We start from the raw sequence: 50,832 nt of genomic DNA on the forward strand, positions 1-50,832 counted from the left end.
AGGAATATGTAAATGTAAATTTTAGATTGATTTTAACGAAGGAGGAATTCGGATACCTGATGACAAAGGGTATTTCTCAAAACCTAGGCTATGTCTCAAATTACCCACTTGTGTCAGTGCACTGACAGACAGTGCACAGTGCACTGCACACAATGCACTGAGGTCTTTAGTGCATACAGTAGTGTCAGAGAGAGTAGAGAGAGAGAGGTTCCATTGGCCCATTGTTTCCTGGTTCTATTATGCCCCCCCTTAGGCAGACCTAGGCAGACCTAAGGACTGTTCTATTCATTGTAGGAGCATTATGACACGTCCCTTTAGGCAGACCGGAACCTGGTCGCGTTAGGTGCCCATAGAAACCTATTATGTTGGCATATCTCTATACTTAAAGAATCTCTGGTAGTGTCGTGGAAAAATTTGAGCACTATGCACTGTGCCCTCACTGGAAGGGACAGCTGAGCATGGCATTAGCTCGCCAAAATATGAGTTGGCTACTGTTTACAATGCACAGCGTCTGGTGCTTCACCCCAAAGGACAACAATCACACATACAATACTTTGGTTGGCATGAACATTACTTACAGAATTAGGAGACTGTTGAACAAACTCTTCTACTGAACTGAATGCCACATTTCCTCTGCGTCATTGTCAACATGGCTGCCGTTTAGTGCATGCAGTGTCCATCATTCAAGCACTGCATTTTTCCGCCATTGTTAGGGGATCATCCTGGCACTTTCAGTGCACTGGCTCAACTGAAATTTTCAGTGTGAGCACCCTAGGCACTGAAAAACAGTGCCCTAAGTGCACAAGTGCGCCATTTGAGACACGGCCCTAGTGTGTGCACACTTTCACGTGTATCAGCCTAATTATTCACGCTCAGTGATTGGTTACTCTTTGGTGAACTCTCCAATCATTGGGTGTGACTAATAAAGAGTATCCAATCACTGGGCATGACTAATTAGGCTGAATACAATTGGAAGTGCACGCAGTAGGTTTTGAGAAATGCCCAAAGATTTCCCGATCGTAGAGGCTTAGATGAAGAGTTAACATTTATTGAATGGCCACATGCCCCAGTAGGCTACAGGTGGAAATTGTCTGCCCTGGTGGAAAAAATGAACTCCTTTTGTACAATACCAAACCATAGCTATTACTAGGAAATGTATATTTATGATGTTAATGACTGGAAACTGAAGTTAAACTTATTTTTAAAAGGATTTAGCCATACTAACTCCCTCCCATTCAGTTTCCCAGTCATCACTTGCCCACGACCGCCATCTAGGTGGAACTGCACATTTTTTGATGGCATAAGGGAGTGGCCCTTCTCATACTTGCACCTTCTCTGGTACAACATTGGTTTGAGATTTGAGAAACGGTCTTTCTGGGCATGTTGTTTGGCTTGAACTTACATTGTACCACGTTGGATCATGATGTTAAACCTACATCTTTATTCGTACAATGAAAAATACAACTCAAATAAATAGTCAACAGCAACGCACAAATATTTAGATTTTTAGTATAACGCTTCCAGCAACAATCGGTGAAAGGACTGAAGTACATAATAGACAACTGAGAACATGAGGCATCTTGACAACTTAAAAGAACAGTTTACATAAAAAGAGAACTGAAAACGAGGCATCTTAACAATACTTAAAATTCTCCATCTCCAACATCATGCCTGCTTTGCCTCCATTCATTTACTTCCAGGGAAGTATGCGTGGTGGTCTCAGCCCCGTGTCCAGGCTGTTCGTCACCTCAGGGCTGAAACAAAGAAAGATAAACAAGACCTTAAATGTCAACCACCAATATGAAGATAAAACCATTTTTAAATTCATAAAAATGTACAGATATGCATGACTGATATAACCAAGCAAGATAAAATGGGGAAAAAAGTACATCCTCACAAAAATAAAGATTTATTAAAACATTATAAAGAAAATCACATTGCATGAAAAATAAAGTAATGCAACAACAACGCATCTCCAGAATAACTCTAATGCCAAATGTATCACCTGCTTGGCAATTATACAAGGCCTTAGGATTGTGATGAAAACTCCAGTGTGAAATAAGAACGGGAATAAAATAAAAACAGAGTTGGTTTGTCTGCACTGTAGGTGACACAACAGTTAAGACCAACTTGATATATTGTATAATGGGACTGTGATAGATACTCAAAAGAAAAATGGCCATGCAAAAAGATACAGAGTCCATGTTTTTATTGCCATTCTTTTTTTGTTTTCTGATTCTTGAGCATTTTACGCCATATTATCTAATTTATGACTTTTCTGGCATTTATTTTTTATCTTTTCGGCATAATATTGCTTATTTTTTGTCTATTACATGCTTTCAAAATTCTAAGTCAGCCACTCAGCATACCTTGACTGAAACTTTTGCCAAATATTTGTCTTGTTAGTCAACCAATTTTAATTATTTTGTTGGTATTAATCTAACTGTTAAGCACACTGAGCTGCATGACTTGTATGGATTGTACTATACAAATTAAGTTATGTGTTGCTGAGTTACATATTAATTGAGATAAGATAATGCATCAACTTAACATCTTGGTTTGATAGTGTTGTGGGGTCATATAGAAGTAAAAAGAGCCTGCTGTACTCAGTTTTATGTTCTGAACTTGTGTACGAATGAGGTCAGTGCACTCACCTTGGACTGAGCTGGGAGGTGACCCCCCACACGAACGGAGTTGTTCCAATCTCAATCTCTGTGGCGGTGATGAGAAATCACAGCAGTTAGGAGCCATTTGAACACTTTTGTCGAAACAGACTTACAAACGAGGACACAATCAATAGCATAGCCAGGGCTGGATTAAGATGGCATGGGGCCCCTAAACTACAGGCTGTTCTGTCTGTTGCTATGTTGAATGCTTCTACTACTAAACTAGCTGTCATTAGATACATGTTAAGGGTTTAATAAAAATAATCAGTCAAGTAGACAGCATTCTCTGATCCATGACAGCGACATCAGGACTTGATTGCTCAGTCGTTGGTGAGAGTGAGAAGGAGAGGCTTTTACTTGACAATGTTCTCCCTCTTTCTTTCACAAATTACACCGGCACTGCCATTTCCAGTTGCCTCGCTTTTTAAAATTCCAACAACGGGAACAGGAAGCAAATTCAATGCACAGAAGCCTGTACATAAGCCAAAGAAAATTGTTTCATCGTTTGGAAATAGTTTGAGCGACCGTGCTAAAACTAAAGCTTTTATTGCAACGTCAGATAGAAAGATCACGGCTGTTCATTTAAGAAAATGACAACGGCTCAGAAAAGACGGCTTGTTTAGTTTGAGACTAGCACAGTCTCTGCCATGAGGATGGTCCTGATCTGAAATGCATCAAAAAGTGTAAGGTGTGCGCACATCCCAAGTAGCAACTAGCTACGGGTGCAGAATATCAAAAAACGTACAATGAGAAAAGGAGAAAAAAATATTCGCACACCGTAAAAGCTCCCTTGTCGTGATTTTAATGTGAAAAATGGCACAACGTTTCGAGCAGCAAGGTCTTCGTCAGCCATTTTTCACATTAAAATCACGACAAGGGAGCTTTTACGGTGTGCGAATATTTTTTCTCCCTGATCTGAAATGCAGCATATAATTTCCAAATGCATCCCCATCAAGCCTCTCACCAGACTTAGGTGGTGTCGCCTGACGTTTCCATCTCGGTTGTTCCTTTGATAAGATGTGCGCTACCGCCATCTATCGCACTAAGTTAACTCCATTTATTCTCAACCTCAAGTCTCCAAAGGTCTCATTACCGAAGGTCTCCTAAAGGGACGTTCACCTGACATCACATGGATCCAGGAAATGTGCGGGCTTGATGCATCTTACTCTACTGGGCAATTCTTTGATGATATCATGTTAACAGGGCAAGGCTGGTGGGGCAGGTAAAAATGTTCATAAACTCATAACTATTCAACTCACCCTTATCCCAGTCCTCACTGTTTGGTACAGTGATGGTGCTGATTGGAACAGTGTATTTCTTCCTCAGTTCCTCCTGGTTGCCGCGCACTACCAAGAGACAATGAATACAGACACACACACACTCAAAATCTCCTACGCAAATCACATTATAGTGAATTACTTCACACACTCACCCTCCCACATCACCACATTGACAATAAACCATTGAAAGGGAATGGTTGGAAAAGAGAGAACATATCCAGTAAGCAGCAGTTCTGTGTGGCAACAACGCCTTGTTGATGCCAGAGGAGAATGGCCAGTCTGGTTTGGGCTGTTAGAAAGGCAATTGTAACTCAATTTGCCGTTTGTTACAACAAAGCTATGCAGAAGAACATATCTAAATGCACAGCATGTAAACCCTTGAGGCATTTGGGATACAGTAGCAGAGGACCACGACCAGAACAGGAAACTGAGCCTACGATTCACACAGGGTCACGAAATTGAACAATAGAAGATTGGAAAACATTGCCTGGTCTGCTGAAACACTGAAATAGTAGTCAAAATTTGGCGTCAGCAACATGAAAACATGGATCCATCCTGTCATGGATATTGTTTTAGCAAACATTGGGCCCCTTAGTACCAATTCAGCATTGTTGCAATGCCACAGCCTACCCGAGTATTGTTGCAGGCAGTTAAAGTAGTTCTGAAGGCAAAAGGGGGTGCAACCCAGTTATACAGTAGCAAGGTGCACCTAATAAAGTGGCTGGTGAGTGTAGCCTATAGGAAAAGAAGATCTTACCATCTTCCATCCTCAGCTGATCCACACAGACGGTCATATGCTTAGACAGTTCATCCTTCAGCACGATGTGTCGTGCGTTGTATGGGCAGGTCCGCAACTCACTTTCCATTTCTGGATGATTCTGTAATTAATTAGTAATTAGACATGGTTCATTATCATGTACATGGAATGCATAATTGCAAGACGTGACAGCAGACAACAATGACAAGTATTGCGGACCCATAAAATTCTAGTACTTTTTCCTGAGCTGTAATAATGTTATGAAATAGGGATGCAAATTATCGATTAACACATTGAATACCGGCGGTGCTCACGGAATTATGTCGTAGAATACCAGTGTTCTAAGCCCTTTTTTGACGTTTTTTGTAGACTCACAGCGTATTATGTGATAGGGCCACTGAAATATGTTATGACTCGTTTGAAAGTGGAGACGCTGCCCTCTTAGTAGGTGAAAACGGTGTGTCTCTACGAGCTTTTATTGCCGAGTAAACCCGCGCTAAACCGAAGCGGGTATCCATGGAATTCAGCTACAATCGGAGATATTGAGGTTTTTGTGAAGGGTGCGCTTCTTCAGAATGTGACGAGTTTGAAAGGGGACGAGTTGGTTTTAATCACAATTTGGTGCAAGGTTAGTTTCAAGTCAAGTTTCAAGTTTCAAGTCAAGTTTATTGTCAATTTCTTTACATGCACTGGTCATACAAAGAATTTGAAATTGCGTTTCTTGCTCTCCCATGCAGACATAGACTAATCTAGGTAAGGACATAGACAGTATAGACATAGACAGTACTCATACATGGACATAGACAGTATGGACGTAGACATTGCTCATACAGCTCTGACACGCATCTTCCTGCTCGTCAAGACACACCTCCTGCTCTATACCACTACGACACCGGCAATCAAAGCCCTTCGAAATCCACGTTTTTCACACAGACTGAACACAAACTCTTTGCACACATGCAGAAGGTCGGACATTTGCTAAAATAGTTCCCGATGACTCCCGAAATAATAGCCCAACATTGACAACAAATCCCAATGATATGATGCTTAGATGTAGCCCATCCGATCCATATGTAGCCATCTATGCTAGCTTCTGGCTTTTCACATACAGGTAGACAGTTCAACATGGGGGTGAATAATCAAATAAACTTATCTGGTTGGCGATCAAACTTCCAAATCGGAGCGCATTACTCCAATTACAATTCGGGTGCCATTTTGATCCAAGGATCTGGTAAAGGTAGCAAGCCCAGAAAGTTCAAGATACTCCTGGCACGATATACAATGGTCTCTCTGTTTACCTATTGCGTGAAGTCAGACACAATACACGCTACCGATCGTACTAGGGAAACAACAACATAGCACGATTCACGAATACGGCAGCACACCTCCAGCTCTGTCACACTACCACACCGGCAATCGATGCCCTTTGAAGTCCCCGTTTTTCACGTGGACAGAACACAAACTTTGCACACATGCGGAGGTGAGACATTTGCTAAAATAGCTCCCGATGACTCCCGAAATAATAGCCCAACATTGACAAAAAATCCAAATGATATGATGCTTAGATGTAGCCTAGCCCATCCGATCCATATGATATATAGCCATGCTAGCTTCTGGCTTCGATTCCCTGATTGTCGCTCCCAACGCAGGACGCTCCCCGGTCGGCTCGCTCCCACTAGCCAGACTATCGATCCCACCGCCATATAACGGAGCTAGTGGACTACACGTCCGGGAGCGATCTCAGTTGGGAGTGTCCATCTACCTCCCCTGGCTTCTCACATACAGGAAGACACAGAAACGTATCTTTTTGGCGATCAAACGTCCAAATCGGAGCATTACTCCAATCACATCTCGGGTGCCATTTGGATCCAAGGATCCGGTAAAGGTCTAGCAAGTCCAGAAAGTTCAAGATACTCCAGGCAAGATATAATGGTCTCTGTGAAGTCTGCGTGAAGTCAGAGACAACACATGCTACAGTGACCGTACTAGGGAAATCAATGCAGGCAGCGCGATCATAGGAGCCTATTACAGATAGTCTACGGTAGGCGACATGGGTTGGCATCCAGACATCTTGGTAAGTTAAATTAAAATATCCAAATCATAACACTCAAACATCATAACAATCAAACAACTTTTGACTGCAAATGTTGTCATTTATGTCCATCACAGAGCTACCAAAATCACATATATTGTCCATTGAAGGGTGTAGATTCAAAATATGATATTTAAATGCAAAAACGTATTTTTACGTTTTGGTATAGAACGCATGGGCGTGAAAAACGCATTATTACGTCGTCGGTACTCAATGTGTTAATTCATTAATCGTTAGTTGATTGCCTTATCGATCGACTTACGATTAATTGATAAGCAGTGTTTTCCCCCCCAAAATCTCCATGTTCCTCGAAAAAAAACTACTAAGTCTAAAAATGTATATTAAAAAGTGAGATAAAATGCTACATTTAAATGAATTCCATTTAAATTCTTTAGACCACGGGTGATTTAAATATTCCCACTATTGACATCCCTTTTCAAGCACACTCTTCTCATGCCCATTTCACCTGGGTCTCTTGTCAGTGGAATTGGCGATTAATTGCGATTAATGTCTTTTAATCGATTAATGCATTGATCGATTAATCGTTTGCATCCCTAATATGCAATAATGTAATTACCTTTTTGCACTTGAGAATATGGTATGGAAAGCGACACTGTCGGATCATATGGTTAGGATCATAGGGACACTTCACCAGCTTGTCTGGATTCCAAGCATCCTCCCCTACAGCAAAAAGAAGAAATAAATGTACAAAAAAAACACGTGTATTAGCCCCCTTAAAAATACTCTTATTCATCTCATTGTCATTCAACATCTAACCACTTAATTTCTTCAAACAGCAGTCATTCTATGAAGGAACGAAAATGACCTGCACCCACTCAACATGAGCGCATCATCTGTATGAGCGAAACCACCTTACCATTGGGCTCATCTTCTGGCTCTACTTCACAACTCCTGTAGGAGTTCAGTGGACCGCATGTAGATCCCAGACTGGTTGCCATTTCCGCACGGAATTAGAAAACCTACGAGATTATACAGACAAATGACACGGACACATAATTGTCTTTTGACTCAAAACGTAATATTTATTTTCTGAATATATGTTGTGTTCCAATGTTGTCCCATTAATTTGTCCATGTGTCGATGATGGGCTGATAATCCGCGAATCATGGCTCCAAACAAATTAATTTGCCCCCTTTGTCAGTGCTCTGCAGACTAATTCTGCAGGGGTTCCCAAACAGTTCGCAAATAGTTAACATTTTAATTCGAAATTCACATGAAAACTAAACACTTGTAAGCATGTAATTAATAGTTAACCAATTTGAAGAACTGTTAAATCATATGAAAGCATACTTTGAACACAAGGTTATAGTTCCTTCACTTCGCGACTATGACATGACATCCCTATATTCTTCGAAAATAAGTTTCTACCTTACTGGTTCGGCGTGGCTACATTGGCTAACTTGATGTCGCGAGCTAGCATAGCTAATCCAGGTTCAAACAAATTAGCTCATAAACTACACCAGCCTGCGTTCGTCATGTGAAAATAAATGTTATGTTATTTGATTTTTGATGTAATACAAGTTAATGCTGTCGGGGGGAACAAACAACAATTGCCAATTACTTTACCGCACTGCGAAACACGTGTCCTGCTCCTCAGCTTCAGTTTGCCTTGCTTTGAGTGAATAAAATCTAATGATGATCTGTGGGTAGTAGGCTAGATACGGAAAACATAGAAGGACAATTTTAGTTGATCACATGATCGAGGAGAACGGCACCATGTCTGTGTATTTCACAGCCGACATACATCCATCCACTCTTTCATTCTTTCTTTCTTTACTTACTTACTTACTTACTTAGGCCTACCTATTTATAAAACTTAGTAAACTTTCATGTAAAGATCAAATGTGGCAATAGGCAACCCAATTTCAATGAGCAGCATAGTTGTATAGGCCTACCTTTTTTGACCATTTCCTGCACAGTGCCCCTATAAGACAAGTAAAAAGAGGCGTATGTCGCTAAGCTAGTGAAAGTCAATGGATCCGTGTAGCATGTAGCATCAATAGCCTAGTAATATAATATAAGTAACATTATGTAGGCATATAACTATTGCCTAGGCCTATAGGCTAGCTATTTAAAACTTGGCATGCCAGTGTGTGGTAGTAGGCCTATTACTGTATCCCATTTGTTAAAATACCCCAAAACAGTAGCATGCAGTCTGCACGACATATAGAAGTTATCCTTATTTTTAACCAAATATTTCACATTATGCAAATTAACCAACATATCTGTTTGAGATTAACTTGAACTGCATTTTCCGTGCAAGACCACTAGGTGTCACCTGTTGACTTGCCTCCCAGAACAACGTTGAGATTCTCAAACGCGTGCGTGTGTGTTGGTTGATTTCTCACAGCAGGCCTACCTAGAACTAAGGTTCAAGCATAAGCAACGTTTTTTTTACAGACTGAAAAACAAAAACAAAATGATGAAATAAATGGATCCAATATGAACATCTGGCCAATCAAACTCATCTTTCTAGCACCTGAAAATTAATAACGGAGGGACGTGGGCAGATAGGGCTATATCATCATGACAACAACTAGGCCTATTCGGCATTACAGAATGTGGACCTGCAGTTCCTTCAACTCCCATATGAGATATAGACTTTGTTTTATTTGACGCAACAAAGGTGACAACGTCCCCAATGCACATTTTCAACGGCAACTTTGTTTGCGGTAAGTGCTGAAAATGATTGACTGTGTTATTTCAAATAAATATTTTCATGGCTGACGAGAAACACTGACACGGTGGGGTATTTATACTCCCTGACTAAATAAACCATCTCGCCAAGTCAGGACATGGACAGTTGCGTGGCAGCAAAGGGCTCTGGACCTGTCCAGTATCTGTGCATTGGGAACCTGAAATGGACCATGAAGGTGGCTTCGGCAGGACCCTGCCATCATGTTTTGAAGAATTACTTAACACTTTGAGTGCACGCGGTGTTTGTTATGTGCACTCTCTGAGTGCACTTGATCAACAAAAGTTGTGCAGGCAGCGCACGCGACTGACGCGAGTGAATGTGGTGATGTGTAGGGTTTGTTTATCTTTGACTTCGCATAACACTGCGAAAGACTTCTTTCATTCTTTGACTTCATTTTGGTTTCCGAGTCATCGCCAGATGTGAGACCATCTGAAGATGGTGATGAAAAGTTTTGTACATCAGTGCAAACATCCCACTGTGCTGTGAGGAAACTACACGGGAACGAACGGGTGCGCAAAAACGTGCGTAACCGACTGGTCCGACATCTCCGCCTCCTGTGACGGGAAAAGCAGTCTCGCTGATGATGAGAGCCGAGAGCAGTGCACGGTTAGAGACGAATTTAAAAGCAGCGCGTGCATGCACAGCTAACTCATTCAACCAACTGTCCTGCAACAGTTCAGGAGACTTGCACTTTTGTTTTACGGAGTAGTCCAGTGTAATTGCTCACGATTTTTGCCTGCAGCACAAAATAGAACTTGCCATTGTGTTCCCCCAAATGATGAGAGGATTGTTTCTTTTTTGCGCAGCAAGAGAGTCTGTCTTCTTTGAATGGGGATCTCCCAACTGTGTACGCCTGGCGTAGGCAAGAAGACCCTTGAGACGCACAACGCCGGCCATCTGGAGATGCACTCATTGTAGTTTTGTTTACTTCGGCGACTACTTCGTCTTTTCTTTTTTTGTCTTTCTTTTGCCTAGTAACGATTCACCACGTCGTATAGCTTAAAGATGCAGGTGTACAGCTTTGTTTTCGCAGCAGTTTTATTGTACATCAGGAGTTTCGTGGAAGCGGAGCCCACGAAAGCTAACAAGTGCCCTGCGCGGTGCGACGTGAGCACTTGCCCAAGCCCCAGCTGCCCGAGCGGGTATGTCCCCGACCGGTGCAACTGCTGTTTGGTTTGCGCACAGGGCGAAGGAGACCCGTGCGGCCGCAAAGACGACCTGCCCTGCGGCGACGGGCTGGAATGCAAGCACCCTGCCAACAAGCGGCTGTCCAAAGGCGTGTGTCAGTGCCGATTCACAAGCAAGGTATGCGGCAGCGATGGAAAGACCTACGGGAACGTGTGCCAACTGAAGGCGGTGAGCCGCAAGGCTCTCCAACAAGGTCTCTCCGGTGTCACGCAGATCCACAAAGGCGCCTGCGAAACTGACCTAGGTGAGGTCTTGTTTTATCCGTCATAACACATTATAACAATACAGAAACTTTCTCTTTTGTTATTCTTTGTGCCATGTCTACCTAATGTATACTATGTTTTTAAATGGTAAAGAAATTAATTGCCCCAACTTTAGACTTGGCTTTGAAATATTGTAGGCGCATTCATGTGTCTTAACAGAGACGTTCTAAATGCAGAATAGAGAATCTTTGGTCTTACTGTGTGCACTGCGCTGTTCTGAACATCTGATTTTAAACCCCTTCATAATAATGACCCATCACGGTAGTATGCTTTGAGCTCCAGAGTCGATGGCTACTGCAGCTCGGCATTGTGTGACTAACTGGCAGGCAGCCCTATCTCAGGCAGACAGTTTTAATGGGCAGGCGCCGACGTAAAAAGCCACAAAACCCAGCATCAACCACCACCACCAGGCCACTTCCCACAGCCACCCCCGGAGGCAGCCCTCTGGGGCTCACCACGACCACCACACTACAGCCCTGCTGCAAATCAGGCATGAATGAAGTGTGTGTGTGTGTGTGGGGGGGGGGGGAGTGCTGTTATTGTCAGCATGTAGTATGCTTCCACTGTGTGTGTGTGTGTCTGTGTGTGTGTGTGTGTGAGTGTGTGTGTGTGTGTGTGTGTGTGTGTGTGTGTGTGTGTGTGTGTGTGTGTGTGTGTGTGTGTGTGTGAGAGAGAGAGAGAGAGAGAGAGAGAGACAGAGATAGACATACAGACAGACAGAAAGACAGAGAGACAGAGAGACACACATGCACACATTTTTCATGCATAAGTGAATGTCTTTACACTATGTGTGTGTGGGGGGGAGCTCGAATGTGTAGGAGAGAGAGAGAGAGAGAGAGAGAGAGAGAGAGAGAGAGAGAGAGAGAGAGAGAGAGAGAGAGAGAGGTTGACGTGCTTGAAAAAAGACAAGCCATCTCCATCCTCCCTGCCCGAACGGCATGTTGCACCCCTGCTGCAGTAACGACCCTCCACAGACGTTCCAAACCAGCAAGCAGCCAGCCTCTGCCTGTGTCTGCGAGCCAGCAGGCCTCTCCCCTCTGTCTGTCTGCCCAAGTCATCCCAGGCAGGCCTCTGCCCTCTGTCTTCCCCAGGCCTCCCTCCCCTCTCTCCCCTCTCTGTCTGGGGGTCAGTGTCAGACAACAGCTGGCTGGGCGGTGGAGAGAAAGCTATGGAGGGGATGGAGGTGGTGGAGGATGGGGATGGAGCCAGGAGAGGATGGAGGTGAAGGATGGGGTTAGAGGTGATGGAGGTGGAGGATGGGGATAGAGGTGGTGGAGGTGGAGGATGGGGATAGAGGTGTTGGAGGTGGAGGATGGGGACAGAGGAGGTGGAGGTGGAGGTCAGCGGTGTTAGAAGGAGAGCCAGGAGGTGGATGGAGGCGGTTAGGATGGAGGATGGAGGGGGTTGGTTGGATGGCAAACAGAGGAGCAGTGTTAAACACTCTTCTGGCCTGGCTTAAGGGCCCCGCTGGGAGAAGGCAGGAATTGTGGGGCGGCATGGACAGGAAGTGCCGTGATAGCAGCGAGGTGTGCAGCACAGCACAGCGCAGCGCAGTCCAGCACAGCAGACCTTGGATGAGGGAGAGATGCTGCTGGTGTGTGTCTGTGTGTCTGTGTGTGTTGGCATGCATATCGGTGAGCAGACACAGGGTGTGTGTGTGTGTGTGTGTGTGTGTGTGTGTGTGTGTGTGTGTGTGTGTGTGTGTGTGTGATGTCTGCGTGGATGACGGAGATTCTGCTGTTCTGGTGTGTGTGCAAGTGTGTTTGTGCATAGGTAATGTCTTTGTGCGTGTGTGTGTGTGTGTGTGTGTGTGTGTGTGTGTGTGTGTGTGTGTGTGTGTGTGTGTGTGTGTGTGTGTGTGTGTGTGTGTGTGTGTGTGTGTGTGTGTTTGTTGGCAGTCACTGTGTGTGCTTGCTTGCGTGCGTGCTTGCGTGCGTGCATGTGTGTGTAACTGTGCATGTGTCTGTAGTAGTGTATGTGTGTGCTTCCTCCCTCATCAGTTGTTGACCTAATTTTAGCCCCTAAAACGCCAGAGTCGTAAGCTTGTGAGTCATTACCCTTTAAGTGGTAGTTTATCGGGCTGCAAACCTTAAGTTATGGGACCTGCTGCTTTGGCTTGCACTCCTCCAAATAGAATAAGGCCTCTTTTAGGTCCTCTGACTCCCTTTCACATTGCTGGGAAGATTTTTTTACTCTTTTCACGGAGCGCCAATAGCTGGAATGTACAAGTGCTTTAAAGCTGATACCCCAAATAACAACCAAAATTAGAGGGCTCCCTTCCTTGCCTGTGCCTATGTATTAGCATCGGGGCGCTGCGGTCTGTCTGCATTGTAAAAAAAAAAAACTGGAAACCTTTATGATTAACCACGTTAGGAGCTGAAAATGTCTATGGGAGCATACAATGATTTCAAAATCATATGGTGTGTCATCACATTTTTTACCAGGGCTCTGATGAGGGATTCATGACTGTCTCTGATTTCAAAAGCTGAATTCTGTATGGGGGAGTAGGGCCTTTGTACTGAACCCAGTTACCCATGATGGCATGCAGGTGGATCAACAGTAGAAACAGTCATTTGTAGCCATAATTCATTTGTTCATGTATACCCATAATTTACAAAACTATCAATTTATAATAAACCTGGAACAGCTCTTCAGTTACAGTACCTAGATGCATGTGAATTTGTCATATCGTATGAGTTCATGTTTGGTCACTAGTAGAAATAGTTCAACTTTGAAGCTGGTATTGCCCACATCTAAAGCCTTGTCTCCTCATCTATGTATGTGAGCATCTCCTGAACCCATTGGATGCAGACTAGAGGCAAAGGCTTTACAGGAGACTGAGTTTAGACACTGCACAGGCCCAAGGTCTAACTGTGGTGCAGCGCAGGAGATGCACAGCTCCGGGACACATCATCAAACCAACGTCCTCAGTCGCCTTTCCTTCCAGTTATAAAAAGTAGCAATGCCATGTGTCCTTACCTGACTGGTAGGCCTGTAGCTCCACTGACCAAGCATGTCCAGAGAGAGCCCAGAGCTCCCTTTAAGTATGGCCTGGACAGCAGTGCAGAGTGATGCCAACAAGAGGAGAAAAAAAAAGGTTTCACTTAGCCTACTGTACCTCAAGGAAGTGGCCCTATACTGCAAATAGTCATGTAGAGTTACATAGGCACTTTCATGGCTGTCATTATCTTGTCAGCTGAGAGAGAGAGACAGGGGCCCTGGCAGGCCTCTCTCTTTCCATGCCCACGAGCAGGGGCTGGACTGGCCATCTGGCATAGCGGGCATTCCCTGCTGGGCCCTGCACCCTCATGGGCCGCTATTTTCAGAAATGTAAAAAAAAGGTGAGTCAGTTCTGCACAGCTAATTATGAGGGGCCCCTTTACGTAATGCAAAAGTGCCCCGGGCCCTATTTCTCCCCCAGTCCAGCTAATTATGAGGTGCCCCTTTAAGCCAAAAGTGGCCGGGCCTCATTTCTCCCCCAGTCCAGCCCTGCCCCTGAGCCAAGTCGAGCAGCAGTCAGGCTGGGGTTTTGGTGGGAGGCCAGCCTTCCCAGTGGAAAGTCGAATGGCACGGCTGGCTGACTGGCTGACCACCTCACCGTGGTGTGGTGTGGTGGTGTGTCTAGCCTTTAGCCATAGCTTTGGATGAGGTAATTTTAGTGGCCACTTTTTTTTTTTTTAGATCCAGACAAGAAGTGCACTTGGGGGAAAAGTACGAGTCATTTTTTTCCCCTTTCTTTGTAATAACGGTTGTGGCGCACTGAGGTTTTGGCTGGAGAGGCTTACAAGATGACTACAGTAAGTTTGGGGTTTTGAAATGAACCCCATAGCCTTCCACAGACTAAAGTGGTTTTGCTAACTCATCGCAGAATGTAGGCCTGCAGCCTCGAGCTAAACATTAATTGCGTTGCGATTAATCTACCGCTGATCGTGACTGGCTACTCAAATGGCTATTTCCAGTCCTGCTCCTTGTGCCAAATCACTGAGAATGGTTAAACCAACCAACCATCCCTGTTGGAAAAATGGAGTCAGCTCAGTAAGGCATACCAGAAATATTCACCCTCATCAGTTTTGGGTCACTAGGACAGTACATGGGTGTAACTGTTAAAGAATGACATCCTTTTGCAGCCAGGGTTTCAAAAGGAAGGGTGTGTGTGTCTGTGTGTGTCTGTGTGTGTGTGTGTGTGTGTGTGTGTGTGTGTGTGTGTGTGTGTGTGTGTGTGTGTGTGTGTGTGTGTGTGTGTGTGTGTGTGTGTGTGTGTGTCCTGCTGAAGTGCCAAGACAGGCACAGGAAACGGTCATGAGATGGGGAAAATACGCCCAGCACTGTGCTGAAAATACTCAAGGCTGGAAGAACAGCACTGTCTGTTCTCAAAGTCTCACTTTAAACTTTACATTTCCTCTTGCAAGAACGGTGATTAAATATCATGACTTCATCATGAGGTAAAGAAGTTGTTCTTTTAGATGAAATTACACTATGTAGGCTACTCTTTGCGATGGGCGACAACAAGCCACTCAAGAACCTTGTGGAGCACCTCCCAAAGAAATCTGAAGGAACTTCATCACACTGATGATTTATCAACACATAGGCCTACTTTTAAAAATATATATATTTTGAGGGGCTTTATGAGGGGCTTTATTTGATAGGATAGTCTGAGATGGTGACAGGAAGCGAGTGGGACAGAAAGACAGGGTGGGACTCGAACCGGGGTCCCCTCGGGCAAGGCCAAATGTGGGGGGCTTAGCACGCTGCGCTACAGTGCCCCCTATATCAACACATAATTGATTTGCTGCAATTAAGATGACTCGTGATTTGTTTCCTTTTGTGCATATCATGTTCATTTCAGACTGTATAGTGTAATGCTTCATAATGTAGGCGAACATTTACTGAGCAATATACTAACCTGTACCATTTCATTTTTTTCGTGCCCCTTAGGTCCAATACATCCCAACAGCCCGCGGTACAAGTTCAACTTCATTGCTGACGTGGTGGAGAAGATCGCTCCTGCTGTGGTCCACATTGAGCTCTTCCTCAGGTAGGCCAGCACTTACGACATGGGTGTTGACATCCTTTATGTGAGTGATGGCTTGTGTTGTCTATATATCAGTAGGTGGAGTAGATAACTCCAGCTGAGTGCATGTATACGTATAGTTGTTCCTTAGACAGGCCAGCACTTTAGGTATGGGTGTTTGCATCCTTTATGTGAGTGAGGGCTTGTGCCATCTGTGGTAAGTTTGTCAGTGGTTGAAAATGTGGTGGGGAAGATTACTCCAGTTTGACTACTTGTAGTTTGTCAATAGCTCCAGCTGTGGTGCACATCTTCCTTAGGTAGGACTCCATATGTAGAGTAGAGTAGAGTAGAGTAGAGTAGAGTAGAGTAGAGTATCGTTTATTGATCCCAGGGGGAAATTAAGGTGTCAAGTAGCATACACACATAAATAAAGACATAAAGACATTGTCCACAAGACATAACACACATATTTACACATAAAATAATCATATATAGCTCACTGTTGCATACTTATTGCCAAGGCATCTCTCTCACACACACACACACACACACACACACACACACACACACACACACACACACACACACACACACACACACACACACACACACACACACACACACACACACACACACACACCAAAAATATAAAGTGTAAAGTGTCCACAGTGTTCACATGTGCCTTAGCTAAGTGGCACATAGTAGCCAAGACAAGGTGGCCATAAAGTGTCCAGGTGGATGGATGTGACTTCTTTTGCGTGAGTGAGGGCTTGTGCTGTGTGGGTAGTTTGTCAGGTGGAGATAGCTCCAGTTGTGGTGCCCATTCCTCAGGTAGAGCAGCACTTTAGGGATGAGTGCTGACGTCCTTTATGGGGATGTGGGCTTGTGTTGTCTACTGTGTCTAGGTGAAGAAGGTAGCTCCTGCGGTCCACACTACAGCTGTTGCTCAGGTAGGATACTTTATGGATGTCTTTTGACTTCGTTTGTGTGACGGAGGGCTCGTGTCATCAGTAGGTTGAGAGAATACCTCGAGCTGCGCTCAGGGTTGTTCCGTATAGGTGGGTCAGTAGCACTTTAGGTGTCGACTTCCTTTGTGTGGGTGAGGTTCTGTACTTTCTGGGTATTGGCCAGGTTTGTCAGGGGTAGAAGAAAGCTCCAGCTGTGTGGAGTTGTTCCTCAAGAAATTGAGTGGCAGACTGGAAGAAGAAGAAGAAGAAGAAGAAGAAGAAGAAGAAGAAGAAGAAGAAGAAGAAGAAGAAGAAGAAGAAGAAGAAGAAGAAGAAGAAGAAGAAGAAGAAGAAGAAGAAGAAGAAGAAGAAGAGACACGGAGAACCAAACAGGATAATAACAAACAAGAATCCCTGGCAGAAATAGAAAATAGAGCCCGGGTGTGAGAGAGAACGAGGGCATTGTTTCTGAAGGGGATGTACAGTATACTAAGAGACAAGTCGTTAAGCCACTGAGGTCATAAATTCAAATAAAGACTCAGTTTAAGTGTGAAGGCTTTGTAGTGTGTTCACTCATGCACACACACACACACACACACACACACACACACACACACACACACACACACACACACACACACACACACACACACACACACACACACACACACACACACACACACACACACACCTGGGACAAATTACTAGTTAACGCAACCATTGTGCTGCAATTGGGGACCACAGTGTCCACAAACGGATGGCTGCCGGTGTCCTTTTGCAAGTGCCAGGAGGAGATTAAAGAGAACAACAAGTGAGAAGGTTAAAAGAAGCCCTCACGTCCTGCCCAGGGAGTATGGCGCCGAGGTGTTGTTTTATGATCAGGACGTTGGAAGAATCGTGCACTGTCTGTTCTTTTTTTTATGAGTTTGAATCTTCTTTATTCTTTGTTTAAAGTCCATTGTTTGAACGTGCTTTGAGGAAAAAGAGATTCTGAAGTGTGCCCAGAAAGCACTCGTCTGTTTTGTTCTCTGCGGTCATGTAGATTCTAGAAGATGATGTTGCTGAGTAAAAGAGAAGAGGCCTCTACACACCACACACATATAATGCACTTCCAGGGAGAATACATGGTCTTTTGAATTGATGCCCCTAAGACTGGGAGGCGACTCATTGAATTGCACCCAATGCTTCAGTGGTTCTCGGGTTTTTTTGAACAACTGGACCTCATCGTAAGCCTGCCAACGCCCCATTTACCTCTTCATAAGCCTGTCAACACCCCCCTTAGTATTAAAAAAATGAAACGGACTAATGCCCCCAACTCAATTGTATCCTTCTCAACGCCCCCCTAGGGCTCCCCAACGTCCCCTGGGGGGCTGTACCGCCCCTGCTGAGAAACACTATTATACATAATCCCATTTCTTGCACTGATTGTTTGTAGCACTATGCTTTTGCATGCAGAGGGATTTGTATAAGGGAAACTTTTAGCCCATCCCCTGCCCATGTTGAGTTCCATCCTAGACCCTTTCTAAATTTGATTTAATGTGAGCCTAGCATGACTAGACCAGGACATGCTTGGATTCACCTCAAATCTCTTCAACATCCATCTAGCTCCTGAGGTCTTGAGAAAAAAATCTCTGCCTTCCCTCTCTTCTCCATCAACAACCACCGCTCCAGGCTTTCTCCTCCCAAACCTCATTCCGTTCCCAGACATCCTCTGTCCAGTGGCGCTGGGTTTGCGTGTGTGTGCTGCAGTGAGGCCTGATATGATTGTGACCTATTTGTTGCACTGATTAGCTTTTGTATATTTTTGCATGTAGAAGGATTTGAAAGGTCTTTTTAGCTCACCCCTGATGTGATGAGTTTCTAAAGCCCCTTCCTCAACCTGATTTGACTGGGCTCAAGGCTAGGATAGCCTATGCTTGGACTTACACCAAACCTGGGCTGCATTTCTCGAGAGCATCGCTGTTAGCCAGTTAGCAACTTGGGTAGTTGTCAGTCAATGGGAAATTGCATTGCAAACAACAAAGTAGCTCACATAGCTAACAATTATGGTTTCAAGAAATGCACCCTTGGTAAACATCCCCGCCACCCCATCCATCTTCTTCCCTCTCTCCCTTTTCTCTCCCCTTTCCCAGACATCCTCTGTTTGGCCGGACGGTCCCTCTGTCCAGTGGCTCTGGCTTCGTGATGCTGGAGTCGGGCCTGATTGTGACCAACGCCCATGTGGTGTCCAGTACCACCCCAGTGTCCGGCCGACAGGAGCTGAAGGTCCAGATGCACGACGGGGAGGTGTACGAGGCCACCATCAAGGACATAGACAAGAAGTCCGACATCGCCACCATTAAAGTCAACCCTCAGGTAATAACCGGTGTGTGTGTGTGTGTGTGTGTGTGTGTGTGTGTGTGTGTGTGTGTGTGTGTGTGTGTGTGTGTGTGTGTGTGTGTGTGTGTGTGTGTGTGCGCGTGTGTGTGTGAGTGTATCCGTGTGTGTGTGTGTGTGTGTGTGTGTGTGTGTGTGTGTGTGTGTGTGTATCGGGATGTGTGTGTGTGTGTGTGTGTGTGTGTGTGTGTGTGTGTGTGTGTGTGTGTGTGTGTGTGTGTGTGTGTGTGTGTGTGTGTGTGTGTGTGTGTGGTGTGTGTGTGTGTGTGGTGTGTGTGTGTGTGTGTGTGTGTGTGTGTGTGTGTGTGTGTGTGTGTGTGTGTGTGTGTGTGTGTGTGTGTGTGTGTGTGTGTGTGTGTGTCTGAGTGTGAGGGTGTGTGTGTGTGTGTGTGTGTGTGTGTGTGTGTGTGTGTGTGTGTGTGTGTGTGTGTGTGTGTGTGTGTGTGTGTGTGTGTGTGTGTGTGTGTGTGTGCGCGCATATGCATGTAAATGTAGCCTATAATGATGGGGAATAATGTTGGCTAACGGCTCTGCAAAACAACTTCAAAGACACTGGCTAAATATTGCTCCATCTCTGCCATACTGTTTGTCCCCATGGAGACAGACGTGCCATATTTATCCATTCACGTGTCTTAACAGTGTCACACTTATAACATATTACATTGTATTTGGAGCTCCTTTCAAAGTACCGAAGGTCACATTACAAGTGCACAGACAAAACAAATCAGCGAAACAAACAAAAAAGACTGATTAAGTAACTGCGCATGACCACACTTTCAAATCTTCAGTGATTTTCACTAAAGTTTGGGTCTCTCTGCAGTACATTATATTTGTTCTTCTTTGGTATTGCAGCGTGTTTACATTCAGGGGAAACTCAAGTCAGCCTGAGACCACATTAACTGTTGTGTTAAATCAACGCTTAAGAGTGTCGAATTTGAGTGTCGAACATTGTTTTAATTGGTCCTAAGAGTTGAATTAACACTGCAACATTTGCTGTGTATGGCAGTGTTTACATTCAGGAGAAACACAAGTGAAGCCAGAGACCACAAATAACTGTCTTTACTGTGGCTCATTAATCCACCCAATTTGGTAGTTGTTTGTAAAGGTTTGTCTTAAAGGTAACCATGGTTATTATTTTACAGCATTGACTTTAGGGTGGAGGGATGTTTATATTTATCCTCTCAGCTCCTGTACTCATGTGTTTTCACTTAACACCCCCCCCCCTCTCTCTCTCTCCATATCCCTTCCTCCCTCACTCATTTAATCTTTGTCCTCCTGTGCTTAAACATGCTTCCCCGATGACTTACTCCCTCTTAACCAAATATTTTTACTGAGTTGTATTTGCTTATCTCTCTTTCTCTCTCTTCCCCTTGGTTCCTAGTATTTAATCAATTTCTGTCTTTATCGCGGCAGCATATTGTAGTTGCTGTAAATGTGCGTCCCATACGCCCACTTGCACAGATGTGTTGTCTGACCTGCGTTTGTTTTCGTTCTCTCTGTCTCTGTCTGCCTCTCTTTGCTGAGTGGCCAGTGGCTCATATTGACCTCATAGCACATTGAGCTGGGGAAAATGATACTGTATGTTTTTTAAGTATTAGTCAGTGAAAATCTTAAAGGCTAAACATCTCCATCTCCATCTCCATCCCTGTCCCTCTGTCTGTCTGTCTGTCTGTCTGTCTGTCTGTCTGTCTGTCTGTCTGTCTGTCTGTCTGTCTCTTCTTCTCACTCTATCTCCTTCCCTCTCTTTCTCTCTTGTCCTGCCTGATGTAGAAAAAGCTGCCCGTGTTGGTGTTGGGCCACTCCACTGACCTGCGTCCGGGTGAGTTTGTGGTGGCCATCGGCAGCCCCTTCGCCCTGCAGAACACGGTGACCACGGGCATCGTCAGCACGGCCCAGCGGGACGGCAAGGAGCTGGGCATCCGCGACTCCGACATGGACTACATCCAGACAGACGCCATCATCAACGTAAGACACAGACGATTTATCATAGTGGAGGGGGTGGAGGGTGGAGGGGCAATTGCCAAAGTTTGTTTATGCTAACACTAATGAGCATTACACACACCATAATTTTGGGTTTTTTTTTTAGACACATACGGTTCATGCACAAGTGTAAGACAATCCCTAATGGGGGCATGGTAGCTCAATGACCTAGGACGCTGTACCATTATGCCGGCGACCCGTGTTTGATTGCGACTCACCCTGGTTCGTTAGCCAACCCCTTCCATCTCTCTCCCCCCCTAATCATTTCCTGTCTGTCTCGACTGTGCTGTCTGATGAATAAAGGTGAAAAAGCCCCCAAAATAAATTTTTAAAATGTCAACTCTTAATGAAAAATGCTGGAGGGGGCAACATTACATTATACTGTAGGCCTACCATTTTCCTCCCAGTTTGCAGTGTTTTTGAGTCCAAACCACCACATTAATTGACATAGCTGAATATGACACAAATAATAATAGGCTACTGTACAGTTCTTATTAAACATAAAAACATACAGGAAATTGTCTGACATGGACTACATCCAAACAGATGCGTTCATCAACTTAAGACAGCAGGGGCATTAATTGCTGAAGCCTGTTTATGCTAACGTTAATGGGCATGACACACACACACACAGCCGTGGGCTCAAATTGTGTTTGAGGGGTTTCTTTGGACATATATCAGCGGGTGTTGTGCTAGTAACTCCAGACCTCAAGGGTGTCCCTTAAAAAAAACCCTGACGTTATGCTACAGTTGTTTAGAGAGCACTGCAGTGATTCGTGCCCAAATCACTGCATACTGCATTAAAAAGTACTCTTTTGTTTGCAGAGTTTTGTATGTTGCATTTTTAGTCCAAATCTCTACATTCACCATTGATGTGTCCGAACATGGCATACATTTACGATAATATAGTTCTAATTAAACATAAAACATATAATAAATTGTCTGACATGGACTACATCCAAACGGATGCCATCATCAGCATGAGACTGCAGGGGCATTAATTACCGAAGCCTGTTTATGCTAACGTTAATGAGCATGACACACACACACACACACACACACACACACACACACACACACACACACACACACACACACACACACACACACACACACACACACACACACACACACACACACACACACACACACACACACACACAGCCGTGGGCACAAACCTCATTCAAGTGTGTGTGTGTGTGTGTGTGTGTGTGTGTGTGTGTGTGTGTGTGTGTGTGTGTGTGTGTGTGTGTGTGTGTGTGTGTGTGTGTGTGTGTGTGTGTGTGTGTGTGTGTGTGTGTGTGTGTGTGTGTGTGTGTGTCTGTGTGTTCCATCTGCAAGTGTGTGTGAATGTTTTGGAGGCAGTCTCTAAGGCTGGTGGTAGTTTATTTTCATAGTTACACTGTACTTCAAGCTGAGCCAGTTGGAATAATTTTTTTGGGGTGACATGATGATACTGTTTGATGCGGAGCGAGGTTCTGTTTCAGCAAGGAAGGAAAAATATGTTCAGGCCCATACAAAAAATAAATAATTTGGCCAAGATGTGTATCAGACTATCACACATTTACATACATACATGTTTCTGTAGGCTACATACAGTAGTATCTAAACCAGGGCTCTAAAAGCAAAAGCTTACCACATGGCTCTTATGTGTTTGAATTCTCTACAGTATGGAAATTCAGGAGGGCCGCTGGTGAATTTGGTAAGTTGAGTTTCCTCATCTCTTTTTGATCTCAAAGGTAGCATGGATTCATGGCTGTGTTTGTGTAACCAAAAGGAATTCATTTTGTGAATCATTTTGGCAGGACGGGGAGGTGATTGGAATCAACACCTTGAAAGTGGCAGCTGGGATCTCCTTTGCCATCCCTTCAGTCAGGATAACACGATTCCTCAACGAATCCCTCGGAAAACAAAGCAAAGGTATTTTGTTATGTATCTATTCCTTAATCCCACCCACCATTTCTTTATTGCCTCTTGGATTTATTAAAGTATTAAATGGTCACATCCCATTGTGAATAGATTGGATGAAGAACCCAAAACATTGATTTCAGTTTGACCTTACCAGTGTTTACAGTTACGGACGTTTGTTTGCTTCTTGTGTTAGCGCTGCCTTTTGTTCACTCCATTTTGTTATTATCTCTTTCAAGAAATCCGAAGTGTTAAGAAGCGTTTTATTGGAATACGCATGCTGACGATCACACCGAGGTAAGCGGCAGGAGGACAGCTTCAACATACACACACAGACACATTACACTGCATTATATTCAGCTGCTGTTGTTATTTAGAGTGACTTACAGTTAGGCGTAGGGACAGTCTTCCAGAATCGACTTGGGGTTAGATGTGTAGATCAAAGGCACTTAGTGCATGCGTGCTACTTACATACAGTGCACATTCTCTTGAATGTAAACACGCTGTAATACCAACGAAGAGCCAATGGACACACACACACACACACACACACACACACACACACACACACACACACACACACCTAAAAATTTTTTTGTTTCAAGTCAGTATCGAGGTTCCAGTGACCCAGCTTCTGAAAAATAACACCAACCATGGCCAAATAATAACTGGTTTCATAGTCCAGGAAGCTGAACCGCAAAATATGCATAATGCCTACTTACTGTCAGCACTTTAAACAATACCACTTTCATTCATGAATAATAGTGAATACAGTAGATGACTGCCAGCAATACATAATAATGCAATAAAGATGAAATATGTTGTTAACATTGGCACAGGCCTCAGACTGTCTGAGGAAGCAGCTTGTAAATCTGTATGTTTTTCTTTTCTATTCTTTCTTTCTTTCTTTCTTTCTTTCTTTCTTTCTTTCTTTCTTTCTTCATTCCTTTCTTTCTTCATTCCTTTCTTTCTTCCACTTCAGCCTGGTGGAGGAGTTGAAGCAGGAGAACCCCGACTTCCCAGAGGTCACCAGCGGGATCTACGTCCACGAGGTGGTCCCCAACTCCCCTGCTCAGAAGTATGTGGCAAACTCTGTGGCAAACAGATCAACACTTATAGAGAATGACCAACACTCAGAGAGTTGAAATATCACTGGGAAAGTTACATTGACAAGTATCAAGTCAAACACCACATCCATGAGGTGGTCCCCAAATCTCTTGGTCCTCCATCCAGACACCAATTCAAAACAATACATTCTGCAATGTTAATTCAACACATAGGCAAGTAGGACCAGGGCTGTTATGTTAAACCCTCTAAGTGTTGAATTGACACTGCCAACATTTATGGTGAAAAGTGTTGAGTCAGGTCCCAAATTCATGAGGTGGTCCACAAGTCCCCTGCTCAAGTGTAGGTGGTCCTCCATTCCACACGTCGAAGCAAAGAAAGAGCGCAGAGTCAAACACTATATCCATAACTCCCTTCTTTCATCGAGGGTTGACTTTGAGACTCGAGAGAGATCTTCTGACGGATGGGATTTATCCAGAAGGGTTCATGAGTAGGTCTTGTCATGGTGGGGGTGGTTATTATTCCATCACTTTCATGGAAACATTTCCCCTTTTCTTGGCTTCAAGAAATAGCCTTGCTCTAAGAGATGTAAGGGGCCTTTAATTTTAATTATTTACATGTATCAATGCCATATGTAATATGTGGCTATGAGTAACCCAGTCAGTGTGATGACTCAGTGCCAGACTGAGATGGTCTTGGACTAATGGCTGTTGTACAGTCATTGGTTTTGAACACGTGCACAGTTGGGTTAGGGAGTATTTCGGTAGGAAGGATGCTGAGGTTGCAACCACCAGACAGGAGACCTAGACAGTTAGAAGGATTTGCCAAGGCTGAGGGCATCACGGTCACTAGGGATCATGCATCTTACGTGGCAAATATATTCATACTGTATACGTGTAGAGCAAAATCATTGCATAGGAAAACGTACTGCACATAGAAATGTAGCATTCATTGCAGCAAATCCATGGTTTGTACAACTCATATCGTAGTATTGTGATGTCTGTGAGGATATTAGGATAAGGTTAGTTAGAAGTTATTTGGATAAGGAACAAAATGTCTTTCATGCTCCAAGAAGAAGTTCAGATGATTATGTCTGTGGCGCCACATTTATTCAAATGTGGATGAAGGCACATCTTATAGCTTACGACTGCCTCTAAATAATGATTTGGTGTTTTGATACCACATTGGCTTATGTGTCAGTATTTAAATGCCAACACACATTTTGCAGACTTAACCAACACTGAGCTACAGATGCTTAAGACAGAGCCCCTGTTATAAGTTTGCTGTTACCAGAATGTCAATGACGTTTTGGATCTGTCCACTGTCCAAGTGGTGTAGTACTATGATGATAGACAAGTTTTTTTCAGTGAGTTACAGTGGTGTAAGGGTGTGTGTTAAGGGGGTTACCGAACTGACCTTGAACCATTCTGTGCGTCTTGCTTCCAGGGGCGGCATCAAAGATGGCGACATCATCGTGAAGCTGAACGGCATGCCGCTGCTGACGACCTCCGACCTGAAGGAGGCGCTGACAGAGGAGACGGCCCTGCTGCTGGAGGTGCGCCGCGGCAACGACGACCTCCTCTTCAACATCCAGCCCGACGTCATCATGCACTGAGGAGCGAACACGTCACGGAGCAGTGACGACAAAAGGACAGAGGGGACAGAAAGCTCATGCTTGACATGATTTGACTGTCAACGACAATGCTAGACATGACAAACTGTCAAAGACAATGACTAGTCAAACTGTCAATCAAGACGGACAAAAGCCAATCAAGACTGAGAAAAGACAATCAAGACTGAGGAGGAGGAGGACAAGGGTTGTCATTTTGTGACCTTATGCGACGAAAGAGAACAGCTTGGTTGAAGGCTATTAGTAGCCCTATCCCGTAAGCTGATTGATGCTCTTGGAAAAGTCTACAAAGTTGTGACTCTGCTTTGACAGTCGAGATGAAACAGCCTTAAGGCTTCAGCTTATGGCCAGCCTTTATGAAATTAACAGCTTGGATGTACAGTGCGGCTGGCCAGTTATAGTACTGAAGATGTTGGCCAGTTTTAGTAGTGAATGGGTTGTACAGGTCTTATACCATGACAAATGCCTCCTGAGATTTGAATTTCAGTTGAGACTGTTCGAATTGTGTGATTCAGTGCTCTGGTTTATTCTCGATTATCATTACGATATGCTGTAATTTCTTTTTTTCCCCTCTGTATGACATGTCCACTTCAATGGGCCACAGGTGTAACAGACACATAGAAATGTATCGAAACCGTTTACAGTATTAAGATATTTTAACACTGACCTTTCTACTGGTGCAGGTTTAGCACTCGGTTCCTCAAAACATGGAGATGGATGTTTAATATTGTTGGTTGTTGCTGGAGACACCACATCTGAAATGTCTTTGCTTCAATTATGAGGCCGTGAGAACATGAAACCTAAGCCTCGAACCTCCTCAAGAGTCTGTGTAACATCAACACACAAAAACCAAACTAGCTGGTATGAATCCAATAACAGATGTGACGAAAACTGGGAGAAGTCAACACACGTGGGGAGAAATGAAGTATGACATGATGAGCTGGTTGTTTGTCTTTCTTGAGTGAAAGTAATTGTAGGACCAAAGCATTGTACTTGTTTTGTTCTTTGTTGTATTTTTTTGTAAATTGAGCTGTTGTTTTGTCTTATGTGCAGGTGTGTTTGGTAAGATTATCTCGTTTAGAACCTATTAGGGGGGACCAACAATAGCACTTATGGATCTACATATAGTATAGGGAGCTGAACTTAAACCTTAATAACCATGTTTTGTACTGTAATGTTTATATTCAAGATTTAATTTTGGAATAGGAGAAAAAAATAGTATTAGTAAAGGTAGCCCTGGAATAGGCACCTTATGGAACAGGTTTTGGGACCGTTTTTTATACTGTATTCACATTTTAAAGATTTTAGGGTGTTTTTTTTATTTGGTTGCAAATACCTGCAGGGTGTATCCACCGGAATGAGTTTTATACTGTTTCTACACAACAATAAACAAGGTGGTGTTTTTGGACGTTTGACTGCTCCCCTTTCTGCGAAACTATGCCATGTTTATGTTCCCCTGCTGGTTTTTAATTAGGCCAACTGCCGAGCACATTAACAGTAAAAAAAAAAAAGTACCTTAAACAGGCACTACTACACGTCTGTGAACAATTTGTTGTTGCCTGCAATGACCTGGAGTAGACCTTTGGGTCTACAAAAATTTTTAAATAAAAACAAGGGAGCGCACACAAACTATGCAAATGTTAGCACAGTTATTTTCCGGAAGGGTATGCTTTAAATACCAGAGGTCAGCCACACTAATTGTGTTTTGAATTGAGGCCGGTCTGACTAGAGAAGAGGGACTTCAAAACAAAGGAAATGATGTCAGCTTTTCTGGAAGTCCAAGGCCCCACTTTCCATCCTATTCAGTGGTAGAGCAGAGGGAAAATATGGAAATAAAGAAAGAAAACACATCTCTGGCTTTATTTTTGAAATGCAAATGCAGATGATTGTGCATTTCTTGTAAAGCATTTTGCTGTTTGAACATCAAGGTTCAAAATCTTCCATGATGATGCATGGCTTTGAACCGTGACCGTAAAATAAATCATAACAAAAGCAAAAAAAAGGGGTGAAGATTATTTCAGCTGATTATTTTCAGTGGAAACCTCATCCCTGGGTGATCTATTTTCACAGATGTGTGTTTTGGCATAGTTGTGTCTACACAGGCCTGGAGTCAAGAAACAACAAGTTGCAGGGAAGAAGACAAGCGTGTGGAAGGGCCTCTTCAAACCATACTCATTCAATAACACCTGATAGCATCTTAACCAAAATATCCTTGTTTTTGCTGTGCAGTCCTGAGTGTGTGAGATAGAGTGACCACATAGCCTACATCTCTTATTCCACATCTCTATTATTCCACATCGCTGTTATTTCATATCGCTGCTCCCGCTGCCTGATCTTGGAGTGGACCATCTCCACTGAGTCACCCTCCTGCTGAAGTCATCTGAGAGAGCGGGGAACAATTCCCTGGCAGAGGAGCACAGTGGAAATTTTGCCATCACCACCATCATCATCACGCACACAAGGATCAGCCTCTCGTTAACTTCCCAGCAGCACGTCCACTCGGCCCTCAATGAGAAACACATGAGGCACCATTCCATCGTCCACGGCCATCTCAACCCCCCCTCCCCTCTCAAAACACTCACCCATCCTCTGCAACTAGACCTTCACACCCTCTGCGTGTTACTTTGGCGCTATAAAAGCAAAAAAGTATGATTTTAATTAAAACACAGACATCTACTCTGAGAAAGCCATACCACCACAACACCACCTCCCAACTCCATCAGCCCCTCAAAGCATCCACCTCTGCTCCTACCGTACACACTCACACCCTCTGGCCTTATGAAAGCAAAAAAAGCATGATTTTAATTAAAACACACACATCTGCTCCGAGACACTCATTCAATCGTCACTGGCCATCTCCACCACAATAACACCCCTCATGGTTACCCTCCCAAATGCACCTAGACCCTCACACCCTGTATGTGTTACTTTGGTCCAATAAAAGCAAAAAAGGTATTCTAACCAAAACAAAGACATCTGCTCCGAGATAGCCATTTCATCGTCACTGGCAATCTCCGCCACAACAATCCCACCAAGCCTCACCCCCACCCCTGAAGGCCTCACCACCACCCACCCACCTCCACACCTCCACTCTCACACACCCATCTGCATGGTACTTTGGCCCTATTAAGCCAAAAAGTATGGTTTTAATTAAAACACTGATGAGTGGAGGTGCAAAACGCACACCAGAAACAGAGGTGCTGGCAACCAGAAAATACAATTGCAGGAGGAGAGAAGTGCTGCACACTCACAAGTTAAATAAACAGTTTTTAATGTGACAACGTTTCGGCCTGGCGGCCTTCTTCAGGTCACGTTACGGTCTTTAATTAAAACACTAACAGGCATCTGCTCCGAGATAGGCATTCCATCGTCACTAGCTATCTCACAGCAGAGGTTCTACCCATTTGGGGGCCCTAGGCAAAACAGACACATGGGCCCTCTTAAATTATTTTTGACTGGTATTTACCATGGTCTGGATGCCTGTGGGGTTCAGAGGAGTAGATGTGTGCACATCCCACCCGATGGACCAGGTGTAGGACAATAAAAGCAATATTGTGAACCCCCGTTTCAAAGGGGTTATTGCTTTTATTATTGCTGTGGGGGACCTCTAAAAAGGGGCAGATCTGGTAGGGCATAGGCAATTGCCTAGCCTTCCAATTGCTAAAACGCTCTCTGCCATCTCCACCACAATAACCCTCCTACCAAAGGCCCCAACGACGCACCTCTGCACTTTCAATCTTACACCCATGTGCATGTTACTTTGGCCCCATAAAACAACTTCAAAAAACATGATTTCAATTAAAATACAGACACCTGCTCAGCGGAGATAACCGCAAAATCCCCCTCTGCAATAACACGGAGGAGAAAGCAGATCTCCAAAGTTGGAGTTAGGGCAGGGAGGCATGCTCTGCAAAGGGAGGAGGAGGAGGAGGAGGAGGATACTGGGGTCGGGTTGGGGATGTGGGGAGATGTTGGGGAGTGCTGAAGGAATCTGCTTGATAGATTTTTTGAGGGGGATTAGGAGGACTTCTTGCGCCACAAGCCCCTGTTCCAGGTCTGTGTTTGTCTTGGCACCCGATGGTAACGTGACGCTGAACTGAATCTGAGCCTAAAAACCCCATTGCCAGTGGAGCTAATGGAGAACCTGGACGACGTGGACACTCACTGGCTTCCATTGCTCCCCTGAAGGCACTGAATAAACCTGAATGCTTTATTATGAAATACATAAAACACATGCTGGGTGCATGTCAAGTGTCAGGTGGAGGATGATAGATCGACGACAAGAGTGGACCTTTGGATATCTTTGCGCTACACTTCTGTCATGACTAACGGGAGCAGGGACGCCGACAGCAGGGTGGACCAAAAGGGTCAGTTGTCCTGGGCCCAGGGAGAGTGGAACCCAAAATTGGCTTTTCATTAGATTGTATGTATTGGATGGGGGGCCCCTTCAGATGACTTCGCCCTGTGCCTGGGTAAAAGCTGTCAACGGGCCTGAGCAGGAGTTATGGGATTGGTCTGGACACCTTGACAGCAAGAAGTGTAACTCACTTCCCGGAGTTGTCCATGCTGGTGGCTTCTTCTTCACTACAACAGAGAAAAACAAAGTGGATTATTGGAAATTAGTTCGATTTATGGGGTGCTCTCTGCTACATTGCGTACATGTACCGGTACTGTGTACTGTGTGAGCGCAAGAAAAACTGCCTGGAATTAGTTAACCAAGGTCAAGTTACCTTAGGAGTCTCACAGGGATTGGTATGAACCCAACCTTTCAAACAGCCTTGATATATGGTTCATATTTTATACGGATCATATTTATAACAATTAGCCCTTGCCGTGAATTACAGGAATATAGGTCAGTGTGTCCAGAGTAGTGGATGAATGGCCTAGAAAGTGGGCTTCCCAGAAACCGACATTGTATAACACTTTTGCAAGCAGACGGAGGCAAAAGCACAACAAACATCAACATGTCTCGCTAAAGGGCTGCCATGTCATTGTCAGTTTCGCCCGAGGAGCCTGGGAGCAGAGTGTCAAAAACGCATAATGTAAATCACGGACCGGAAAGTTCCTGTCATGTGTCGTCCGGTGTTTTGACAAAATCCTTCTACACCCGCGGCAAAATAACAATAAAAGTTGGCAGTAGGAGTCCAGAGCAACACAGTGTGTGCAGCCTCGGGGATGTGTCACCGTCCATAAACAATTATACAATAAGCCGGCCCCTCATTAGCCAACAGCTGGGACATGTCGCTGTCTTATTAGCTGGCTAAAAAAAACCTTTATGGCCTGTGTCCACGGCACGATTGAATGAGAGAGAGAAAAAGAAAGAGAGAGAGAGAGAGAGAGAGAGAGAAGGGGGAAAAGAGAGTGAGAGAGAAAGAAAGAGGTAGAGAGAGAGAGAGAGAGAGAGAGAGAGAGAGAGAGAGAGAGAGAGAGAGAGAGAGAGAGAGAGAATGAAGGAGAGAAAGAGAAAAAATGGAGAAAGAACTGCAAAGAGATGCAATGAGGAATGGAGAGAGTGAGGGAAAGATGGAAAACAGAAAGTGGGAGGGAGACAGAGCCAGGTTGAGGAATAGAGAGAGAGAAAGAAAGGGAGAGGGAGAGAGAGAGAACGAGTGTGTGTGTGTGTGTGTGTGTGTGTGTGTGTGTGTGTGTGTGTGTGTGTGTGTGTGTGTGTGTGTGTGTGTGTGTGTGTGTGTGTGTGTGTGTGTGTGTGTGTGTTGGGGGGAGCATCAGGGGGGGTGGGGTTGCAGCCAGCCCACATGAATCTGTGGTGTCTCTGCTCTCCTCGCGGCCTCCTGCCTTGGCATCAGTTCTAGAGGCCCACATCTTCCCACAGCACGCTGTAATTTCTTAACCAGCTATATAATTTCTGTGGCCTGGCTCAGGCTGGCTCAGGGCGGAGGCCTCGCCCTACCACTGCCGATAGAGACATGGATTTTAATACCTGATGAAAAGACTGATCTTTTTAAAAAATTATTTTTAATTGTCCAAAAACCCATTCCCAAGAGTCAAAACCATGGTGCCTAAAAAGGCTCTAAAAAGTCATGTAGAGGTTAACATCATTGCACAGAGCTGAAATTGATTTAGTGTCTTAAAATCCCAATGCCTGTTGGGTAAGACTGGGATATAACGAGAAAAAAATGGTCTTTAATCATAGCTTGGAATCACAGTTTGTCATGGGGTCATGTCTCTCAGTGTCACCAGGGTTGTTACTCAGGGGTGTTTGGACACTTTTCCCCTCCCTAAACAAACACCAAATCATCTGGGTAGAAAAAGATGGCAGGGAGGCCTTTGCGGGGTGCTTTTGGGACAACCCGGTGACAGCAAGATGAAAGTCACTTCACACACACACACACACACACACACACACACACACACACACACACACACACACACACACACACACACACACACACACACACACACACACACACACACACACACACACACACACACACACACACACACACACACACACACACACACACACACACAGTCTGTTCTTCAGACAAGGGAGAACAAATCATCCTCTTCTCTTCAGTCACTGACTCAGACGACTGGAAGAAAGAGAAAGGGAGAGGAGTGTGTGTGTGTGAAAGATAGATGGAGTAATAGGGAAGAACTGACAAAAAAGCAACAGATGTGTCAAAAAAAAGAAACAGTTTCCTTCCTTCCAATCTGAGTTAAAAATTAGAGAGAGAAAAAGAGAGAGGGAAAAGAGTGAGGAGTGAGTGAGACACAGCAAAGAGGAATTGAGAGACGGAAGATAGAAGACATACTCAGACACAAAAATGAGAACTTGTAGTCGTCTTGCGCCTTGTCGTGTCTGCGTGTTTTTTTTTGCCACAGTCAAACAGATGAAAGCATCCCGCCCAGCCCAGGAGAGATGAAGCAATTTTTTTTTTCTCTGACGAGCCGCCCTCTGTTTTGGTTGGATGTGGTGATTCTGCTGAGCTTGTCTTGTGTGGAGTCACACGAGGATAGCAGAAACATACCACTCTGTGGTGACGGTGGTGGAGGTGAAAAAATAAACCCCAAAGCCCCAAGCTCCGGCCAAGATGCCTTCACCAGAGATTCCAGCAGAAAGCTGCATTAACATATGACAAAATGGGGCCCTGCCGTGGCCAACCGGAAGGGCACTTGCCTGCCATGCGGCTGACCCGGGTTCGATTCCCGGCCCAGGGCCTTTGCTGACCCCTCCCCGTCTCTCTAGCGATTCACTTCCTGTCCACCTCTAACACTGTCCTGTCAAATAAAGTCGAAAAAGACCCCAAAAAATCAAAACATATTATGAAATGGGGGTCTTGAAGCATTTCTCAGTGCTTGAAAAAAAAACCCCACATGTCACTGGGTTGCTCTGATTTTTTCCACATGGAATCAAAGGTTATCAAGTCCTTGCCTTTGTCCCCATTTTGAAAATATGCTTCTTGTCTCCCTTCTTCTTGACCCACTGATGACTGATTCACTGTGCGGGTACGACACCATTAGACCTCAGCTCCTGAATGGCCAGTTGTGCCCTGATTTCTTATTTTGTCTGCGGTCAAGTTCCCACAGTCGGTCATGTTCACGATTACCTTCTAGTGACCCTGACTTTTTCCTGTTGCTGAAATATTCATCCCCCCCCCCCCCCCCACACACACACACACACGACAGACCACCATAAATACTGCCAGCCAACAAATAGGACAAGTAAAACTTGTTTTGCCTCTGTCTCTGTCTGTGTGTGTGTGTGTCTGTGTGTGTGTGTCTAACAGAATTGCTTTGTCTATGTGTGTGTAAGTTTCTTTGTGGGTGTGCATGTGCACGTATAATATAATTGTGTGCATGTGTATAGCTACTTTTAGGTGAATTTATATATGCATGCATTTGTGCGTACCAGTTTAAGCAGCTAGTAGTTGTTACACTTTGCTTTACGGTCCCCATTACTTTAATTACCATAGGTGTGTACAGTTAGGAGCCTCTGTTTTTTTTCTTGACTGCACCTGGCAGCGACACATTAGGGGGCCCTTAACTTCACTTCATCATATACATAAAACGTAATCTATTTGATAGATTAAAAGAAATACAACTTTAAAAAGTTGCACACAGCTAGTTCAGTGATTGTGCAGAGCCCAACTGCAGAACACTCCAGTCGCATGCACATGTGGAATGCAGACCAATGAACTGCGCCAGGAACACAAAGGGGAAGAGGTGGACTACACAGACGGCACGAGAGAGAGAGAGAAAGAGAGAGAGAGAGAGAGAGAGAGAGAGAGAGAGAGAGAGAGAGAGAGAGAGAGAGAGAGAGAGAAAGAGAGAGAGAGACAGAGAGAGAGAGAGACAGAGAAAGACAGAGAAAGAGACAGAGAGAGGAGAGGGGGGCAGACAGACAATTTTCAAAGGGTTGTTAAGAATCTGCTGTTGTTGCTGATGCTTTCTGCAGGTGCAAATTCCTTGAATCCTGTTGTGTCCAGGCTTTTGGGTTTAGTGGAAAGGGGCTGTGAGATGAGAGAAGGGCAGGTGGGCGGAATATTCCGCTCAGGAAAGACAAAACCTCACAGACGAGGCCATCTTTTCTCCTTCTCCTTCTTCCCCTCATGTAGACTAGGCCAAATCCCAGATGTGGGAATGATGATAATAGGCTGCTTGGCTCTCCGTCAACAAAGCTCTATGAGGCCCCGCTGTGGCTCAAACGGTAGGGCACTGCACTGTTACGCCAGGGACATGGGTTCGATTCCCGACTTGAGGTAATTTCCCGAACCTCCCCCAGCTCACTCTCCCACTCCTTTCCTGTCCCATTCTTCACTGTCCTGTCCGAATAAAGGTGACCTCCCCCCCAAAAAAAATAAAATAAAATAAAAGCTGTATGTAGACTCCCTGGGGAAAAATACTGCATCTGTACTGCAGATTTCTTGCAGGATTGCCGTGATTTTGTGTCAGATCACTGCATAATGCAGTATTCATTTGTTGCAACTTCTGTCATAATACAGTACTTTTATGTCAAAATCACTGTATTTCATTGCCCAAAACCCCAGTAATACTGCAGCAATAGTGCAATTTTTACGAAGCAGTACAACACAGTTTATTTATCGCAAGGTCGTCAATAGGGGAGAGGAGGGTAGACCAGACCAAACCATAGCACAGATGTGGGGATGATGATAGTAATATGTCAGTTGGCTCCCCATCAGCAGAGCTGTATGAGGACTCCCAGAAGAAAATACAACTTCTTACAAAAGTCATAATCTTTGTGTCTGGGAAATAAATAAGACCTAGTTGATTTATTGGACTTACATCAGGCCTAGCCCTGTAGTGTCAAAAAGAAAGCATGAACAAAAGGTCTGAATATTCTTTCTAAACAGAAGGGGGAAAATATAACCGACATTTAAGGCCTTACTTGTTGTTTGAAAGGGAACATCAAGAGGATTCTTTGATTCCTTTCTCATCATTGTCTTCCCTTCATTAACATCACACAAATCACATTCACTACATAATCATATAAAGTTATAGCATACCATTGAATCTAATCAAAGTGATAAAATGAAATATACTAACCTAAAGACTTTATGAGACACTGGAACGATGTGGAAAGTGGTGTCTCGCAGGCAGGGAAACTGACAGTCGGGGACAAGTGGTTCAGTTGTGCCGGGCCCAGGGAGAGAGGGGGCCCGGAATTGGGTCTTTTCAGATTACTTTGTCCTGGGCCCGGCCATAGCTGTCAGCGACCCCTGTTCGCAGGCACCCCGTGGCTTTTGAGAGGTGCTGAAATATGATGGCCATTTCCCTGTGGCAACATTACCTCATGAGCAGACGGCCAAGGGTGCAGGGGCTCTGCCAAAACAACTCTCTGAGGAGGGGAACAAGAATGTCCACTCCACTCCACACCACTCCACTCAAGCCTCTCCTCTCTCTCAAGATATTTCACGATGGTGTTTTTGCATCACATGGGTTGAGACAATCGTACAGGCATTTGTTTCGCTGTGTTTTGTTTATGTAGAGAAATTGATATCCCTGAAATCAGGTCACCGTGTAGCTGGGGGCTTTTTTCCATCTCAACAACGTAAACTTCCACAATCTAATGTAAATGTAACTGTTGTAGGTCAACGTATCTGTTACCGCTATTTCAGATATACTCGTTTCTTTTTTTTTTGTAGAAACTGACATACTGCCATAAATGGGGAACAAGTCTAGGGCCTTGTTGAGTTCTTCATTCACATCTAGGGAGATCCCGTCTATGCCAACAGCACAAATAAGGCTGGAAATTGCCGTGGCCAATTGTAGAGAAGAGCTTCTGAAACACGTCTCGTAAAAAAAAAAACTGGGTCACACTTGCATGAAGCATCGAATGGTTGCTTGTTTTAAAAGCCTCTCTCCTTGCCCATTGATGGATATGTGAGAGATGTGAATGTGATGTAGCCCACCGCTGAGTTCCAGGACCCGATCTAAATATAGAGGGGTGTGTGTGTGTGTGTGTGTGGGGGGGGGGGGTTGTTTTTCTTTGCCTTCGTCCCTGCAGCCATCCATAATTCAAGGACATTTTTCCATGTTTTACTCGATGTGATTATGGCTGGAATGTCAAACATCAAGCTCATGGCATTGGCACGGAAATGTATAATGATGCCGGTAATAGCTGTTTTGGAAACAAAACGAGAACACAGACCACACATCTCAACACAGTAATATCAAAACTGTTTCGTATGGAAAAAGACTCTAGATTTCACCTGATTCGCTTGATTGAAACTATGTTCGGAAGAAAGATGATGGGTCTGTTTTAGATCAAAACCTAAATCAAAGCCCCTCCATACACTAAAGAAAGCTCATGTTAAGGCATCAGCAAGTGTACAAAGTCTAAACCTCTTGCACACTATGGCCCTCTGCAGTCTGGTGTGGGGTCTAATGCATCAAAACAGCTGCTGTCATTTCTACACTTAAAAATACTTCTATGGACTCTGATGACCCCTGAAGCTGTCATCCCATCCCATCTCAACACATCTTATTTGATCAAAATCTTCCACCTGCAACATCACACAACTAGTAGATGGTCAACTACCAACCTTCTGAAAATTAAGAGCCCCAAAACTGAGCTAATGGTCACGGCTCGACTCTCATTTAGTCATATCTCATGACACTACTATTACTACTACTACAATGCTACTTTGTCAATGTCAAATGCCATATCTGTTCAACAAGGGCGCTTGCTTGACTGTACAGAAACAATCTCTGAAACCCTTCAAGGGTTCTTCAAACAGCAGTATGGCAGCACATCTGTCCAGCTTCATGCAGCTTGACTGGCTCCCCATCGAGTCCCACACCTCCTATAAAAAGTCTTCATCCTCCTCCTCACCTCCTACCACAAATCACTCCGTGGACATGCTCCCCGCTAACTTGACCTTGACCTGATCTTCACCAACTCCAGCCCCTCCAGGGGTCTTCACGGTGCACTGACAAGGAGCAGCTGGCCATCCCCCCTACAGCAAACCTCCATACAATAGAATCTCTTGGAGCATGCCATGTGTAGTCTGCCAGTAACTGACCCAACTCTATGGAACATCAAAGTACATCACATTACATTTAGCAGACACTTTTATCCAAAACGACTCCTACTCCTCCAACTTCATCTGGGGTGCTTTTAAAAGTATCTGACAGCACATATTAAGACCTTCGCGGTCTGACTATCATTTGCTCAGCCGTGCTGTTTTTTAAGCAAAACACAGAGACATGGTCCACTTATACAGCTCAGATTGCAGTGCATGTAGTATAGACAGCTCAAGACACATTCAAATTTGTTCGATTTGCAGTTTATTCATCTAAATAAGCAAGATTACATTTTTGAAAGTATTAAATCGATCTATTATTTATACAAAATATACATGATTTGTGACACTTATGTTTACACACTTTACATTATTTCCAAAATGAAATATAATTAGTGTAAAAGCAATTAGCACATTGTTAAATGCTTAAAAATAATGTGTGTTGCTGGTGGCACAGGAAAGTGATTGAGAGACCATGGCCTACATCTCCTCTCTGAAAAACACGTTTTATGCTGTAATGAGCCTAGAGAGAGAAGACCTGAGCTCTTGTGCCTTTTTTGGCTCTAACACCAATTAAAAGAGCAGTAAATCTAGCTGGGTCATTCCCATATAGCCCAATCCCAAGTTGCAACTGATCTGGGTACAGCTTGCTTCCGGTATTATCCCTTGTCACATCTGATTTGAGCACAGCGATATAGAAAAAAAAGAAAGATAGGAAAAAGTGCATTACTTTAGACTGATAACAGAAAACAAAAAAAGAGAGACAGAGTGGTAGCTTGAGTTAGTGAGACACTGAAATATAAAGACACAGAAGGGAAGAAAAAAAAAGAAAGGTAAACTTGAAAAATGTATAACATAGCAATGATCTTCGAAAGGCGAACACAATACCACAACTGGTAACGTCTATGTACGGATTTGACAAGACCAGGTAGATACCAAATAATTGTTGACCAATCGTCCAACTGACAAATGTTGCACACATTCTTATGTCCACACTTTGCGTGCAACCTATTGCACCCTACACCTGAGGTCTTTCTTTGAACATGTCCACTGCATATGACAGTATGTTGTACATGTCCAAAATGTGTGTGTGTGTGTGTGTGTGTGTGTGTGTGTGTGTGTGTGTGTGTGTGTGTGTGTGTGTGTGTGTGTGTGTGTGTGTGTGTGTGTGTGTGTGGTGTGTGTGTGTGGTGTGTGTGTGTGTGTGTGTAGAATTGTATGGTTTCTATAGTGTGGTTGATTGGTGTTTTCTTGTTTCAGTTGCACATTTCGAGCTTGGGCAGTCACCCTCTGCAATGTCCGTGACATGGTTGACAATTGATTGACAATTGAGTACACTCTGCCTTTGCCTTTCCAATGGTAGCCATGCCGAGTGTCCGTCAGTCTACAGCTTGGCGCGGAGGGAGCCCACGTCGGGCTTGTCGGAGCAGAACTCCTTCCACCAGCCGGCCCGCTCCAGGACCTTGTCACCCTGCATCACCGTGGCCCACAGGTTCTTGTAGAGCTGCAACACGACACAAGAGAAAAATCACGACTCAGATTAATGAAAAGAAAAAACTTCATAAGGATTGGAGCAGGCCTCACCCAAACAGTTTTTCCTTCTTTTTAGAGAGCTGACCAAAGTAAGTTGTAACTGAAGAATAAGGGGGTGAGGGTGGGGGGAGGGGACTTCCTGTTGCTGATGTTTCTAACCAAAGTTATGGTTATTTATGCCTCTTTTCCACTGCCGGTTTTCTGGTAGGCCCACAGCTCGACACAGCGCGACTCGGCCGCCACTTTTGGCTTTTTGATTGGGTGCGACACAGCTCAATGGAAGAGCAAAAAGTGGTGGCCGAGTCGCGCTGTGTCGAGCTGCAGGTCTACCAGAAAACCATCAGTGGAAAAGAGGCATTAGAGTGAGGGTATTGGAAACCATCTCTGGAACAAGGACACTTCAGCTATAGATGTGTAAGGGGAGATAAGGGTGGGATTCAAATCTACAATCCTGCGAAGGCTAACTCCCCAACTCCCTAACCATTAGGCCACGGTTGCCACTGTGACAAAGCACAATCTCCACATCGCTGCTAATTGTTTACATTGCACTAAGGCACTTAGCACGGTCTGCTTAGCACACTGCTGCTCCATAATTTGGCCCACATTAGCTGATCCTGGTAAGTCGTGCTGCTATCATCAAAGAAATTAATCCTACCGCTAGTAGTTGACCACGAGGAAGTAGAAACAATTAATTACTTTGTATTCACGCTGTATGCTGCTAGACAAAACACACCAATTCTAACTCCACCTAAAACCACATCCGCAGATGAAGGCTATAGGACTGCTACAGTTTAAAAAATATATATATAGCTGGTAGCCCATCAATTAAGACATTATTACATTACATTGCACTTAGCTGACGCTTTCATTCATTCAAAGCGATTTACAGTTATTATTTAGGGTATTGGTTACAGTCCCTGGATCAATGTGGGGTCACTTCAGCCATGGATGGAGATGTAGGGAGAGGTCAGGGGGGATTCGAACCTGCAACCCCTAGATTGAAAGACCAAGTCTATAACCATTCGGCCAAGGCTGGATTTTTTTTGAATGAACTGAGTGTCCGGACCTGAATGTTACTCCCTCTGTTTGTTCCACTGAAAGCCAGTTTAAGACACTCGTATTAACACACTCTAGAGAGCAATTTAAAATGCAGTTTACATGAAAGCACTTCAGCAGCATGGTCTGCTTCTGGGCAGTAAAGTGACTCAGATTAGTGAATAACTCCCCTCTGAACTCAGATGTGACGAAAATGGTGAAATATCGGCAGCAGAGTGAAAGTTCAAAAGAAAGCTGGGCTTCATCAAATATTAATATGGTTGTTAAACACATTTTTTCACGGAATGTTCTCACAGTCACAAGTCAAAAGTGTTGACATAACAGAACTCACAATTTTACTATTTGCTAGCTGTTAGCCAACAGGGGTTCACCAATACAACAAAATCCCCTGTATTTACACTCTCTGTGCCTAGACAAAACACACAACCCACCAGCTCCACTTAAAGCCAGCTCAAGCCCACAATTGCGTCCTAAGAGCAAGACACTCAATCGGCGCCTAGCGGCCATGTAAACACGTTTCCGCAGGGGTAAACAATAAGGACACAAGGCTTCGCAAGGTTGAGGGCTGTTGCTAAATGCTGAGGGTGAGTGCTGGCGGACTACTTGACTGCCATGATAAAGATCTAGCCCCCCACTTAAGAAACTGGGGCCCTAGAGTTTAGCCTCATTCACCAGACCAATGAAGGGAGGATGGTGGAGAGAGGGCAAAAGGGTGCACTTGCAAGCAGAGGAAACACGCATGCACACACACATGCACATGCAAGCACACACGCACGCACGCACACACACACATGCAACTTTCTCACCAACTCAAACACACAGCCATCAACATCTGCATAATTTCTCTTTTTTCTAATCTCTCTCTCTCTCACACACACACACAAAGGCCAACTTGTGAACTCACACCTGCTCCTCTGATGTTTTAAAGGCACAATAAAGAAAAGGTCAGCCTCAAGTACATGAAGCAAGTGCCGGCACAACGACCCACACACACACACACACGCACGCACGCACGCACGCACGCACACACACACACACACACACACACACCCACACACACACACACACACACACACACACACACACACACACACACACACACACACACACACACACACACACACACACACACACACACACACACACACACACACACACACACACACGGACGGACACACACACAGGGACGAACGCACGCACGGACACACACACAAACACCCACGCATGCACGCACACAAAGACACACACACACACACATACACACACACACCACACACACACACACACACGCACACACCATCAGGTCCCAATCAGACGGTCCCGGGCGTGCTGTGAAAGAGGGAGGGAGGGAGGGAGGGAGCCATGCCTTATAACAGGAACTCGGACAGGGAGAGCAGCCAGAGAGAAGTGTCTCACAGTCAGTCGCCTTTCCAGTAAAATACCCACCAGCTCACAAAACAACTGCGCACTCAGTGTGTGTGTGTGTGTGTGTGTGTGTGTGTGTGTGTGTGTGTGTGACCTATGGTTTTGGGCTGTCAGTGTGCTTTAATCCTTTGTGTAATAATGTGTTTACTCTTGCCTTTTATACTAAGTACAAGTCTATGTGTGTGTGTGTGTGTGTGTGTGTGTGTGTGTGTGTGTGTGTGTGTGTGTGTGTGTGTGTGTGTGTGTGTGTGTGTGTGTGTGTGTGTGTGTGTGTGTGTGTGTGTGTGTGTGTGTGTGTGTACTCGTGACTTGATCTGGGAGTGGGTTGTGTGTGTGTGCTCTCATCCCTTGCATCTTTGTGTGCGGGGGTGTAGTGATACAAAACCAAGTGAAATAATGTATTTACACTCGCCTTTTCATATTGCGTGAAGGACTGCAAGTCTTGCGTGTGCGTGTGCGTGTTAGGTGTGAAAGAGTTCAAGCCTGTGTGTGCGCGCTCAGTCTGAAACAGTGCAAGTCTGGAAGCGAGAGAGTGTGAGTGTGTGTGTGTGTGTGTGTGTGTGTGTGTGTGTGTGTGTGTGTGTGTGTGTGTGTGTGTGTGTGTGTGTGTGTGTGTGTGTGTGTGTGTGTGTGTGTGTGTGTGTGTGTGTGTGTGTGTGTGTGTGTGTGTGTGTGTGTGAGTCCAAGTAAGACAAAATCTCTGAATACAACAGAGACAATGTGTTTGCACTCCACTGTCAGTATGACTAAAGGTGTCTGCTAACCTTAAGAGGTGTTTGTCTAAGTGACTAAGCACTTTCCCCTCACCTGCCCGTCTGTCTGTCTGTCTGTCTGTCTGTCTGTCTGTCTGTCTGTCTGTCTGTCTGTCTGTCTGTCTGTCTGTCTGTCTGTCTGTCTCCAGGTGCACTTCAGGTCTTTGGATTAACTTTGTATGAAGGTCATGCGAGGTCATCTCTCTCTCTCTCTCTCTCTGCAAATGCCTCAGTGGTCTGTTTATCCAACCGACCACAAAGTCTAAATCTGTCCGCTTGTCTGTCTGTCTTGTCTGTGTGTCCACATGTGCTTCAATGTTTGGCAAAACTAGATCAAGCAAATGCTACTGTGTGTGTGATGAGTGTGTGCGTCTGTCTGTGATTAGACTAGGGCCAGAGAGAGAGAGAGAGAGAGAGAGAGAGAGAGAGAGAGAGAGAGAGAGAAAGAAAGTCTGTGTCTTGTTGCGTATGTGTGTCACTTCCTCCGTCTGTGTACCGTGGTGGACGTCTCTGTTTTGTTTTTGGCCTGGCTTCTCCAAACATCCCCCACCCCACACACACGCAATACCCACTGTACTGTTGTGACAAAGGGACACCCAAGTATGTCTTCTTCAACCCCAGACAGAGGCTCTGGCAACCACAGGTCGAGTGTGCCTGGCAGCTGTTGCTGCTGCATCACGACTCAATGTGTCAGGATTTGACACACACACACACGCACGCACGCACGCACGCACGCACGCACGCATGCACGCACGCGCGCGCGCACGCACGCACGCACGCACACACGCTTCAACATACGCACACACGCACGCACACACACACGCACACGCACACACACACGCTTCAACATATCAGAATTTGGGGCAGCCGCAACCACACACTCGGGCGCACACACGTGCGCACACACACGCACATGCATGCGCGCACGCACGCACATACGACGTGATGTGCCATTTGAGTTGTGATGAGCGTGGCCACAGGCTGCCATGATTCACTCTGAGCCCACATGTCTGTCTGAGTGTCTGGAAGTTGGAGTAGTAGAGGTTGGCATAGTGGAGGTGCCACACAAACTTTAATAAAGCACAGCCCTCAGCACGAACTGCGACCAGGCCACATAAACAATGACATAATTCTGGATGACTTCATTTCAACAGTTCATTAAACTGTGTTTCTATTTGCAACTTTTAAATGTATCACTACTGCACATACCAACTCCTTTGCAATTTTCGTGGGGGTATGCTACCATGGCTATCGCAACTGTAATCTCAACTGTAAGCGAACTAGCGCTGTCAGCCACTTTCTCTGAGGGAGATGCAAATAAATTCCTCCACAGGCTACTGGTTTGGAGCAACCATCGATAAGACCACCCAACCCATTCCTTTATTCCCCTGTTAACTGAACTGGTGCAACATTGCCTTAAACACGGCCCATCAAGCTGTTAGAAATGGCCAAAATGGATGGGTTTCTCATATTGTTAGAATTTGAAATGTTGAGACGTGTAGCGTCAGAGGTAGTATGCGCTGTCCAAGGCCAGGGCTAAACTGTGCTAGCCTGGTCCTGACCATCCCATAATACTACCATTTCATTTCGTATTCATGGTCTGGAGGTTGTTTGATCTGTAGGACCATCTGTAGGATAAAATTACAATGTAGGACCGTTTGTAAGAACACCGGCCAAATTCTGCCGCTCAACATCGCTCCACAGAGAACAGGTACCACACGTAGTGCGGAGCCAAGTCTCTTGGCGAAAGTACGTAGGATGGTGCGCGAGGCTAAAACTGTGCTACAATAAACTTCATAAATCACACTGGGCCACATGTCTGCCTTTCTGGGTGTCTGGTGGTTGTGCTGTCACATAAGGCTTCACACAACACAACCAAACAAAACACAGCCCTCAACACTAACTACTCCCATGCACATTAAACAAACCAAATTACATAATTTAACCAAATTACATAACTTGGTTTGTGGATGACTTAACGTAATTTAACGGTCCATTTGACACTAACTCTGTGTCCTCCTAACCGCAAGCAACGCAAGCAAATGCACGCAACAGAATCTGTTCCATTACATTATTTCCTGTTCCTAACTGAACACGACTAAAAGCAGAGCTAGTTATTTTGTTGCACTGTCTGCTTCTAGTTTAAAAAGGTCATAACACATTGAAATTGACACGTGATGGACTTGGTGTTAGCATTGACAACATAGCAACGGTAGAATGTATGTATTCAAAATGGGCATGAACATTTCAGTGGTGCTGCATCAAGGCTGGATGTGTCAGGATTTGGGACAGCCCAAACAATCCATTTGTTAAAATTTGGAACGGCCCATTTGAGTTGTGATGAGCATGGCTACAGGCTGCCATGATTCAGTTGCCCACATGTCTGTCTGGGCGTCTGGATATGTCACACAATCCTCCACACAGCACAATTCATGTCTCCAAACGAACTACTCCCAGACCACACTTGCAAGCCAAAGTTCATTATTTGGTTTGTGGATGACTTAACAATGTATTTTAATGGTCAATCTGTCAATGTATTTAACATTATGTCTTAACTGCAAATAACTAAATAAAATTTAAACGACAGAATCTGTTCTATTGCGTTACTGCCTTATGTGAATGTGAATAAAAGCAAAGGGAGCAAGGCTATTTTGTTGTGCTGTAACGGAGGTAGAATCTACGGACTCAAAGTGAACACAAACTTTTAAGTGCTGCTGATGCTACATCAAGACGTCATGTGTTTGGGGGCGTTGTGGAGCACTGCGTTAGGGCACCCGTACTATACTGTATGTGGGAAGACTGTTCATGGGGACCCTGGTTCAAGTCCGGCCAGGGTTATTTCCCATCCCTACCCCATCTTGCCCTCTGATTCATTTTCCTCTCCTGTCAAATAATAAAGGCATAACATCCCCCCAAAGTATATAAAAATGCCAGGATGTGTCAGGATTATGGACGGCCCATTTGAGTTGTGATGAGCGTGGCCACAGGCTGCCATGATTCACACTGGGCCCACATGTCTGTCTGGGCGTCTGGAGGTGGTTGGCATATTACAACTGTCACACAAACCTCCACAGAGCACAATTCAGGGCTCAAAACGAACTGCTCCCAGGACACATTAACAAACCCAATTTCATTATTTGGATCACTGGACAACGTGTAGTATTTTAATGGTCCATTTGACAGTGTATCTAGCACTATGTCTTAACAGCAAGCGACTCAATCATATTCATGCAACAGAATCTTTTCCATGTACAGGATTATTATTTGTCGGACTGTCCAAACAGAACAGTGTTTTTTGTCATGCTGTCCGTTTACATTTTTTAAAAGTTCGCATTGTGTTGACATTGACAGCTGATGGATTGCTGGTTAACGCAGATATTCCCCCACACTCTGTATCTTGCTATGTATGTATTCTTTATATGTCACTTCGGATAAACGTGTCTGCCAAATGTAATATCATGGAAATATTACAATATAAGGATTCAAAGACAAAATGAACTGTTGAGTGCTGCTGCTGCTGCTGCTGCATCAAGACCGGAATTGGCAGGATTCGGAACAGACAGACACACACACATACGACGTGATGTGTCAGGATTATGGACGGCCCATTTGAGTTGTGATGAGCGTGGCCACAGGCTGCCATGATTCACACTTGCCCACGTGTCGGTCTGTCTGTCTGTCTGTCTGTCTGGGTGTCTGGTGGCTGGTTGGCAAAGTGGAGCTGTCAAAAACTTCTACACAAATCAAGACCAACTATTCCCAGTCCACATGAACCAATGCAATTGCATAATTTTTGAAGTGGAGCAGTGGAAAAGTTTTTCACATTGTGCATTTATGTAAGAAAATGTAGATGACATATACAGTAAGTACTGTATGTAAGTATGTAAATGACATACAAGTACAAACTAAACTAACAGTATGCACACTATCCAGCCCCAGCATGTGGTCTATTCCCAAAAATACATATTGTGGTACAGACCATGTTACTGTACATCACTATAAAGATTCTGGCATGACACAGCTGTCATAAACCTCAACATGACACAGACCTCAACACAACCTACTCCCAGCCCACATAAACAAGCACTAACTTATTGCATGATTTTTTTTACAGCATGACATTATTTTAACCGTTTATTTGACTGTGTGTCTAAATATAAGGACATTATTTTGAAGTGTCTCCCATATTTCTTTAATTCCCAGTCCTTCGAGATCCCTTTGGAAGAAAATGGCTACATAAATAAAATGTATATCACATCTACTACTACAAACCCCAACTCCATAGAAGTTGGGACGCAAGGTAAATTGTGAATGATAACAAAACACTGCCATTTTCAAAATGTCTGATACTTACATTAGATGGAGAACGGCACAAAGAAAACATATCAGCTATCAAAACGGACCAAAATTAATGATTGGGGGATATTTATGAATATGTAAAAACAACATGTCTCAAAAGAGTTGGGACGGGGACAACAAAAGGCAGCAAATGTCGAGGAAGACTAAAAACAAAACAAAAGACAACACTTGACAGTTAAATACATTAACCGATGAGATGATTTTATATAAAAAGCAGGGTTAATTCCTATCTTGGACATGATTTCACGAGCTTATATGGTGGGTGTATTCCTTGTCATGTTTTGCAATGTTTTCCTTTCTGTAGTGCTTACAGTGTGACAGATATTGACCAAAAGCCCGCCATTTTATCACCTGCTGGTCCTTCTGATGCAGTTAAACTGTTAAAACATAGTAGAGAATACAATCTGTCATTATTATGTGGCAGTAATTGAAGAACTCCCTTCAAGATACAATGCATGAGTGGCTTTAATTGCTGTTTAAAACCCAACATATCATTCAACACTGTATTTAACTCTACAGATGAGTAAGAACAACTTAACCAATGCACTACTGCACCCCATTGCCATCACGGAGGCTGACCTTTGAAGTTAGCACTAACGGGGGGGGGGGGGGGGCATGCCCACGAGTCCAGCCGGGGTCATTTCCCGATCCCACCCCGTCTCTCTGTCCCACTCGCTTCCTGTCTCCATCTCACACTGTCCTATCAAATAAAGCCCCCCCCCCCCAAAAAAAGTTAGCACTAACAGAAGTTGGATGGTCCATTTTCACTGTAGCACAGGATGTGCAAGACACTATTATTTTCAAAGAGAATTGACTTCTGCAACTTCTGCTGACTTCCGTAATCAAAGGACAGTTTCCCATGTCTTTTGGGTCTATTTCAAGTGAGAATGGGTGCATAGGAGAATGTTTCTGATTTGCACATATGAAGCATTCTTAATATGGGCAATTTTCAATAGCCGTAATTCTTGGAGTGCTAGAGTGAGACTACAGCCAATATATACTGTATTTCATGATGTCATGAACCTATACATTGATTTTAATGACAAAAACATGTCTTATATACACTCAATCATGGTAAATCAAAGGGAATTAAAAAATGTATGTAATAACTATGGTAATTATTCCCTCTGCATCTTTAATTCTGAGTGACTCAGCCTCTCTGTGATGGTCTTATACCTGGACACTCGTACTTTCCATCAGTACAATTCATTTTGAAACTTTCTTCTTTGTTGTTTTATCTTATTTGGATGTATTTCACATTTCACTGATCCCCATCCTAACTTAATTGAAACATGTTGCAGTTATCAAGTTAGAAATGAGAAATGTCCCCCAAAACAATATCTTTTCTCGGTTTTAAAACTTAATATGTTCTCTTTTCACTATTCTCCATCTAATGAATGGATACAATGTTTTGAAAATGCTAGCATTTTGATTTTATTCACAGTTTACCAAACGTCCCAACTTCACCGGAGTTGGGGTTTGTACTATAACCATGACAATATTTACATTCATAGTAGCAATACATGATGTTTGCCTCTTAGGAACAAACAAAGCAGAGGCTGTGGTGTTTGATCTGAAAGGGACTCCAATGATATCATTCAACAGGTCGTGGTTAAAAAACAAGGGGCTCAGCCCCCCACATATGGGGTTGCATGCCCATGACGACCCGGGTGCAAGTCCGAGTTCGGCCTGGGTCCTTTGCCAGCTCCCTCTTCCTGCCATACCCTCGATTGTTCTACTGAATAAGCAACGAAGACACAGAAGCCCTTAAAAAATTACACACACTTCAAATCAATATAAATTAGTGGTAAATTGTATCATTTACCATGATACAAAAGGGGCTTAGCGCGTTCAAGAGACAGCAGAAAATGTTAGTCGGGTGCTAATCTGTACAGGGAATGAGTCAAAATCCAAAGTCTTTTGTGCATTGTTACGTAGATGTTCACTGAAAATCATTTCATTTTCAAGTGTGATGAGCGTGGCCACAGCCTGCCATGATTCACACTAACCCACATGCCTGTCTGTCTGTCTGGTGGTGGTTGGCACATTACATCTGTCACAGAAACCTCAACACAACATAACACAACCCTCAGAACCAACTACTCTCAGGCCACATAAACAAACACAATTGCATAATTTCTTAACTGGAGATGACTTTCACACTGTATCTAATTGCAAATTACACAAAGGACTTACTATGTATTATGTAATGCTATACCATGTTACTATACATGCTTCTAAGCATAGGAATAAGTAAGGCCAGGGATATATTTGCTGTGCAACCGTGTACGAATCAGCGCAAATATTTGCTGCAGAGCTATCAAAGCACTACACTATGCACAATACTGGACGCGTTATCTAGGGGGTAGATAACCAACAATGCTACCATGAATATTTTCCACCATTATTTGACCCTACCCGCAACCTCAACATGGAAGATCGAAAGATCGACACTCGCGGTTGTGTCAATAATTTCATCTTGCTTGTGTTCAGATGTGGGCCGACTGTGATTCGGCAGAGACATTGTATTGACATAACCTGACAATATCTTGACCTGACATGGACTTTATCTGACACTTAACCCATAGCTAATTCTGGGGTAAAGTGTCAGTACTGTATTTCCTGAGACAAAGTTGCACTAAACTTCATGATTTAGATTAAGTGTAACAGTCCGGGACTCTGAACAAAAAAATAGCAGCTTTAAGAGATACATTTCAATCAACATTTACTCAGGTGCCAGAGCTGTTAAAACAGCTGTGTTAAATAAATGAACTGCCATGACTGTGGATTCTCATAATATTTAATTACTTCAGCTCAAGAATGAGGCCGTTAATTTGACTTCCTCCCATTTTTTTCCGCTTCTCTCCAATAACAGTGTTCCCCCAGTCGTCTCTGTTTAATAGTTTTGTATCTGAGGAGTTTTTTTTCTCTTGTGGACACCTCATCATCAGGTCATATTCACCACGTTTCTGCAAAAGGCTTTCCAGAATGGCCAGAATTCTCAATAACAATAAAATTAAATTATTTGCTTCAAGTGATGCATTTTTAGTTGATTTGAAACGGCTAACTAACGTGACAGTGAATATCTGCTGATACATTTTTAATTACTTCAGTTTAAGGAAGGGGGTGTTAATTTAATTTCCTCCCATTTCTTTTCCCTCTGTCTCTGCTTAATAGTTTTGTTTCTAAGGACAGTTTTTTTCTTGTGGACATCCGATTTGAGCTGTTGGAGCAACATACAGTTAAACCAGACCCTATCTGACCCAACATGCTGTGCAACTAATGGCTCAGGCCATAGTCATGTCCCGAATGGACTACTGCAATTGCCTCTGGGGCAGGTCTACCTGCTCGTGCAATAAAACCACTGAGGATCATGGTACAGAATGCGGCGGCATGTTTAGCATTCACTCAAACCAAAAGGCATGTCCGTCTTCTATTCATCCAGTTACACTGGCTATCACTTGCTGCCCAGATCAAGCACAAGGCCCTGACCATTGCAGACAAAACGACCTCAGGAACGACCCCAGCTTATCTGAAGGACATACTAAGGTCGTATGTTCCTGGAAGAGGGCTATGCTCCTCCAACACAAACCATCTGGTCTTGCCGCCTGCTCGCTCTAACCGATCCCTGTCAACACTGTTCTCTGTCATTGTCCCCCATGGAACAAACTCCCAGATGTCTAGAAGACTAGATACATCTATCTCATCCCCCAAGAAGCAAGTATAAAGTCTTCTCTTTGGGAACTATTCACTGCACTAATGCTTGAGCTGACCCAGTCCCGGGATACTCTGTGGCATGTTGTGTGTGCAAATGTACTTCATAAAAAAACACTAACGCTACTTGGTATCTGCACTTTTTGTTCTGTATGTCCTGTGCACTGCTAGTGTTGTATGACGATGTCCTCGCTTGTAATATTGCCAAATGTAATGCAATGCAATATGGACACCTTGTGATCATGGATTGCCCTGCAGAAGCCTTTCCTGAATAGCTCTCTTAATAACAGCACAATAAAATTAGTCAAGAAATCCATTTTGATCTGATTTGAAACAGCAAACTAATGTGACTGCGTAATTTCTGCTCATATATTGTTAACTACGTCATCTTAAAGATGGGGGTGTTGATTTAATTTCCTCCTCAGTTATTCCACCCCGTCTTTGTTTAATAGTTTAGTTTCTAAGGCGGGATTCTATTTTTTCATGTGGACACCGCATCATCAGGTGATCTTCCCCACGTCTCTGCTGCAGTAGTCTTTCCAAAATGGCAGAAACAGCACTGACATCAGTTGTCTCCATTAAAAACTGGAGCACAGGACAGGAC

At 44.2% G+C, this 50,832-nt stretch overlaps 3 protein-coding genes across 5 annotated transcripts in view; 1 reads left to right on the plus strand and 2 right to left on the minus strand.

Annotated features, from left to right (window-relative positions):
- Positions 1-1,418: 1,418 nt before the first annotated feature.
- Positions 1,419-8,487, minus strand: LOC134437617 (gametocyte-specific factor 1). 2 transcript variants are annotated; one of them, XM_063187098.1, is made up of 7 exons: positions 8,383-8,487; positions 7,673-7,775; positions 7,373-7,476; positions 4,704-4,824; positions 3,926-4,012; positions 2,655-2,712; positions 1,419-1,754 (listed from the first exon to the last, which is right to left on the minus strand). In XM_063187098.1, exons 2-7 carry the CDS (start codon positions 7,752-7,754, stop codon positions 1,691-1,693), a joined length of 516 nt encoding a protein of 171 aa, XP_063043168.1. In that variant the 5' UTR covers positions 7,755-7,775; positions 8,383-8,487; the 3' UTR covers positions 1,419-1,690. The 2 variants fall into 2 exon arrangements, with proteins under 2 accessions (XP_063043168.1, XP_063043167.1); XM_063187097.1 differs by having other exon boundaries at positions 8,378-8,470.
- A 1,622-nt stretch (positions 8,488-10,109) lies between these two features.
- htra3b (HtrA serine peptidase 3b) lies at positions 10,110-27,297 on the plus strand. Its single transcript, XM_063187099.1, has 9 exons — positions 10,110-10,946; positions 15,901-16,000; positions 19,056-19,278; positions 21,070-21,264; positions 22,949-22,981; positions 23,085-23,199; positions 23,427-23,484; positions 24,170-24,265; positions 25,699-27,297. The coding sequence occupies exons 1-9, from the start codon at positions 10,520-10,522 to the stop codon at positions 25,865-25,867; spliced, it is 1,416 nt and encodes a 471-aa protein (XP_063043169.1). The 5' UTR covers positions 10,110-10,519; the 3' UTR covers positions 25,868-27,297.
- A 10,347-nt stretch (positions 27,298-37,644) lies between these two features.
- Positions 37,645-50,832, minus strand: part of acox3 (acyl-CoA oxidase 3, pristanoyl) — a 62,451-nt gene continuing 49,263 nt past the window's right edge. For both annotated transcript variants that reach the window (XM_063187104.1, XM_063187103.1), the window contains one exon: positions 37,645-38,893. In XM_063187104.1, the coding sequence (XP_063043174.1) occupies positions 38,774-38,893 (120 nt within the window). In that variant the 3' untranslated portion in view covers positions 37,645-38,773. The remainder of the gene's footprint in view (positions 38,894-50,832) is intronic.

Source organism: Engraulis encrasicolus, chromosome 21 (assembly GCF_034702125.1).
Source record: "Engraulis encrasicolus isolate BLACKSEA-1 chromosome 21, IST_EnEncr_1.0, whole genome shotgun sequence".
In the NCBI taxonomy this organism is placed as follows: domain Eukaryota; kingdom Metazoa; phylum Chordata; class Actinopteri; order Clupeiformes; family Engraulidae; genus Engraulis; species Engraulis encrasicolus.

Bases quoted from the DNA above. Each gene is read 5' to 3' on its own strand.
- LOC134437617 (XM_063187098.1), bottom strand. From the start codon at position 7,754: ATGGCAACCAGTCTGGGATCTACATGCGGTCCACTGAACTCCTACAGG. The intron at 7,477-7,672 runs GTAAGGTGGTTT...TTTTTGCTGTAG, and splicing joins GCCAGAAGATGAGCCCAATG to GGGAGGATGCTTGGAATCCA. The intron at 4,825-7,372 runs GTAATTACATTA...AATTAATTACAG, and splicing joins ATATTCTCAAGTGCAAAAAG to AATCATCCAGAAATGGAAAG.
- htra3b (XM_063187099.1), top strand. From the start codon at position 10,520: ATGCAGGTGTACAGCTTTGTTTTCGCAGCAGTTTTATTGTACATCAGG. The intron at 19,279-21,069 runs GTAATAACCGGT...TGCCTGATGTAG, and splicing joins CCATTAAAGTCAACCCTCAG to AAAAAGCTGCCCGTGTTGGT. The intron at 22,982-23,084 runs GTAAGTTGAGTT...TCATTTTGGCAG, and splicing joins GAGGGCCGCTGGTGAATTTG to GACGGGGAGGTGATTGGAAT.